Genomic DNA, 72089 nt, shown 5'->3' on the forward strand with positions numbered 1-72089 from the left:
TTCTGAGTCAGATCCAGTTATGAATTTTCATCATTATGATGTGGGGTTAGGAGTGAATGGTAGAGAAAGGATTCTTGAGACATTTTATGGTGTAACTTAGTAAGTTTATTTAAGTAGCATGGAGACAGGGCCTGTGGGTAGAAAGAGCTGCACTTTTGCTATATGAAGCTGATGGTTATATGCTTAGTGTTCAAGGGGGAGGAGACATGCAGAGACTATTAGATTGTAAACATCTTCAAATTTCTGCTTATAAAACTATTTTCTCCAGATTTCTCTGGTGCTTGTAATTCAGACCAATATTAGCTATTGGTGAGATGTACAGGCAATTATGAGACCCTTTAAAAAAGTAGCAGCTAGCACCTATTTGATCCTTAAAAAAGCTTTGCAGACTATAGGTCAGCCTTCTGGACTAAAGGTGCACATTCTTCTGCTTCTATCCCTCGTCAGTTAACTGTGAGGAATTTAGTTAAAATAAGAAAGGTTGTATGGTAATTGTCCTTCCCTTTATAGGGAAACTATGGAATTTAGAGCCAAATTTAACTAGTGAGCAGTTTATGGAATCCTTCTATGAAAGACCATTGTGTGCTCTCCTGAAAAATGTTTTTTCCATGTTTAACATGGAATGTGTTATTTAAACTATTTGAAACTGTTATAATATGCTAAATGTATTTCCAGGAAAGGAAGTCATCTAATTTGGCAGTCGCAGCATTTTTCTCCAAAAGGAGAGAGGGAAGGTGAATGTCCATTCTAGACTCATGAATACTTAGAAAACAAATTTTTAGACTTCCTGGCTGTTCAAGAGGATATTTGTATTTTTGCTTACTGAAAATGAAGTCATCAGGACTTAGTAGGATACAAATGTGCCAACTTGTCAAGCAGCTAAATGAAATAAGTGCTGGCAAATATACTAGAAAAAGTTTTGTGTTTTTATCATGGGAAAATATATTGCTAGCCTACACTATTTAATCTCTAAAAGCTTTAGTGTTTTCATCTTACAGAGTAGTTATGAGATTTTAATGAGACCTAAATATGAAAATGGTTAGTAGTGCCTGGAAAATAGTGGATTTTTATTCTATGAAATAAATTGCAAGTCTCACATTTAATTTATTAAGATGGTAGACTCTATTACAAATAGTTCTCAGGGTTTCCTTGGGTTCATATCTATATTACATCACTATGTCTATAACAGTTTTTTTGCCTGGAAACCATTTGGCCAAGAAGAGCTCCTGCCTTGATAATTTCTAGTTGTTGATGTTCAAAATAAGTTCTGATTGAATTAAAATACGCATCAGTGAGAATTTCTTAATTATCTTAAAAGTTGATTATATCACAAACAAAAGAATAGTCATTATTATTGTATGAATGTAATATGTTGTACATAGTGTACAACGATATGGTTACTATTGTACACAGACAATTCTTCAAAGGCTGTTGACAGTAAACCACAACTTGGAAATCACAACTGTTTTTATCTATTAACTATTACACTGGACTTTGGTGTCTTCATCTTCATAATTAGGATGTTAGATCAGATTATTCCTAAGGATTCTTCCAGATCTAAAGTCAAATCATTCTGTGACAGTCAAGAGCAGACAATAAATTATGTTGTATAAATAGAGTCCACTAATAATACAATTAAAGTATGTTAGCCAGCAATAGCCAATGAACCCCGTGCAAATTTACACTTATGTAATAGATATGTATCTAGAACAATAAACAGGAACATCTTCATTAGGCCACATTAGTTTGAGAAACTTTCAACAATCCAGCTTATAGGCCAGTGATTCTTGAAGTGAATCCCCAGCCCCCGCAACCACCAGCATTTTTATCCTCTAAAGACTTGTTAGAAAAGTTAGTTCTTGGGCTCTATTTCAGATCAAGTAAATCAGATCAAGTAAACCAGAAATGCTGGGAGTGGGACCCAGACCCAGTGTTTTAATGAGCCCTTCAGCTGAGTCTTAGGTTTGCTACAATTTGAGAACCACTGCCATGAGTGGTAAACCTCTGGACTTTCCTCTGATCAGTCACTAGCCATCTTCCTGTCACATACTTTAAACTAGACAATTTAGGGAAGACCCTGAAAGTAATTCAAGTATTTATAAGGCAACTAAGATAAAATAAATTGCACCATGCATACTGTTTATGTTTCTTGTTTGCATTTCTCATTATTGGTGATCTTCTAAAAAAACTCTGCATGCTGATTTTCTAACATCATTCAGGAACATGTTAATGTCTGTATTCCTCTCTACTCTTAGTTGGCAAATTTTGGCCATAGCTTAATTCCAGGCTTCTGGAAGCTATTTTGCCCAGTGGGAGATATCTTCCCTAAAAGTATTGATCCATAAAAATCAAAATCAGAAATAGCTTTCAGTTGCATTCTCTCTCTGTGCCATGGAAGGAAACTTTCCCTGCTTTTGTTATACATTTAGCCGAATTTCCATATATTTGAGCATGCTTTTGCCATCACTGAGGCTTAGACAACTGATTTCTCTTCTTTCCAAAGTGGTTTTATCAATTGCAGACTTTACCTCTGTTTTAAGGGCTTACATGAATCATGGTGTTGCCACTTGTCATAGGATGTGGAGAACTCTGAAGTTACAAAGGGCAATACAATTTGAAAAATTTGTTATAGGTATGTTTATAAGAACTGATGAAATTTTGTGAAATCTGTGATAAAATTAAAATTAGGAAATGAAAACAAAGATATCATTGGGAATTCTAGACCTTTACTGATGAAGAAATATTTTAAATTTGATGTGGTTCATTCATTTTATTATTTCCACTGAACAATCTTAAATAAGTGGAAGTGTCTTTTAGGGCTATGCTCTGTGTTTAAATAAATCTAATAAACAAAGGGTAATATTTGGAGATTTGGTCTCCAGAATCCTAGTGAGAAACAATGAGGACTTTTAATCAGATCACAGGATGATGAGGGAATTTTGACAGGAGACAGGACATGGTGACTAAGTAGATTTGAGAGATGGGTGGTATGAGAATGAAAATGGGAACATTTAGGTTGATTCACAGATAAACAGAGTGAATTCAATAATGTTGTCTTAAATTTGGGATAATAGTGGAACAGCTAAGAAGAAATATTCTAAGAGGATTTGGACACATTGGTTGAGAAACAAGTGCGATGTCAAAAGTAGGACAGTGTGGGGTGCCTGTGTGGCTCAGTTGGTTAAGTGTTTGACTTTTGGTTTTGGCTGGTGTCAGGATCTCACAGTTCATGTGTTCGAGTCCCATGTCAGGCACTGCACTGACAGTGCGGAGCCTGCTTGGAATTTTCTGTCTCCCTCTCTCTGCCCCTCCCCCACTCACTCTCTATCTCTCTCTGTCTCAAAATAAATAAACATTAAAAAAAAGTAGGACAGTGTGATAGAGTGTAAAGAGTATAGAGTGAAAAGTCAGATACCACAGTTTATATTTTGGCTCTACCACTAATTAGTCATGCAACCTTGAGTAGATTAAATAGCCTCTATTTTTATTGTAAAATGTAGGTAGTGCCTATCTTATAGGACTACAGTAAGAATCAAATGAAGTAAACAGGACTGACAGCTAAATGCTTTGGTTACTGCTTATGTTTGGAGACATGATTGCAGAACCAAACGTCTCAAAAATATTTTAAGTTTTAGATAATATTTTTGTTGTTTGATATTTAAACCTAATTTCTTACAGATTTTTTTAAACAAATGATTATTTTTGAGAGAGAGAGGGAGACAGCATGAGCAGGGGAAGAGCAGAAAGAGAGGGAGACAGAGGATCTGAAGCAGGCTCTACACTGTCAGTGCAGAACCCCATGCAGGGCTTGAACCTACATACTGTGAGATCATGACCTGAACCCAATTTGGATGCTTCACTGACTGAACCACCCAGGTACCCCTAAATCTAATTTCTGAAGCAGAAAACAGATTCTAGCCAATCTTTTGAATTAGAGCTGTTTGGTAAAGGTATTCAGTGGGTACTATGCAAATACCATAATGGATAGGGCATAAAATTACGTCTTTTTAACAAGAACAAAGAAGTACCAGTTGGAGAAAAATTTGACTATAGGGAACATATCAGACTGGAAAGGAAACGTGGTGTAAGAGTAGGTCATAATTGGAAAACAGAGAACTTGGGTCGTTGTCTTTGTACTCTGATTATTTGGGCATTCTTGGGCAAATCACTTGGCCAGTCTATACCTCAGTTTCCTAATCTAAAGTAATTAGATAATTTATATTTTAAATAAAATTTTTAACAAATTTTAAACAAACTTATAACACTTTGATAGAATGGGAAAATTATTTCTTTTAGAGAATCCCAACATGGACTTTAATTTTTTTTTCAGATTAAAATGTTATCTGTTAATGTACTCTGTTAAACAGTTGCACATTCTGATTAAGAATAATTTTGCAGCTGAGCTCTATTTCACTGTTTACTGTCCTTGCCAATATTTATAAGGAAACTTCTTTTCTTTAATGCTACTCAGCCATGGCAAAGAAAGCTTTTATGTTTGTTTGTTTTAATGAGAGCCGACTGGGGATTTCCATGCTTTTATATGTGTACCTTAGATGCTCTCCATGGTCCTTATTTTAAAATAGTTCTGAGTTAATCTTCCTGGAGACCTAAATTCAAAAAAAACCCACAGAATCATCCATTCCCCCACTCCCACCGCATACCAACATCAAGCTCTGCACAGCAAGTCCCACCTACCTGCTGGTTGCCCCTCAGTCTGAAAAAACAAACACAGAATCAAAGGATTAAAAGTAATTTTATTAGTAATTTGGAGCAATGACTCTCCTCAGTCTTAAATAACCTCTACTGCTGCCCTGCTAAGGGAGAATCTATCATCTGGAAAGCCTCTAGTTATAGGATATTTACCACTTCCCAAGGTATTTATTCGATCTGGGCAAGTTTAAACATTATGCCGTTATTTTTTAAAAATTAAACTCAGGATATTCAAATTATTGTAGCACTGAGTATATTTTCTCTTTTCTAATGTCAGTGAAAGTAAAGTGGTAAACTTCTAAGTATCTGGAATTAATAAGGAATAATTTTTTCTTTTTAATGAGATACTATAGTTAACTAATTTGCTTTACTAATGTAAAATGTAGAATGTAATTACTCCTCATTGTCTGGTTGATGAAGATATTGTGCTTTATCTTTGAGAACCTTGTAGTGCCTCAGGGTCAGTGTTCTATTAAAGATTGAATCACTGGACTTCTATACTAGTGTTTCAGGAGATCAGGTTATTGTGTTACTAACTCTGACATTTTCATAAAGTGATTTTAACTAGTCAATCCAATTATCAGTATACTGATTTACTAGCTGCCTCTAAAGCAACACAAATAACTACAGAAATGATAGTTTGGCCATTTGATATTTCTTTGTTTAGGAACTTAGTTTTTTTTTTGTTTTGTTTTGTTTTTTTTTTGTTTTTTTTTTTTACATATGTTTGAAAACAGCAAAGTATATTCTTTGATAGATTAGGGAATATTCAGATATCCTGCCCTTAGAACCAAACATTTGAAGTTTATGGTATTTGCCAGCTGGATAGATGAGTTAATAATTTCTAAAGTACAGCAGATCAGCATTCTCACAACAATGGAATGGAACTTGGAGTTAGATGATAAAGCTTCATGTCCTCCTTCATCTTCTCAGTCAGTGGAGTGCCCTCCATGCACTGGTTTACCAACTGAGTAACTATATAAATTTGAGCAAGTTAATTTTTCTGAGCCTCAGTTTCATCACCTGTAAAATTATACTTAATTCACTGGTTGTAAATACTTAATGAGAATATGTATATGAATGTGTCTAATCACAGCCTGCTAAATAAAAAGTTAATGCTGAATCTGAAAATTATTCTTTACTTTATGTATTTGTAAATACTATGGTTAGTGTAAATCACATTTTTAGAAACTAAGCAATATTAAAAGATCTTCCCTGTGATACATCATATTCATTCATTCATTCATTCATTCATTCAAGGAAGTCGCCAGCATCTGTTACACAGCTGGGCACTGTTCTAAACACTGGTGATATAGCCACGGACAAAACAGGTAAACTTCTTGCTCCCAGAAATAAATTTCAAATAGAGGATATGGCAAGATATGAATAAATAAGATAATTTCAGATTGTGATAGTTGCTATGAAGGAAATAAATAGGATTATGTGATAGAGAATGATGGGAGGGAATGTAATTTAATTAAGGAGGTCAGTTGGGGAAGATTTATAAAGTGCTAACATCTGAGCAGAGATCTGAATGATGAGGAGACAGATGTGTAAAGACCCAGGGGAAGAGCGTTTTAGGCAGAGGGAACAACAAATTCAAGGCCTTGAGGAAGAATGAGAATGAGGAAGAATGAGGTCAGTGTGATGGGATGTAAAAAGGGGTAGTGTGGGAAGGGCAGTTAGCGATACTACAGAGATTATTTATGTCAACTTGAAAACAAAATTGTATTTCAGATCATATAATTTTCTAGATGTGTGGCCTGTGCACAACTACTTGGATTTCTGGACTCCATTTAACTCATAGCATTGTACAGTAATAGGAAAAATTAAGCCTTATAAGGAATGTACTTGATGTTCAGCAAAATTTATATAAACTTTTAGGGGAACAGTATTTATTGAATGTTTTCATCATTTTTAGTTTACCACTTGTAATTGTCTAAATTTCAAAGGTTGTTTCAATTTGATGATAATAACAAGGGGAGTGGTTACATGGTTATCAATTATGTTTCAATTCACTTACATAAGCAAAATTGACATGCAAACTATTGTGGGAAAGTAGGTGAACGATGAGCATTTCTGTGGCAAGTTTTGATTCACTCAAGATTCTTATTTAATTTTAAAATTTTAAAATATTTAAATTTTATGTTTTTCTACATACTTAACATACACAGAATACATAGACTCCTGCCTTTCATAAATCATTTTAGGGATCCGGTACTATCCATGATATTTTTTTCATCATGGAAACACTCTAGAAAAGTCAGTCCTTTTCTAGTTGATCCTAATTTCTTATTTGCCTCTGGAGAGTTTGGAAATGAGGGCAGGCATTTTGCCATGATCTGCCCGCAGTCTATTTATTTTACTAAGCTAACAAGCTATGCAGATGTCATTTGTGAGCCTGCTGTCCTGGGTATATGGGGAACAGACAGACGGGATGGAAGTCCATGTGGGTGGATTTCTTCAGTTATTTCCCTTGGAGCTGATATTTCTAATGTGGAGGCAATTCCTTCTGGGTTGCTCCCAAGGCCCTTATAAACTATAAAGACCATGGTGTAGGAGCCCAGAGATGTGCCTGTCTTTTTGCAGGGGAGGAACTACAAGTTGTTTGTAATTAGTTGTACAGAGTCCAACTTCTTCTCCTGGAGAAGGCCTTTCAAATCTGTGTCTCACTCTCAGGTTGGACCCAGGGAAACAGAAACTGACTCAGGAATGAGGTAGGATGAGATGGAAAGCACATTGTACTTTGGATTGGAATAACCTATGTCCTGTATCACATAGGGCAAATTATATAATCTCAGGGAGATTCAGTTTCTTCATCTATAAATCAGGGGTTATATTTCCTTTTTGAAGGGTCTAGTGACCATCAGAGATAATATGTATAAAGTACCTGCCACAGTACTTCTGATAATAGCCAGTTGATAAATATAAATGTTTATATTTGTAAATATATTCTCATATACACATCAATATATTTCTTTCTTAAATATATAAATATATGTTACATATATTTGTTCTTAAATATGTATGTAAATGTATACATATATATGAACAATAGTATATGTGCATATGATACTCAAGTGGACAAAGGATGCATATCATAGGTTTTAAAGCAATCTCTTGTCAAGAAAAAAAATGGCATAACTGAATCTGTGATCATTCTTTCATTCCTGAAATATTTATTTTGTACCTCTTAAGTGCAAGTACCATGCTAGATGCCAGAGATATGCATTATATTTGTCTGCAAGGGGCTTAGATTCAAGGAAAATAAAGCCACTAGGGTTTTACTTTCATACTGTTGGAAACAAACAAAATAAAGTAATGCCTATAAATGGTTAAGGTACAGGCTTAGTGCAAGTAATTTATAAAAGTAATTTTCTGGTATCAAATTTCCAATGGTAGATTTTACTAAGAATCACTATGTTCCTGGATTGGTATCATTAACCTTAAGGAATATCAAGTAAAGCAATTTTCAGGCTGTGGCTTTATATCTTGCCAAACACTTTATGTGAAATCACAGACCCAGTTGAGTTGTATGTCTGTAAAAAAGTGCTTCAAGCTGATGCCTTGTTAATTTTAAAAACAAAAAGAATGTTTCCCTTGAGGCAAAGGAGTGGATTACCTTCTATCATCTTTAAATCTGAGGAAAATCAATGGAGAGCCAGGTATACACAAAGTAGAAAGCTGCATCCACTTCAAAATGTTAGCTATTTTCTTTGATCTAAACATACAAACATTATTCAATTAATCACATGTGGTAAACAAGACGTAATGACTATACAGCATGTATATATTCCATGTATATAACACATTTGTACTCAATATTATATGAATGATGCTTTTTCCGCCCCCCCCTCCCCCCCCCCCCCGCCTGACAGAGATTGCATGTTATTTGTAAAATACCTGCTCTAAAGTGCTTTTATTTAATGGAAACCCATTGGATGTGTTCATATAAGCTGACTGCATAAAGATAAAAGATATTATTGATTCACTTCTTTTTCAAATATAAAGTGTGCATAACATTTTTGTTCCTCACAACTTCTAGCTAACCTCGTGGGTCCTTCTCAACTCAGTTCAAGGTTCCTCTCTGGAAAGCTTTCCCTGGTTACTCCATTCTGGGTTAAATGCATCTGTGTTGTGATTCTCAAACACCCTCAGTGCATGCTGTATTGTCCTAGTTGATACATTTGTAGGCAGGGATTCAGCCAGCTTTTGCTCATCCTTGTGTCCCCACGTAAGTACATTGTCAAGTACATTTGTGGAATGAATGAGATTCTGGAGTAGACAAAGGGAATATAGAGTCAAAACTTCCATTAAGGAGCTCATGGTCTAGTAGGTGATATAAACATTAATCCAAAAATGATATAGTGAGCCCTTAACAAATGTGTTGGATGCATGACTTAGTACGTGTATATGGTAAGCCTGAAGTTATGCTAGATGAGTTGCCTTTATTCTGAAGGTCTTTATAGTTTGCAAAGTTCTTTGACCTGTGATTAGCCAGGTGGGATAAGTCAATCTCCCTTTGCCAGTTTGTCCATATTTTAGCTATCTCTACTCTAGGAAAATGGATACAGTTCCAGAATTACCTTTCTTCCAAGGATACTTTGTAAAATATCTATCTTACTCTGCTACACAATTTACTTCCTCTGTGTTCCTAATTCCTGACTGTCTTTGTTCTGACCATGACTAACAAAGCTTTGGATTTGCAATAAGTTACTAGGTATCTGTCCAGGGAAGTCATTTAAATTTTCAAGGTGGTAAGAATGCCACCAGTGCTTTGTCAACTTCAAAGTGCTGTAGGAACATAAAGCCTAATGAGTTTGAAGATGAATATGACAATCAGTATCAATTGCATATTAGATGCCTTGTTTGTGTTATAGAAACACTGATACCTAGGAATGCTCAAACGCATGATGTTATACATACTAGGAGACAAGTTTAGGAAGTAATGAATTAAATTATTATGATGGTGTAATAAATAAGAAAAAAGGGTAAACAGACAAAGTGATGCTTTTTGAACCTTTTGAACCATATGACAGTCACCTAATTGAATGGACCAGGACCTGGGTTTTACTTGCATTATTTAACTTGAAAATTATCTGAAGATTATTATACCAGTAGGATAACAGTTTTTTTATCTATAAACAATTTTTTGAACCACTTTTTTTCTTTTCTCCCCTGAACACAGATCTGAATTTCTATGAACTTTTTTAATTTTTTTTTAAATCCTTAGAAAAGTGCTGTCATTTTGGTAGAACAATAGCATGTCAGTTTCTGAGATACTCATCTATTTAGCAATCAAGAGGATATCAAGGTTAGAAACTGAATAATTCATGAAAGATGGAAGAGTTTTACATGTTCATCTTTTTCTCAAATTGTTCATTGTAGAAAATATACTTTCTATAAAAAATGAGAGGGGGGTATGTGGTAGGTGGGGAATGGTTCTGCTGATATCTTAAAGAAGTAAGCACAGTGTGCATAGGTTCTTAGATATGTCTTCATGTTGCTCTCAATGATCCAGGTGAGTTTGTGTTTTCTTCTAGTGAAAAGGAGGCATTGATTTTCCATTTTTATTGGTCAGGTAGTGCTTTCCATTCTGTCATTCACGTTCTCTCTTCCTAATTTCTCCACCCCTTCTCTCTGCACCTCCGTTTCTTTCTGTTGCAGTCTGTCTTTGCCTGTGTGTCTAAGAGAATGAAGGAAGAGTCTATTATTATCCAGAGTGATGTTGTCCAGTACCTCAAAGGCAGTCTATGTGGCCGGTTCACTGGAAAATAGGGAGGGATTTGAGGGTAGGGGAAGGTTAATCATTTGGCTGTTAAAATGCTGCAGAAGGGAACACAAAGCTCTGCCCACGTAATAAGCGCCTGTAGGCAGCCAGTGAGGAGGGAAAAGTTTGGGAAAGAACTCATTTTTTTGTCTCTCAGAATGCAGAACTTTTGTAAACATGTTGGAACCTCCTCTCACCCCAATTTTGTAATACACTTATTTCTTTAAATATTTAAGTTGCTTGTGTATTCACGTACATCACTGACCACATAAATAGGTCCAGAAATAAAAGAAGAAATTTGGTGTTTTCTAAGTTACACCACCAAGTCCGCAGTTTTTAATGTTCCTGGCCCACTTTCCCTTTCCCAGCTGTTAGTCATTTGTAAGAAGCTGCCCTTGTAAATTGCAAGTGAGTTGGGATGTGATGTATTCAGCACTGCATGCACCGTAGCTTTTCAGTCATATCTTTCGAGTCATTTAGACTCCCAGGAATCATGTTCATAATAAATAGCTTTTTATTATCCAAAGCCGCTGTTCTGGCAGCCAAACGACAGCCCTTTGATAGATGGGCCGGGTAGTTTTTGTGTTGTGCTTACTCAGAGTTGTTAGTAGGAAAGACGAAGGCAGCAAAGGGGGGACCTTGGCAAAGCAGCTCTTATGGGTATACTGAAGCAGCAGATCAGAATTGAGAAACAAGAACGAGAGCTGAAATGTGATTCTCTGGTGCTTGGTGTTACACTCCTCTCCAGGATAGAACTGTGCGGGGCACTCACAGGAGCCTTGTTCTGATCACCGAATCCACTAAAGGACCATGCAGCCGCGGAGCCCAGCAAGCCACCGGGAAGTTTTGCCGGAGCTGATTTCTAGGGGATTTTCCGGTGCCTAGGAGAATCCTGCTGGCTTTGAGCTGTATGGAGGAGGGCTCCAGTTTCCCATGAGGGCCCCCTTGGAAAAGCCGTCTGTGCAGAATCCAGGCTCTGCTTCTCTCTGTGTGCCATTTATCAAAAGGCTTTTCTCACCTTTGCTGATTTGCTGGTGTGATTTCCATGTACTGAGTCCTGTGTAGGGATCCAGGATGGATTGCCTGTGCATTGTCACCACAAAGGTAGGATAGGAAACAGGGCTGTTGTTGTGTGCAGCATTTTTCTATTATTATTCTGGTCCTGTAATTAATCAGCTCTGGTAGGTGCTGGCAGTTCATGAGATAAAATGATTAGTATAATGTACTTTGCTGGGCATTTTGTTCCCCCATGAGGGTCTGAGGGACTTATCCTTATTTGATTTCAACTTCTTATAGTGATATTGTGTGTTTGTGCAAATGAAAGAATTTGCCTGTGTTTTTATGGAAGGATTTGCTTTTGCCTCTATTTATAGCTCAATATTAAAATATCTATAGTAGTAGTGTAGCTTACACATCATTTTAACATATCAGGGTAGTCTTTCTGAGTGTGATAATTAGCTTTTCATTTAAAAACCATGTCTTCTATGCTTGAAGAAGCCAATCAGCTTTACTGTGGCTTGACATATTGTTTCTGATTGGAGAATTCTGATATTCTGCATTTTAGTGATTTTTTTAAAGGAAAAAAAATCTTTAGGCCCTGGTTTAAAACAAACAAACAAACAAACAAACAAACACAATTTTTAATGTCAAACTGATTCTCTCTATTTTGATTAGAAGCAAATGAAATATTTGCGTTATCAGAAATAGAAATAAAAGTGGGAATGGAATAAAATCAATAGGCATTCCTATTATGGGTTTATAGAAAAGAGCTAAAAATTTCAAATGCATTTTATTTTATTCTGTCATCAGTTCCAAATAAGGTATTTAGATTTCATAAACACTGGTTATTTGAATAGAAATTAATATTATTTTTAGAAAACAACTAATTAAAACACACTTTTTCATTAGCTTTCTTTACATTTTGCATATAAGCATACTATAAGTTAGTTTGAGCTATGTCTTTTAGTAACTGACATTGATTAGACACCCATTAAACATGACAAAGTAAATAGCTTAGTGCCTAAGACTCATTAAGTGTAGACTTCCCGCTGTGATCTCCTTTTACCAGTTAAGAAAAGATTATTTAATTTTGAAGCCACGAGCCAAGTTCTTCTTAGTATGACCTTAAATATTATACTTTTCTTGATTATATTTCAGAAAATCTTAATGGATATCTTCCTTTAGTGCCTAGTATCCCATGGCAGGTTCATTGATGTTAATAGATATGAAGTCTAAAAACTTCTGGTTGGATTAGTTGACCAGGCCTGAAAGTTACCTTAATACCTTCTTTTACTTTTAGAAGTTACCAAGCATCTCATTCAGTTTTTCCAGTTAAGTCAGTAAAAATAAGCTAAGATATATTTTTAATGTATATTTATTTATTTTCAGAGAGAGGGAGAGCACAAGAGCACATGGAGCAGGGGAGAGGCGGAGAGAGAAGGGAAGAGAATCCCTAACAGACTCTACCCTGTCAGCTCAGAGCCCAACATGGGGCTCGAACCCACCAAGTGTGAGATCATGACCTGAGCCAAAATCAAGAGTCAGACACTTAACTGACTGAGACACCCAGATGCCCCTAAACTAAGATAATTTTTTTTAAAAAGCTAGGTGGGAAATTTTATTTCTATATATAACCTAGGAAAGGAAATAGTCTTTTGAACATTTTTCACATTTACTGAGGTGTTACACTCAGTGTTACTTTTCTTGAGTAAATACAATCAGTTCTGACTTATATGTGTTTCTTAATTATTGCCAAATCATAATTGCAGGTAACTGTGAAACATAATTAGGAGTTTAAAAATAAGTTATAAAAAGTTATTAATTACAACCCCAAACTGTAATCTGTTGCATTGAACAATTTATATCAACATTGAAATCTAAGTTTCCTCAATTTGGAAAACATAATCTAGTGAAAAAAACTTGTCATATGCTTTATATTCTCTTAACAAAATATTAATGACCACAGGTAAAAATGAAAAAAAATATTCTTCTTCTTCTTCAAATGCTATATCAGACATAAATGTCATATTCCAATATTTTGATTTATCATACAAATTACACAATTCAACAGGACAAATACCCATGTAAGAATTTATGAATTTTCTGAATTATATTCATGAATGTTTCTAGGGTGGGATATATATCATCTTTATACGACAATCATACTTACAACAAAGTTATATTATGATGATGGTAAATAGTTCATGAATGATTTAAAAGCTCACATGAGTGAGGAGACTTCCTGGCTGGCTTCAGATCCCATATCCTGTCTACCTCACCCACACCACTGGTGCTCTTCTTTTTCCAAGTGGCTGTGCACTTGGGTTGTCCTTGCTCCCTCTTTCCTGGGACTCTGATAGGAAACCTGCCAAGAACTTGGAAATTTTAATTCTATCTTAGTTCAACTCCCATCTCTTTCTTCTCCAGCAATGAGTCTACCTTCTAACTGCTCTGGCCAAGATGCTTTCTTCAAGTCTTGCTTTACAGCAGCTGTGTGTGAGACTGGAAATCCTTGAAGTCCTTTTCCCCCCACCCAAGATTTTATTTAAATTTCATTTATTTAACATATTGTGTACTATTGGCTTCAGGAGTAGGATTTAGTGATTCATCACTTAGGTATAACACCCAGTACTCATCCTTAACTCAACAAGTGCTCTCCTTAATGCCCATCACCCATTTAGCCCATGACCTCCCAGCAAACATCAATTTATTCTTTGTATTTAAGAGTCTCTAATGCTTTGCCTCTGTCTCTGTTTTTATCTTATTTTACTTGTCCTTCCCTTTCCCTGTGTTCATCTGTTTTGTTTCTTAAATTCCACATATAAGTGGAATCATATGGGATTTATCTTTCTCTAATTTATTTCACTTAGCATAATACACTCTAGTTCTATCCACATTGTTCATTCTTTTTGATGGATGAGTAATATTCTATCATATATATATATATATATGTATATATATATATATATATCTGTCAATGGACATTCGGGTTCTTTCTATAACTTGACTATTGTTGATAGTGCTACTGTCAATATTGGGGTGCATATGCCTCTTCGAATCTGTATTTTTGTATCCTTTGGATAAGTATCTAGTAGTGAAATTGCTGAGTCATAGGGGAGTTCTATTTTTAGTTTTTTGAGGTACCTCCACTCTGTTTTCCAGTGGCTGCACCAGTTTGCATTGCCACCATTAGTGCATGAGGGATCCCCTTTCTCCACATCTTCTCCAATATCTACTGTTGCCTTAATTGTTAATTTTAGCCATTCTGAAAGGTGTGAGATGGTATCTCATTATGGTTTTGATTTGTATTTCCCTGATGTTGACTGATATTGAGCATTTTTTCATGTGTCTTTATGCCATTTGTATGTCTTCTTTGGAGAAATATCTGTTCGTGGCTTCTGCCCGTTTCTTCACTGGATTATTTATTTTTTGGGTGTTGCATTTGAAAAGTTTATAGATTTTGGATACTAGCCATTTTTCCAATACATCATGTGCAAGTATCTTCTCTCATTCTGTAGGTTGGCTCTTAGTTTTGTTGATTGTTTCCTTTGCTGTGCAGGAGCTTTATATCTTGATGAGGTCCTAATAGTTCATTTTTGCCTTTGTTTCCTTGCTTCCAGAGACATGTCTAGTAAGAAGTTGCTCCAGCTGAGGTAAAACAGGTTGCTTCTTGTATTCTCCTCTAGGATTTTGATGGTTTCCTGTATCTCATTTAGGTATTTCATTTATTTTGAATTTACTTTTGTGTATGGTATATGAAAGTGATCCAGTTCCATTCTTCTTCATGTTGCTGTCTAGTTTTCCCAGTGCTATTTGTTGCAGAGACTTTTTTTCCATTGGATATTCTCTTCTGCTTTGTCGAAAATGAGTTGACCATACATTTGTGGGTACATTTCTGGGTTCTGGGTTCTGTTCCAGTGATCCATGTGTCTGTTTTTGTGCCAGTATCATACTGTCTTGATGATTACAGCATTGTAATACAGCTTGAAGTCCGGAGTTGTGATGCCTCCCACATTGCTTTTCTTTTTCAACATTACTTTGGCTATTTGAGGTCTTTTTTGGTTCCATAAAAATTTTAGAATTATTTATTCTAGCTCTGTGAAAAATGCTGGTATTATTTTGATGGGGATTGCACTGAATATGTTGATTGCTTTGGGTAGTATAGACATTTTAACAATATTTGTTCTTCAAATGAGACCAGAACTCCTAACTATCTGGATCTGTCCTGGGGTCCATTTCATCTGTGGTGCATCTTAATATCACCCTTGTCAAAGTTTTCACTGGGAAACACAAATATTTCTCCTGGTTCTCTTCATTACTTCCTGTATTGGTGAGAAAGACACTTACTGCCCCCTTGGATCATCCTGTGACCTTTGTGCCTGCTTTATTCCCCCACTTCCTTCTATTACACACATTGTAGAAATAAATTCCTCTTCATGTCTCTGCTCCACATTCCTAAGAATGGATGTTATAAGATTAATGAGAGGAGAGATTATGACAAATCAAGACAAAGCACTGCATAATGGCAATATAAAAGGATCTATTAGACATACCAGAGAAGTGGTTTTATTTTTAGCTTTTCTGCATAGAAAAAAGAAATGATTGTGGCACATTTAATAATAATATAACCCCCTTGATAAAATAATCCTACCCTAGATCTCACCCATAATACTCAGGTTGCTTATGGTCTTAATTGCTTTAGTCTGGTTAGACTGGTTTGCCCTCAGATTTGGGGTAAGTTCTTTTAGGCCAGAGAATAATCAGAGCAACCAAAAACAGAATTTCTGCCACATGGATCCCAAGGTCCTTTCAGATGTTCAGAAAACTCACTTTCAAAGAAGATTGAGTCATCTCTTTTATTTGACTGTTTCTGTCCAGTTTCAGTTTCAACTCTTTTGTCACAGATGCCACTACTGAGACAGAGAAGTAACGTGACTTAGTGTGAAGGGCAGAACTCTAGAGCAAGACTTGGATTTAAATTGTAGTTCTGACAATTACTAGCTTAGGACTTACTTGGGTAAGTTGTTTAACCTGATCTCCCTAGGCCTGGATTTATTCATCTTTGAATAGGGTGTATTATCTATGTGTGAGTGATATTGTGGTAAGTATAGAAAGTACCAGCACAACTCCTGGCACATGGAAAGAATTCAATATAGGACAATTTATTGAGCAGCTCAAAATTTATATCTTTAATCTATCCTTCTGTTTGGGTGTGGTCACTGAGGAAATGAGGTCATCTCAATAATACTAATTAAACACAACTTACTAGTTAATATAACACGTTTTATAGAGTGGACATTTCTTAAATATATTTTTGAATAATTGTAAGATAATATTCCTCCAAATTTTGATAACTAAAATACACGGAAAATAATGTTAGACTATGTTAAGGTGGAAACATGCTGTTAGGTGATTGGCCAATAGGACAACAGTTCTAGATAGGAAGCAGAATATTCTGGGTCAAATTTAATAAAATGCAAGCAGTAAGTAGAAGTTTTCTTTTGTTGTGTAGGGATTTGTAAGTACATATGTAATAGTATATTGGCTGTACAAGAACAGAAGAAAGGTGGAACTATGTAAAATAAAAATAAATCTTCACTTTGTGACTTTGTGTACCAAGAGGCATCTGGGCTTCAGTGTCCTTGCCTGTAAAATGAGTGTATTTTATTGCATCTTTGTGGTTCTTTCTTTTCCATCTCTAACCAATAGTATTCTAAAGTATATAATCTCTGCAAATAAAATTATTTATGTATACAAAATGTCTTAAAAAGTAGTAGTGGGTGAAACCTATATTGATAGCATTTCAGATGTCCTTTAGCCAGACTTACAGATATTAAAGAAAAGTTTTAAAAGATCTACAAAGACAACTATAATATGTTAGGTTGCTGCTGTAATTTGTAATGAAGACATGATGGTACCATTAATTTTTAATGTGTTTAACAGTATTAACAGGTTACTGTGCATAATAAAATTTAAATAGTAGAATGAAAAGTGGACCAGGCAGTTTAAAGTATGTTTTATTGATGTTTTTAATATATATCTCTTCTGTAAATAAGATATCACTCTTTTACTCCATAATCCCACTATCTTTTACACTGAAGTTGCTCAGAATTTCTAAAAGGAAGCAGAAGTTGTTGCTGAGCATTTAAAATATTTTTTAATCAAGGCTAGTATCATATTATTTATTATGACTTGAATAGAAAAAATTGCACACTATATTGTTAGAAATGAAATTATCATAGAAATATTTACAACTATAGTTTGGGGGGGGATACAATAATTTTTATTTTCCACCAGATCTTTATGTAGAGAAAATGAAACAAATCACCAAGGCAACAAATAATTTGCCTGAGAGACCCTGTCTTCATAGACAAAACTGTATCTTCATGCAGGTGTGTAGTTCCATCTGCTCTCATGGTAGAAGCAGCACACCCATACATTCACTTTATTTGTCTAACGAGTATTTATTTATTGAATGCCTAATATGTATCTGACATATTGGAAGGCATAGGCATACGATGCACAATCTGTTGCCATGGAACTTTTAGGCTAATGGCGAAAACAGCTAATTATAGAAATAACAGTAATGTGTGATAAAGGGGTGAATATAGAATGATATGGAAAGGAGCACAGGGAATTCTATAGAACCTGGTGGGCTTAAATGCGTGGTAGGCAAAAGCTTAGTTTCAGGGAAGGGTTTTCTGGGGAAGTGACAATTAAGCTGATATGTACCATGAGGGCACAATGGGGGTGGGAAAGTGTTTTAAGCAAAGTCCTAGATGTGACAGATGATAGATGATAGGTAGGTAGATAGATAGATAGATAGACATAGATAAACAGATAATGAAGAGAAGGGAAGAAAGAGAAGAAAGGGAAGACAGAGAAAAGAGATAATGGTGCATTCAAGAAAAGGAAAGGCAATGTAGTTGGAACATAAGGAGTTCAAAGTGAGTGGCAAGGTACAAAGGGTGCAGAGATAAATAGGGACCCAGTTATGAGTATCAAGAAGTTGAGATGTTGTCTTAAAGGAAATAGGATTTTCCCTTTATCATTAACAATGATCCCAAACCCCAATTTTCTCTGACTTCCCACTCAGTTTGTTTCCCTGACTTGAGCTTTCTCATTCTATTTTCTGCCATATTCCTCTTTGCCCATCCTTCTGCCTATTCATAAAAATAGTGGTTTCACCTTTCACTAGCTGGATGACCTTCCCAGAACTGTATTTTTTCTTTTCCATAAGTTGGTACCTGTCGCACAGTCTTGTTTTTAGGATTTAATTAGGTGATAAATATAAAATGCTTAACATACTACCCTGTAGGGGTAGATGTACTGTTTTCTGTTGTTGTTTTTTTTAACTGGAGTCTACAGTCTCCGTATCTTCCTATAGTTCCTTGGTGCTCTTCTCATATTTATCCTGCCAGTAACACTGGTTTTGATACCTGTCATCCCAACCAAGTGTCTGCATGGTGGCAGGACCACTGTACAGAGACTAGAGAGCCACAGAAGCAGGAGACATAATGGACCAGAGAAATCTACTTGGTGGCAGAGAGAGGCAGAAAAACAGCTTAAAGTAGGGAAAATTAAATAAATGTGGCCTTTTTTGTGTAGAAAAGTAGGAAAAATAGGCAATGTGAAGGGATTCCATAACTCTATTAATAACCTGGGATTAACCATTTTAATAACATAAAACATTTTGGCATATTAATTCCACTAATATAATAACCTAATTTTCCTTTATTAAGTATTTCATACAGCAGCCAGAATTATCAATCTAATACCTAAGTTCAGTGATGTAACTCTGAAGTGGAAGCCCTGCTATAGCACCCTATTGAACTCAAGTTGAGTAGTTGTCCAAATTCTTACTTTAGTACACAATTCTCTTTTGATCTAGCTCCTGAATTCCTTTCCTGTCTTATTTTCCATCACTCTGCCTTGTGTTTTATATTCTAAGAATCTTAAAAATTCATGAACCAGACCATTCTTATGTCTATGCTACATTTTATGGCCTTCTTTAAACTAATTGGCATACTGGCCTTGGTGGCTCCCCTCTATTCTTTGAAGGTATCAATCATGTTCTTGCTTTGGAGACTACCATTTACTACTCCTCTCTCTAGATGGTTCTGTCCACCTATCTAAATCCTACCTGTATTCCAGGTCTGACTGTACATGCCACTCACTTTCCTAAAATCCCCAGTTAGATTATATACTCCTGGTGTTATCTTATATTATCCTATATTTCCGCCTGTCATGGTTCATAATTATGCACTGATTTATATGATTGTTTTCTCAGTGTCTCTCTCTTGACTAGACAGAGCTCCACAAGGAAAGAGACTACGTCTATTTTTCTCATTTTTGTATACATAATGTCTGGGACATTTCCTAGCACATTGAAGGAACTTGATGAATTTAATTAACTCATTCACTTTTCAGATCAACCCCATGAAGTAAAATCCTCCATATCTTAAAGATGAGGCATACTTACACAGCTGAGCAGCTTCATAGTGGGGATTCAAGTCCGGGTATTTTTTGACTTTAATATCTATACTTCTATCCACTATCATTACCCCCTTGTTGAATCATTTCAAGGTTATTACTTAGTCAAAACATACTCTTGATACTATATTTTGGATTTTGTTCATTTTCTACCTAAAACACCTAATTAAATAAAAATAATGCACTCACTTAATGGTTAGTTTAAAATTACTCAGAATTAGATATAGATTTGCTGTGTTTTGGACACATATCCATAGCCTGTGAAAGTACACTTGTAGAATGAGAAAAAAAAACTTTATGAATCATGCCATCCATTTATTAATATGTCTGTAGTAAATGATCTTTTCTGCCAAACTTAATTACCAAGGTATTATTCACAACATTAGTCCTTTTTTTTTTTTAACACTTTGAGGAAAAGCCACATGTGCTGTGAAGAGCTAGGAGTCTGAGAGGATTGTCCTTGCAAGACCTTTAGGTAAGGTCTTTAGACAAATGTGGGTTTGCAAAGCAAACAAGTACAAATCAAATTTTGAAAATCAAATAATATTTAAACACATTCATTGTGCTCAAAACTGAAATAAATCACATAACTCTCTTTATAAATTAGAAAAGAATATATCATAGGGCGACTGCATGGCTCAGCTGGTTAAGCATATGACTTGATTTCAGCTCAGGTTATGATCTTATAGTCCTTGAGATCATGCCCCGTGTTGGGCTCTGTACTGACTGACAGTGCAGAGCCTGCTTGGGATTCTCTCTCTCCCATCCATCTACCCCTCCCCTAGTCTGTCTCTCTTTCAAAATAAATAAATAAACATTAAAAAAATTGAATAAAAAAAAGAATACATCACTTCTCTTTATTATGTACCCATTATTTCATCCGCATATTTGTAGATAAGATTTTTCTTTTTTTTAATGTTTATTTATTTTTGAGAGAGAGAGTGAGAGAGAAGGGGAGAGACTGAGAGAGAGGGAGAGAGAGACAATCCCAAGCAGGCTCAATGCCATCAGCATGGAGCCCGATGTGATGAGAGGCTTGATTTCATGGTTGGTTTGTGAAATCATGACCCCAGCTGAAATCAAGTCAGATGCTTAATCAACTAAGCCAACTAGGCACCCCTGTAGATAAGATTTTCTTAAAGGGAATTACCCATGATTATAATTGCTTGAGAAACCCATCTCACTGCCTGTGTAAGTTTCACCAAGGGCAATATGGAAGTGTGCATTGAATCAAGGTTCAGAAAGTAAAGTTATAGACTTGGGTTTGCATTTATTATATTAGTAATCTTAGTAATTTTAGTCAATTCAGTTTACTTTTCCTGAGGCTTTTTTCTCAAGTTGGAAATGGTGATAATGATACTGGTTTATCAATATTTCTTTCACAGGATTATTGTGCAGATTCAAATGAGTTAATTTATTTGAAAAATATAAAATACTATATACATGGAAAGAGTGGCTATAATTATTGAGAGGAGGAAATCCTGAGTAAGCTGGGATCTTTTATTACCCATAGCATTACTGTAGGGTGGAGAAAATGAGAGTTGTATTCATATATGTATTAGAACTAATTTTATGCTAATTACAGTGACCCAGGCAAATTGGCCAGACATGTCTAAGGTCTCTCAGAGAACTAAGTATTGGGCAGTTCGACAGCAGTTGGCATCCACCGCTGAATCACTCAGAGGGACAGCATAGCATAGTGAAAGCACAGCCTTTGGAGTCAGACAGATTCTTGCTCTATCAGTCAGTCATTCTGTTGTCAGGAATAAATTACTTAATTTACCTAAATCTCAGTTTCTGTATTTATAAAATGAAGTGATAATAAGCACTTCATAGGGTTGTTGTGAGGATTAAATGCAATATTCATTGCCTCCACAAATATTTACTGAGTGCATACCGTGTGTCAGGTAGTATTGTAAGCAGTAGAGATATAATAGTGAATAAATTTAACAAATGTCCCTGCCCTCAAAGAACTTACATTATAGACCTAGGAGATTGGCCATTAATAGGCACACAAATAATAAACATAATTATAGATAGTGATAAATGCTATAATTAAAAAAGCAGAGAAACGGAATATAGAAAATTGGATGAGTGTAAAAAGGGACAAGAACTACTCTAGATAGGGGTGGACAGGCATGTCCTCTCTGAAAAAATTTCTGGGAATTTGAAAGGACTAGCTTTGTGAGGATCCTGGGACAAAAGCATTCTAGGGAGCAACTAGTACAAATATACACATAAGGCTTGGTATAGCGACTGTACATAACATGTAGTCGCTAAATAGCTATAGATGTTTTTATTCCTTCTCATCATCCTCTTCCTTTTCCTCCTTTTTGAGGAATTTGATATTTAAGGATAAAGTTAATAGTAAGATTAGTAATTCAATTACCCAGTTATTATTCCAGTGGTAAATTTCTATCATGCAGTCATGGTGATGGAATTTCTTCTGACTTTAGTGAATATTTCCCAGGTTTATAGGCATGCATTTGTGAGAGAAAGAGACCAAATGTTTTAACCTTTTCTTCCAGCGTGCATTCAAAATTAGTACCACATTTAAAATCCTTTGAAAATAGCCCTCTCTCCAAATTCCTCTATTCTAAACACCTACCCACACATGCCCATTTCTTGGTGTATAAGTGTATAATTCAGTTCTTGAACTAACTTTTCAGGGGATAGCAGGTTTTGTGAAAAATTGGTTTGACAGCAAATGAAAAAAATTCTTTGGAATTTAGAATTGTATTTATGTATTAAGTTAACTTAAGTCAGAAGTTCCAGGAAAAGTTCCATTCTCTGGAGCCCTCTGAACATAAATCACTCTCCTACTCTGTTCTCTGCTCAATGGATAGTATGCCACTGTCTCAATTGTTATCAACAGTGGGATTTGATCTTGACTCTTATTTTTCCCTAAATCCCAATGTGTCCTAATTCCTATTCATTCTCCTTGCCTTGCCCATCCTCCTACCCTTTATACATTTCCACATTGCCGAGACCTTCGTTAGTCCTCGTATGTTTATACATGTGTATGTATATGTTGTGTATATAATTTGTATTTATGTTTCAATTTTTGTTAAAACCCTTTAGGGGTTTCCTGTTCACTACTGTTCCATTATTAAACATGTGACCTGTTGATCAGGGACAATGTCATCCCTTCAGAGCTTGTTAGATATACAGAATTTCAAGCCCCATGTGAGAACTACTGAGTCAGAACCTTCATTTTAGCAAGATCTCTAGCCGATTTTGCACACTAAAGTTTGATGAACACTGACCTGCAGGATAAGTTTGCATAGCCTCTGTGTTATATACATGGCCTCGTGTTTGGGCCCTTGCCTAACTTTCATATCTCAGATTCCATCATCCTTCATGCCTTAATTTGAACTACAGTCACTTACATTTGTTTCCCCAAATAATCTGAGTTCCTTTCTCCCATTTTTACCTGATTTCTTTATGCCTAGAATGCCTCTCAACTTTCTACCCTTACCTAATAAGCTTCTATTTGACCTCTAAGACTCATTTAAATGCAGATTCCTACATAAGCACTACGTAAGTAACTGCCTTACCAGACTTAGCCTGTGACTCTCCATGTATCTGTGTACTAGCCATTATGATGCTGATAGGTATACCATTAAGTGTTGACTTATTCTTTCATCTAACAGATGAAAGATATACATACACACATATATATGCATATATATATACACACACACACATATGTATGTGCACATATGCACAGGTATATGTAATGTGTACTTTGATGGATAGACTATTCAGTTGACAGGCAATTGGTGAACTTAATCTGTGAATGGTTGCTGGCCTGAAATGACACTTTAATTTTTTTTTAACCTTTATTTATTTTTGAGACAGAGAGAGACAGAGCATGAACGGGGGAGGGTCAGAGAGAGAGGGAGACACAGAATCTGAAACAGGCTCCAGGCTCTGAGCCATCAGCACAGAGCCCGACGTGGGGCTTGAACCCACGAACCGCGAGATCATGACCTGAGCCGAAGTCGGACGCTTAACCGACTGAGCCACCCAGGGGCCCCTGAAATGACACTTTAAATATCATTTTAATGTAAGAGAAAAGGACTAAAGGAGATAAAAGTCCTCACACACACGGAGAAAAATGGCAACTGGATCATATCTATGATAAACCAGCTATAAAGATCATCATGTAAACTTCTAAAATTCAAGCATAAAAATACTTATAAGTCAATGGCACTTTTTATTAAATAAGAGCTAAAGCAGTCAGATCAGGTTTTCAGATTGGTAAAATAATGCCAACTCATGTCCATTAATTTCACAGAGATTTTATATAATATGATACTTAATCTTGTTTTGGAGAAAATTAGTTGACTTTACAACATGTATATAATATATTTAACATACATATATTATAAAGGTATAGAATTTTTTTATACAATATATTTTTTACTATAAAAACATTAATAGAAAGCTATACAATAGAAAATTTTAAAAATGACTTCAGTGTCCTAAATTATTAGGTCATGAATGAATTGAAGAATTAAAGAATTGAAAGAGATTTTTAAAATTTTTTTTCCCCAAAGCAGGATGAATTATGTTGCAATCAGCTTTCAAGATACAAACTTGTCTAGGAAAGGAATGTGAATTCATAGCAATTCTATTTGCTTTTGGTTTTGTTTTTTTTTACATTGCTTTACATTTTGAGAACAAAGTATATCAGTACCATTGACTGGTGTTACCCCAAATAACCTCCACAAGGAAAAAAAAAACTGTACTAATGATTATTACATGGAATTTGTCCAACTAACCACAGATAACACGGCATTATGGAAAAGGGGTCCCAAATGGATGTTATGGTATTCTGTAGTTGAGATCTGAGTTAAAAATTTTAAGCCCTTCAAATATTTCCTTAAAATTATTCTGAGACCCTTAGACAGAATGCCTCAAAATAATCAAGTGTATCACTTTTTTTTTTCTTTAAATTTTTTTTTTCTTAAGTTTATTTATTTTTGAGACAGAGAGAGACAGAGCATGAACGGGCGAGGGTCAGAGAGAGAGGGAGACACAGAATCGGAAACAGGCTCCAGGCTCTGAGCTGTCAGCACAGAGCCCGACGCGGGGCTCGAACTCACGGACCGCGAGATCGTGACCTAGCTGAAGTCGGACGCTCAACCGACTGCGCCACCCAGGCGCCCAAGTGTATCACTTTTAAAAGTAACATTATAGTCAGTAATATTCTCCCTGAAGACCACTTACTCACATTTCCAAAAAAAAAAAAAAAAAAAGAAAAAAAGAAAAAAAAAAAGAAAAAGGGATATCCGAAAGTCAAATTTTAAGGTATGAATCATACCATTTATTATCTCCACCAGTAGGAATTTTGGTTGCTGCATAAAACATAGTTCAAAAAATGTTAATTTAAAAAAAAAAGTACTCCTCCTGTATTTTATGTTTTTACAAAGAGGTATATAATTTATCATGTTGTATTTATGATATCACACAATAACATAAATTATTTATTTTCAAATACAGTCCTAATTAGAAAAGTTGAAAAGGGGTTCTAAGTATCTTGCTGAAAATCATTTGCTAACAACACCATAAATAAAACCATGTATTTTTAGCAAAACTAATCCTTCTTCCCAGTCTTTGTTACGAATCTCCTATGATTTCAAACTACAGTTCTTTCTTGCTAGTCCTTTAAAATAAAACTGTCCTGAAGTAATACACATGTAATTTAGTCAGCAATCTGAAGTTCTATTTAAATCGAGGGCAGGTCTAATTGCTAGTTCTTCCTGGCTGACTGCTTGATGTTGGCTATGGCACCTGATCTACAAAAGCCTGCACTTTCTTGATTAACATTTGTCCAAAAACATATATTCATAGGTGTCAGGAAGACAAGGCACATACAAAAATAATATCAACTGATCCTCTTTCCTTTGTATTAAGTTTTGCCAGAATTTTAATTATCTGAGAAACATCTCTATAAGAGAGCACTGTGTTCCTTTAAACTGATGACATTCCATGTGTATTTTTCAGAAAACACTGTCCAATGTATATGCATTTTTTGAAACTCAAGAAGATTATAAGAACAAATTGATATGAATTGCATATTTAATAGGTTGTAATTATGTCTTATCAAAAGCTCAACTTTTTTAATCCTTTATTCTTTGGAAATATGGTAATTGTCCCCTTTCCCATGTAGTTAATTATAAATTTCAGGAAGAATTAAGTAGGCTAAAACCCTTTACTTTTTTTTTCTTTGTCTCTATGGTAGCAGTGAGAATAGAAATGAATTACTTTGATCTTGTTTCTGAATGGCATTTCTTTCCTCAAAGTATGGACCTTATTTTGTGGACCTGAAATTTTAGATATATTTTATTAAGTGTTAATTCAAGGGAGGCATTTTTTACAGATTAACCTAAAAATGTGTCAGAAAGAAAAATGCAGTTTATTTTAGAAATCACAAGCTTTGTTTCCATAGAGTTTGTAGTTTAAAATAGATAAGATCTGTCAATGAAAGATATTCTTTGACTATAGTAGTGCATAACATCCAAAGTTTGTTTCTTGCAAGGAGGAAGATATGATTGTAGCCCTTTCTTCTTGTCTTCTTGTGTCAATAGGATGTAGAGACAACGTGTAAATATTAATGATATTCAAAGTATTTTGCAAGACTATGGTTTTAATCTTATATTTAGAGGCTTAAATTATTCTATCATATCTAACTCTGCACAGCAATAATTCAACTTCCAAAGACTTCTAGAGCTTCAGGGAATATTGGGACATGCTTCCACAAAGTGCTAAAATACGATAATACACTTTTTAGAATTGTTTCTTGAACAATGATTTCAAGTATGTGATCCCAGACTGCAGAGTCAATTTCTGACTCCCAAATTTAGTCATTTAAAATTACACTATTTCAGATATTCAACTTAGATTTAAAATTTACATTTAAAATTCCTGATGTTTGCTAAGTACTTGCTTATATTTTTTCTCATTTAATTTTCATAATGATTGTGTGAGGTAAATATTATTATTTTATACTCAGAGTGAGAAAATAGACTTATAGGAGCTAATTAATCCCTGATTGGTAAGATAAATATATATGTGTGTGTATATATATATATATATATATATATATATATATATATGTAAAGTTTAGTTATTTTGAGAGAGAGAGAGTGAGTGGAAGCATGAGTGGGGGAAGGGCAGAGAGAGAGCCAGAAAGAATCCCCAGCAGGCTTCAGGCTTACTGAAGAGCCCAACAATGGGGCTTGAACTCAAGAACCATGAGATCATGGCCTGAGCTGAAATCAAGAGTTGGACATTTAACTGACAGAGCCACCCAGATGCCCCAATAAGATAAATATTAATATTTACACAATATAAATATATTTATCTTAAAACTGTTAGAATATGTACTAGAACCCTGGCCTAAATCTTATATAATCCTTATAATAATCCTTTAAACTGGGGATTTTTCTCTCCAATTTACAGATGAGGAAACCAAAACTCACAGAGACTAAGAAACAGATCTAAAGTTTCAGATCCAGAAAGTGAAAACTGGCATTCTAACCCAGGTCAAGAGGATTCTTAACATCCTAACAGTATTAAATACCTTTCTCTATAGCCTTTGACGGTTAATGTGATAACAGAATGGACTAACAACACATGTCAAATGCCTGGCATCTAATAAGTGCTCAATAAATATTATTTTATTATACATCTAGAAAATACCTTCTGAATCTAAGTCCTTGGGCCCTAGATTGATACCATGCAATGTCAAGTTACAAAAGTCAGCATGTATAATAAATCTTTAAATGTCACCAGCCTGAGAATTCAGAGCCTATCTCACTCGTCAGAGTTGATTTATCCAGGTAGCCAGCTGGCTAAAATATTATTTTAGCATAGAGGGTTTAATCCTTTTAGCCACAGATTGCACCTTTGTTAACCTGGGCAAATGCCTGACTGGAGTCACAAGGGATTTTGGAAAGCGTGAACGTGACTCAGCACTGCTATCACACACTGAAAAACCATTATGCTCAGCATCCTATAAAGAATGGGTCAGCAGCATTTTCATTTACAGAAGAGGCAAATGCATGACTCCTCAGCATGGCTTCAGTCTTAGTAAGGATTTCCTCGGAAACAAATTAGGCCACCTTATTTTAAATATCTTTGAAACCTGAGAAAATAAAAGAAAGCAAGTAGAAAGACAAGCCCAGAAAGGGATGAAGTCATTGTAATGAAGAATTATCAGGAATTATGTACAAAATGGAACAAAAAGGTTAACAGTAAACTTGAATATGCTTTGTATCTATAAGTGATACATTGAACAAACAGGGTTCATGGGATGTAATGATAGAAGCCACGTAATGGCTCCCCGTTTTTTGCCTAATATTTCTTAGTGTCAGTAATCTCTACCCTGTTGTCTAGATGAAAACTTGGGTAGTCCCATGACTTTTTATGAATTTCCAGTTATTTGCAAGGAACTAAAAGTCATGCAATCACTTAAAATAACAAATACAGTTTCAATTTAGTAATTTAAATTGTCCAGGTCCAAACATTAATTGTAACTGTGAACACTTTTCCAGATGAAAGTTTTCTCTTCCCTACTATATAGTATAGTATAGTGAGAGATATATATATCCTTTCAGATAAGAAAGGATCCTGTAGCCTTTTCTTTTCTTCTTCTCCATTTGCTAGTTGGTAATTCATCCTTCCAGGTTTGGAACATGAGAGAGAAGTAAAAATAAGAAAGCAGAAAGTTCTTATTGGACTGAGATTATTATACGTTTTGCTCTCTGAAACTGACATGTAGTAATAAAGATAATAATAACAAATACAAAGAAAATAGCTGACATTTTCATAGTGCTGGTTACGTATAGAAATAGTTCTAAGTTCTTGTATTAATTCCTTTAATCTTCATAACTGAAGCAAAAGGAGGCTAAGCAATTTGCCCAGTGTCACCTTGCCAGGAAAATGTTGTTCTGGGATTTTAACCCAGGCAGTCTAGCTCTAGATCCTATCTTTCATGAGCACTGTTGTGGGTCGTGGGGATTTTTCCCTTCTGGGTCTCTTTGACTAAATCTTCTGTAATGTGAATGATGTATTTCTTTAGCCTCAGGTTTTTCAGCAGTGCACCCACACAAAGGGTTGTCTTGGCAGGCATCATAATGGCTCCAGGATGGCTTTTTTTTTTTTTTTTTTTTTTTTTGCCTTGACAAACTCTGGAAGTGCAGGCTGGCCCAAATGAAGCCACTTCTCCTGAGGCGATAACCAATTTGCCATGTTCTCTTGCTCATTAAATTTTTCAGATGGGAGTCATATCCAAGTATAACCTCCCAAGTTCCAGGAGGTTGTATTAACTCTAGGTATAGGCCCACTGAAGCCTCATTTACTAATTTAAGTGAAAATGAGATCCCCCTACCCCAGCCCTCCTGCAAATAAATCCCTTTAGAAACCTCTGAACACATACCCTTCCATAACCTCATCATAGATAAGGGTTCAGAGACTTGAAAGTAGTTCTTGGTAATTTCCTTTGAAACTAAAGCACCTCCTTTGGAATCTCAGTTTTATCATATCTTGATGTCTTAGACAAGACTACCAATATAACATTGTGTATCTATACTGTACTTTTCTGCCTAGGAAAATTTGATTTTCTCCTTTTCTTTAACAACTTACTCTAAAATTGCACATCTTTATGGGAAATAAGGAAAAGAATTGGATAAAAACATTTATTTGCTCAAGTAAATTATTTATACATATATGTATATATATATATATATATACACATTATATGTCTATGTATATACATTATATATATAAATCAAATCACACACACACACACACACACACACACACACACACACACACATACTATTTGGAGGCATCCTGGGAGTTTTGTGGGGTGTTTTTTCAACTCTTTTTCAAAATTCCCTTAACTCTTGGTGTACTGGAGCATATATTGAATTACAAGTCAGAAAATGTCTTTTCTATTAATTTTGTAAATAATTTGTTTATAATAATTAATACTTTAAATAGAATTACTCATCACATTTATAAAGTACCTTACAGTTCATTTGCACAAAAATTATTACATGTCATTATAGTTCTGCCATGCAAAAAGCCACTTAGTTTTGCCCTTTGGGCATCATGTTTCCATGTCTGTTTCCTTTTCCATCAAGCACCTGAGAGTTTTAAAAAAGATGAGAGACACCTCAAGTACTTTTCCAAATACTCTACTTGGGAAATCCTCCTGTGTTTTATATAGGATCAGGACTGGATCCATCTAGGTCTGTCCACTCCTTCATGGAACTTATTTGTCCCACACCCTGTTGTCCATGCACTCACTGTTAACTAGAGATAAATGAGGGGAAAGGCAGAAGTCAGCTGTCTGTGTAGCATAGAATAGTTCTTTCTCTTCAATCCTATGTTTCTGAGGCCAAGAGTTAAGGGGCTTCCTGACCAAGTCCTAGAATACCTTGATTCAACACTATCAGATGATATGCGGTGCACTTTATCTCAAAGGCCATCTACTCATTCTTTCCCCCTCCTAAAAGCTTTATTTGAAAACTGAAGTATCTCTTCTATAAAGGTCTTCCTTATTTACCCAGTCAGAGTTCAGTACTCTTCCCTTTATCCTGAATTTCTCTGCAGTTTTTCATAACCCTTTCTCATCCATTATTCCTGCCCCCCAAATCGGTGAGATTGATCTTTTTGATTGGCCCATGTCATGTTTTAGTTGTGTCATATAAATATTTCTTCATAATTGCATGCTTATGAGGTCATTTTTTTCCTTAGACTCAGAACATTTTTTAGACAGAGACTGAGTCTTGGTATATCCTTACTCCTAATACAGTAGCTGACACATAATAATTTCTCATTGAATATTGAGCAACTAAATGAAGGAATGAATGATCCTAATATTTAATCTTGTTTTCTTTTTAAAACATGTTTATATTTAATTTTTTAATTTTTATTTTTTAGAGAGAGAGAGAACATGAGTGAGAGAGAGGGGCATAAAGAGAGAGACAGAGAGAGAGAGAGAGAGAGAGAGAGAGAGAGAGAAAGAAAGAGAGAATGAACGCATCTCAAGCAGGCTGCACTACCCTTAGCAAAGAGCCCAACTTGAGGTTTGATTCCAGGATCCTGGGATCATGACCTGAGCCAAAATCAAGAGTCAGATGCTCAACTGACAGAGCCATCCAGGCACCCGAACCCTGTTTTACATGTAACATGCTGTATTATATCTCCTAAAAGGTTGGGATCTCTTTGGAGAAAGAATATTTAAATTTTGAAATTTCTAAATTTTATGTCTCTCTATATAGCTAGCATGGTGTCTTCCATGCAATAGATATTTGGTAAATGAATGGTTGGATAAATTAATGAATGAATATTGTACAGTAACTTATGAGACACTTCTCAATCCAGAAAAAAAGCCCTATGATTGCAAGAATCATTTCACTGTGACTATAACAATAAAACCTTTCAGCTTGTTCTCTGCTTTCAGAAGAACATGCTGTTTTGAATGAAGCATTTAGGTCAAATTTTTATTTGGATGAATCAGTTCTTGCCCTGCCACACACAAACTTGTTCGGAGGATTAAATGACTAAAATATCTATATAGGTACTTTGTATACGCCAAAGCACTCTAACAGACATATGCAAGCCCCTGATATTCAGAAAAATCCTCACTCTTTCAGAGGATGGGATGCATTGGGTAGAAAATCTTTAGAGTTTTCTTTGTCAAGTGTATATCACTATTCAAATTCTCTGTAGTTATATATTTATATAATCAATCTGAGCAGTAATTGTCCAGTGTACTTGGCTCATTTGTTCCGGATATTCCATATTGAAATATGTCAAGATATTATAGTCTGGAAAAGACAACCAAGGAAGATGAGAGCCTTGAAAACATCAACCTGTCTAAACAGCACAGTGTTTTTAAAAGACCAAAACCCACTGCTAGTTTTGTCTCTTTAGAGAACATGTTTTCCAGGGTTAGCATTGCAGATCCTAGAATCCTGATCAAATCATATATCAGTGATCTGTGGGTAGGTATGAATATCCAGGGTAGATGGATGGAAGAGCAGGAGAAATGAAAGCTCTGTCTTTAAGATAATTTGTCACCAACTTTCTTCTTAAAATCTTGCTTGGAGAGCTGGGCTGGCCCCTTGGGGAATTCTAACATTCCCTCTGGATTTTTGCCTTCTTAAGAATTAACTAAAAGGTTGGGGCACCCTGGTGGCTCAGTTCATTGGATGTCCGACTTTGGCTTAGGTCATGATCTCACAGTTTGTGAGTTTGAGCCCTGCCTCTGGCTCTGAGCCTGGAGCCTGCTTTGGATTCTGTGTCTCCCTCTCTTTCTGCCCCTCTCTGGCTTGCACTCTCTTTCTCTCAAAAATACATAAACATTAAAAAAAAGAATTAACTTAAAGGTAGGTTTGAGGGTGTCCCTTCCCTTAGTATTTGTTATGTTTCTAGATGACCTGTAAGGGGTGGGGATCTGTCAAGTAGGTGGTACCCCCAAGCTCTTCTGACCACTGTGCCCACATTAAATGTTAGCAACAATATTGAAGAAGGAGAATACAAACTTGTAAGGAAAAAAAAAATTCAACCCTTTACTTCAACTACTGTGGAAGTTCCGTTGACCCTTGTTAGGTCTTGTCTTCTTTAAAAGTTGATGGAAGGACTAGAGTGTATTATGCTAAGTGAAATTAGTCAGAGAAAGATAAATATCATATGACTTCACTCATATGAGAACTTTAAGAAACAGAAAAGATGAACACAAGGGAAGGAAGCATAAGTAATATAAAAACAGGGAGGGGGGACAAAACATAGGAGACTCTTAAATATGGAGAACAAACAGAGGGTTACTGGAGTGGTTATGGGAGGGGGGATGGGCTAAATGGGTAAGGGGCATTAAGGAATCTACTCCTGAAATCATTGTTGCATTATATGCTATCTAATTTAGATGTTAAGTTAAAAAAAAAGTAGATGGAAGGAAGGTTTAGGAAAAACCTAAGGTTAGGCCTTTCAATAAACAAACTTGAGTTGAAAGCTCTTGTGAGGCCATCTCTACTGACTGTTCTCAACCTTTGTTATATCTCAAACTCACAGAAGAATAATTATATCTTATGGTAAACGGTAGATCAGAACGATAGGGGTTTTCAACTGGAGGGTGCACCCCTTTGGAATAGGGAACATATTAAAATCTTGGAAAGAATGTGAAGTTTGGAAAAGATCCATGGGTAAATGACACTTCTCTCCACACTGAATTTGATCTAATGAAATCTTCTTATTTTATACATAAGAAAAGTGAGATTTAAAGTTTTAAAGTAACTTTCCCCAGGTTTCACAGATGGATTAATGGGAACCCTATTGAAATCCAAGATTCTGACATATTCTGATTTAATTTTTTTCTGGTCACACACTATGCATAATAATTTATGTCCGTGTGGCCTCTGTCTTCAGTAGGCCTTTTCATGTGTCTGCCCTGTATAATTATACTGTTAATCTGCTCCATTAAAGTACTAATGGTGGGGAGCCTTGGTGGCTCAGTTGGTTAAATTTCCAACTTCAGCTTAGGTCATGATCTCAAGGTTCATGAGTTTGAGCCCCACATCGGGCTCTGTGCTGACAGCTCAGAGCCTGGAGCCTGCTTCAGATTCTGTGTCTTCTTCTCTCTCTGCCCCTTGCCCATTCATGCTCTGTCTCTGTCTCTCTCTCTCTCAAAAATAAATAAACATTAAAAAAATTAAAAAAAAAAAAAACAAAACACTGATGGGAAGGCCTTAGGATCCAAAGCGCATGTAGTAATGGAGTCAGAGAGACACAGATTTCCATCTTTATGCTGTGCATCCATAAAAGCTCAAACCCTCTTTATTTATGCCCACATCACACTTTATGTGTGGTGGATAGAAATTGAAAAATACAAGAGACATCTTCTCATAGAGGGTGGATACATGTGCACAAGAGTCAGTCAGATTCTTGATGTAATCTGAGCTATGCTGCTTTCTGCTAGGGTAGCTTTTAGGCAAGTTGCTTACTGTCTCTGAGCCTCAGTTTACTCCCCTGTAGAATGGGAATACTAACACTTCTATCCATATTTGTTGTGATGACTAGTGATAATACAATGGGTCTAGAACAATCTTTAGCATATTTACTAGCTCAATAAATCAGAGCTATATTTTTTATGATTATTGCTAGCATTATTATTAGTATGTTTATATTATAATGGAGTGTAGAATAAAGTAAATAAAAAGTAAGGGATGTTTTATTTGAATCACCCCCTTCCCTTTTTTAACACTTATGAGTTCTCATTATTATAGGGATGAAGCAGTATTGTTACTTAAAGGGAAGAGCTTCATTCTTTCTACAAAGCCAATTAGAAATGAATTTATAGGAGTTACAACAAAAGAATAGGTCAGCTAGAGATAAATTTCTTATGTAAAAAGAAATGCCTGGCAAATGCCTTACAATGTCAAATCTCTGTGTTCCTTGTTTCATTTCTTTGCATCTCATTTTCTGATGTGACAAGAAAGACCTCTAAGATCTGTTCTATATAGCTCTACATCCTGGGGTTCTATGAAATGCCCCAGGGAGAATCAACACCACTAGCTCACAGTCTGGAAGGGAAGACAAGTAAATGAGTCTATCTGTACCTTAGTGGATGTGATCTTGAATGGGTACAGCAAGTATCATTGTTGTCTGAGAGCCTAGAAGACAGGAGACAAGTTTTACTTCTGAGTTCTCACATGGTTCCCACTGGGGCCTGTAAGGCCAGCTGCTGAAGAAGCCTGGTGCCAAAAACCCAGTCCATAGAGTAATATGAACAACAGCAAAAGATAATTTCTTATGCCTTGATAAGAGGAGAAATTACATACCTAGTTTTCTGCAGCACTGCACCAAAAAATCATCCTCAAAAGCTTCTCCTATACTTGTAAATAAGGTAATAAACACCGTGATGATAAACATGTCAGCTTGTATATATTTCTGCACATAATATATAAAACATAACATCAATTTTACTTATTTCCAGCAAAACCAAGGCAAATGCCCAGCCCAGAACTGTTCAGTGGAAGCCCCTGCTTGGATGCCTGTCCACCACTGTACTGTAAGTTTGATTATTTCAAAATTGGCTAAAGAACTATTTTTATATTTTGGAACAACTTTAGTGGAATGGGCTAGAATCCTTTCTGAAATTCTAGAAAGGAGAATGTACTTTCAGAAAGCTCTGTATTATAATAGATACCTGTGATTAGGGATTTATGCATTTTTTGGAGTCAGGATAATTTGCAAAAGATTTATTTAAATGGGTTATTGATGATTTAGGTTTGGATAGTCATTAAAATGAATATATTTGCACATGTGTTTTTTTTTTCAGTAGCTGCATATTCAGCAATACTTGATTTTAGATGCCTTAGAGAAGGATGCTTTCTCTTCTGTCATTGTTGTGTTGACTGTTTAATAGTGATGAGTACACAGATTTCCAATTTTCAAGTCTTTCTGGTATAATAATAGTCTCTGCATTTGTGTGAAATCTTCCATCAGAGAATTTTCAAGTGCCTTAGAAACAAACAGGTACTATGTCATTATCCCTGTGTTACCCATGGGAGATTTAAACGCAAAGGGAGTAAGAATAGTGCATCAATTCTAAAGCTGTGAATAGTCCCAGACACCCTAACTCTCCTTTCATGAACTCATTCTACTACACTGTGATACAAAGTAAGTGAAGAAAGTGGCTGATCTGGATGATACTCTCCAAATGTGCGTTGCCTGATATATATGATAGTAGTTCCTTTGGGAAATGTGTGTGCTGTAACTGACAGTTTGCCTATCATAAAATAATTTGTGTGTGATGGGGACAAGGAGTTTGAAAATTATTTTTTTGGTCATTCCCCTCATTGGACCTACCTTGCAAGCAATGTAATGTGATATGTGGAACTTCTTAAATGTCCTCATCTATTGTTGAGGTACCAGCTCCTGAAAGGTGCAGCCGGCTATCATAGCATGACTTATGCCTGCCTTCTAAGGCAGTAGGCCTGCAGGAGCCTACTTTTCATTCAGATTTGTAAGAGCATGAAGACTCTTTCCTTGTTTTTGTTTATTTGTGGAAGGAGGAGAAAGTGGGATCACTTTTAATGAAGGAGAGATGATGATGCAAAATTTTGGAGGCATTCCTGCAGTGCGGAGGCAGCCCAGACTTGCTGGAGACTTGGAGAATAAAAATGTCACACTTTTGTGAGCAGATGGTCAGAGGGGAGTGTGTGCTTAGGGACTCTGCTGATGCCAGGAAAAGGATGAGTTTTAATAATTCTCTTTCTTTAGGTGTCACTCCTTTTATTGTATCCCTGATGATATTGTCTCATGATTACTGGTTTATATGTCTATTGCACCAAAGAGACTGTGTGCTACTCAGGGTCCTAGTATACCTACACCTAGGTAAATCCCTGGTATATGGAAAGTGCTCTTTAATAACAGGTTCAAGGCAGGACTATTCAATCTGTTGACTTCCTCTTTAGTAAATGTTATTAAATTATCTACAACTTTTACATTTGTTGGTGAAGAAGGATAATTATAGTATTTTACCTTCTTAGGTGCATGGTTTCCATTTCTTACCTTCAAGGGTCATTTTACAGTTTTCCTTCACAGAGTACCATTCAGTATGTATTTTGAAGAATTTTGTTTCAAACTAGACAAAATTTAGTAGTTTGATTCAGCTGTGTCAGGGACTATGTCAGTTTCTGGAGGTACAAAGATAAATAAGAGACTATGCCCATTTTATCAAAGATAATTCATATGTAACACCAATAAGAAAGCTGATCCTCTACTTCACTGATAATTTCAGCACCAAATAAAATAAATTTGACATTTCACTTATTTGTGCAGTCTTATTGCAAGTAAGTCCATTATTAGAATTCTGTCTTTTGGATTATTAAAAATAATCTATCTTTCACTATTATCTTGGAGTTGGACCCTGTAGGATCTTGGAATGCCAGATGAGGTCTTTCTGTTATAGGACATTTGTGACTAAATAGATGACTCCATTTAAGACCCTTCCTGAAGATCACAAGTCAGAAATGCCAAATAGTCTGATTCTCAATTCTTTGGGGAGAACATCAGAAAGAAGTTTTTCCTTGCTTCTGCTATGGAATTAAGAGCTGCTGGTTTCATAGATTTCCTTTGCTGTTTATTTAAAACTAATTACATCTCCCAGTGGGGCAGATTCTAGAGGAGTGATGACCCATAACGATTCTGTTTGCTCTGTGAGTAACCCCAGTTCACAAAGGTGGGCTTTTAGTGGTCATGTTTGGGCTATGTGAGTCTGTTCCTGGCCATGCCTGACTGATGTAGGGGTAAATAGCACATCTCAGCTGGGCCAGTGGGAGTCTCTCTCCTGGGAATTTGGAATTTGTACTAGAGAGAGATACTAAATTGGTAGTCAGCTGTATTGAATCATATGAATGACAATAGTTTGAAAAATAATCTGTGAACCTCCGTAGCTAAGATCCGTATAGCTGCTCTATATCTGTCCTTCTGGGGTCAAATCTCTCTTTGATTTTGTGAAAAGGTCCCAATCAATAGGTTACATTTCCCCCTAAATTACTCCAGATTTTGTTTTGTCATATTTTGTTTATTTTGGGACTTTAAAGTTTTTTTTTTTTTTTTTACTTGTTCGCAACCAAAGAGGGGGAAAAAACACCTTGACAAATACCCCTATCGGCAACACTTATGAGGCTCCCACTAGAGTTAATATAGTGAGTGGTAGTCTCACACAGAAAGGAGCACTCAGAACACTGAGACTTTGATAATTTCCAATAGTCTATTTAGCAAAAGAAACAGTCTATTTATATTTGTTACAAATATCTGATTATATACTACACTTGGCTACATGAAAAATCAACAAAGGATAATTTGCTAATGACTTAATCCACATATGGAATGAGAAATCTGAACAGTTAACTATATAGCTAGCATAAGCATATTTATATAACAAAAGCCTTCATATATATAAAATTGTTCTGGTATTAATTTCCATTTTCTCCTCTCTCAGGAAATAGAGAAATCTTAGCCTCATGTATTTAAGAGAATGTTTTGTCTGCCTCAAATCCTTCATTGACTGAAACAGGTTATAAATAAATTAACACATACATTCATAATAAATAGATAGTCTGTTATCTTCGTGCATTTTTTAGCTTCGGTTGATTGTTTCTTACATTTTTCTCCCCAGTGCTCTATTCTTGTTCCTTGGTGTTTTGCTCTGTAATGACTGTATCCTTATAATTGAGCTTTATTACTTTTTTCAAAAACGTCTTGGTCTCTGTGTGTGCATTTGCCCCAGGTTCATATTAAGTGCAAAGCTTTTATCATTGGTTTTCCTAAGAATGCTTCTCTCTGCAAATTGCTCTGCAAATGCCTGTCACCAGCTCCATATTGCCTTGAAAATGGCCTCTATTACTATTTGCTCAGGCTCTTCCTAGATGCTCTCTTTTTTGGCACTCCACACCTCTGTAACAATGGAACCAAGAGGTATTTTAAAGACTTTTCCTTTTAGCCAAGACTACACTTGTACAAATTAGGGTTCAAGATGAATAGAAATTTCACCCTCAGTAATTATACAGAAACATGGACATATTTATATTTTTTGAATAACAATGAAATATCTTCCCTAGCAAGAAGTATGACATTTATTTTTTATTTGTCTCTCCTGTATGGATACATTAAGCACTTAAAATGATATCTTTCTTCACCTCTACACTTTACATTTAGTTGGGTTGTATGGGCATGTGAATATGAACACAGTGGTTACCTGATCCCTACCACTTACAAGCAAATGAGAAGAGACCCACAGACTCTGGGACTCTGGTGAAAACAGGCAGATCTCTGAATCTGGAGTGAACTAGGCTAAGAATTAGTTTCTGGCACTTGGAAACAAAGAACCTTAGACTTGACCAGCTGCAGAAGGCTTGAGTGGCAGCTGTGTTTCAGGGCATATGTCCCTGGACTATTCAGTATGGCTATGGTGTATGTATGCATGGATTTGATCACTTTCAGGAATGTCCCAGACACAATCCTTAGTTACTGGGTATTACTTAGAAATGACTGTAGGGGTGCCTGGGTGGCTCAGTCGGTTAAGTGTCCACCTCTTGATTTCAGCTCAGGTCACTATCGCGCGTTGTGAGATTGAGCCTCGTGTTGGGCTGTGTGCTGACAGCATGGAGCCTGCTTGGGATTCTCTCTCTCTACCCCTCCCCCACTCATCCATACACACTCTCTCTTTCTCTGTCTCTCTCAAAAATAAATAAATAAAAACTTTAAAAAAAGGGCTGTAATGTGTAATTTTATTATTTAGAGTATGACATATATATATGCATGATTTGTCCAGAAAAATCACTTTCTCTGCATGTTTGTTGTTGTTGGTTGTTGGAAATTAAAAAATAATGCAATGAGAGGAGTTTCTAAAAGTTAAAAATAAAGCTCCTGCTATTATAGAGATTATCATGGATATTGTTATACATATATATTTATATATATGTATATATATAGTTACACAGTTATATAATATTCACCACCCATAAATAGATATGTGAGGTATTTTCAAAAACCATGTAAACATTTGCAAATTAGAACACTGCATTCTGACAACATCAGTTTTCATGTATTTAAGAATCATTTACTAAGTACATTTTAGAAGTTGTAACTGACCCTTGGATTCTTCAAGATAAAGCAGCAAACAATACATGTAAATAATCATTATGCTGGGTAATACATGCTATAAAATGCTCTATACAAAAAGATATGAATGTTGAGAATGGAGATTTGTGTCAAGATGGGTTTTGGAAGACAGAAGATGGAATATTTGGTAACAGTTAAATATGCAAACTTTAAAACTGACTAAGATTTGCGTTAAAATACAAACTCTGCCACTTAGTAGCCATGTGACATTGGACATTTTACTTAAATTCTCTTGAGTTTATGCATGCAACAGGATATTTTGAGATTTATATGTGATAATGCATAGCAAGTGTTAACATAGCACCTGGCACATAGTAATTGCTTGATAAGTGGTAAGAAAAAAAGAAAGAAAAGAATAGGTCATCCCAGAAGGAAGTGAATGGGGCAGGATGAATTGGTGAGAAACATAAAAAAAGACAGTAAGACAGTATTAATTTAGGGCTATTTATTTAGATATATTTAGGAGGGTTTTTTCTTTAGAAAACGATTTAGTCTGGGACAGAGAAAGATTCCAGGAGGAGTTAATATACAACTTTTTAAGACTCTGAAAGCAAAAATTCTGAAGCTCTTGAAAAAAAAATCATTTTGCTCTCTGACAGGCAGCAGTTGATGATGTAAGAGTATCATATTAACAAGAGATGTTTATATTCTGAGTAACAAAGGCCATTTTCAAGGAGTAGTGTTGGATACTCCTTTTAATTTAAATAATTTTAACATTTCCCTACCATATCTCTCTAGATTATGAAAGTAATTTTTCTCTTTTATGGGAAATCAATAAAAACAGACGTTCTCCCAAAGAAACCAGGGGAGATGTTCTTTTAAAGTGTTAATTGTTTCAGCATGTTCTCCCAGACCGCCTCACATTACCCACAGTCAGGATCATTCAGTCTAATTGAAGCCAGTTAATACAACGTGCATAAGCAATTTTATAGTAATCTAAAGGTTTTTCCTCCTCTTTTTGTAGCTCCTTCTTCGCTTTTATTTTTTTCTCCACAGTTCATTGTGTGACCTCATTTTGTATACAGCCCACATAAATACCCAGACCATGGCACTTAGAAACATCCAATCCAGTCATAAAATAAATAATGTTGTGTCTGCTCTCTGGGTGTTTCCAGAATTCCTATGAACACAGCACCCGCTGGGCTAACTCAGCTGCTGGGAAATCACACCCAGGATGGTTTTGATGAGTATTGTCTTTCCAAAGACTGGATACAATTTTTACTTTTTAGAGCAAGGTTTTCATACCATCAGCAGTCCCCTTATAGAACAAAAAGTCAGGGCATTATCATATGATCACAGTTTTAGGAAAATTATGGAAAATTGCAGAGTATAGGACCTTAAGTTGATCTGCACCAGGATTAAAGTGCATCTGGGCATCTGGGTGGTAGTCATGAGGTTAGAAAAGAATCCAAAGGGGAAATTATCTTAGAAAAATCACAATGCACTTCAAGAAATGGGAACTCTGCAGAATGTCTCTGATTCCAATTTTGCTGTAGTGAAGTGCTTTAAATCAAAGAAAGTATGAGGAAGATTAGATTGACACAATAGATACATCCCTTTTTTCTCTCTCTTCTGGCCCTTATAGTACTTCAGATGTATCCTTGTTTCCTCTCTAGGTTTGAAAGAGTGTACTAGGAACTGCGATACTTACATCAGATAAATTTCTTACAGCAATTCTGAAACATGCCCAGAAAGGAAGCCCACAGTATTTATGGAGGGGGCGGGTGGATATGGGTTCATGGGAGAGATGAAAGGGTATTCCTGGTGAACACACAACAAAAACAAAAAACAAACAACAACAACAACAACAACAAACAAAAAACAAAAAACAAACAACAACAACAAAAACACTATACAGACTATAGAACAGAAGACATGTAAGCGTGTACCCTGCATGCCCTGGGCAAAGAGATGAAGATTGCAAATCCTGATCTGGAAGAATGGTAAGTAACCATCCAGGAGCAAAAGGCAGGCCCATAGTAAAAATGAAGTCAGCAAATTTTATGTGTAGTGTCCCCAGCTTCTTCTTTTTGTATCTTTTAATACTTCCAGAGGATTCACTGGAATCCCACTTGACTGATTTTGTGCCTCAGCATTCACCTACCTCTTCCTACCTTATCTTTTTTGTGATGTTATAAATGGTATTGTTTTCTTTTTTAAAAAAAGTGTTTATTTTTGAGAGAGAGAGTAAATGGTATTGTTTTCTTAATTTCCTTTTGGGGTGGGTTATTGCTAGTGTATGGAAATACAAGCAGTTTTTGTTTATTAGTACTATATCCTGAAACATTGCTGAATCTATTAGTTCTAATAGCTTTTTAGTGACTTACTTAGGATTTTCTATACACAAGATCATGCCATCTGCAAAAGGAGATAGTTTTACTTCTTCCTTTCCAATTTGGATGCCATTCATTTAATTTTCTTGCCCAACTGCCTTGGCTAGAATATTCACCACACTATTTGATAGAATTGGCAAAGACAGACATTCTTGTCTTGTTTTTTATTTTGGGGGAAAGTATTCTTGTTTCATCATTAAATATGTTAGCTGTGTGTGTGTGTTTTTTTTAATAGATGTCTTTTATCAAGTTGAAGAAGGTCCCTTCTCTTTCTAGTTAGCTGAGCATTTTTGCCATGAAAAGGGGATTTTTGTATGTTTTGATATTTGTTTTTAACACCTAAAGTTCTAATCTGTTGAAAGAATGCCTTGCCCTTCTATTGAGAACATTAAGCAGAATTTTTCTAGGATCATGAAAGCATAATCTATGAATTCATAATCCAGACCTGACTTTGCCAGAGGATAGCTCTTTTGTTTGACAGATGAGAACACTGAAGCTTGGAGAAGTGAAATACCTTTTTTTTGCATCTCACAGCCATCACATAGGGGAGCCACATGAGTCTTTTGGGTACCCAGTCTTTTCCTATTTCTGATAAAACTCACTATCCCTCCTGAGCAAACTGATGCTTTTGAGTTTGTTGTGGAAAATAATGAATTTAGAAGAGTCTGGTATTTTATTAGCTGTGCCTTTGTGTCATAGAAAGTGCCATGAGGATTCTATGGATTGTAATGCTGGGAAAATTGCATTATTGGACAACCCATCCTGGCAGCCATAGTAGCATGTTTGAAGGTCTCCCTTCACAATACTGTCAGGATTTCTAATCTTATTTATTTGGAAAATTCCATATGGATAACCACTATGTAAACGGAGTTATAAATACATTTAGAAATTTGGTTATGTCCTTCTGTTCAGAGCTAAAGAAATTTTAATAATGTTAAGGGGATTTTGGGGCTTTATTTTCCTTCTTCTTGGATTCTTCATTTGATGTAGGAATTGAATATGAAATGATCTCTCAGAGATCTTCCATGGTAGAGCTATAAGCTACAACATTATTTTTCAGAGGTTTGTGGTGAGATGCTAATATAGAATAGGGTGATTCAATAACATAAATTATTGAGAATACAAAATGCTGTAATGTGATGGATCTGTGGATTTTCCAATTCAAGGGCTTTGTCTCTGTGGCCAGAAAACCCCATGAAGAATTGAGTATTCTTTCTGATGTCAACTTAAATGAGCTTAAATTTACTGAAACTTTTACTTATTTAGTAACCAGAAAACTCAATTATGTAGTATAAACTGAGAATCATCTACAAGTAAACAAAAATGTGTTGAAGTGTACTAAATCAATATTTTAATGTTCACAACCCATTTACAGACTACTACCTATTCTATGACCTCACTGTGTAGCCTTTTTAAGGTTTCTCAGGGACATGTATTTGAACATGAGAGACCAATAATACCTCTTTCTGAGTCTATTGACATACATTTCTAATAACTATGGTTACTTATTACCTAACCCATTAGGTAAGATCCAGATAATTAGAGCAGGTATATGGAAATTCAGGAGAGGGCATTACTAAAGCCTGGTATTTTAGCAGCCAGGAGAAGTGGCAGCTAACAGTAAGAAAAGAAATCTTAAAAGCAAGCACAAGCCCTTAAACTCAATGAGATGACTCAGTAGTGGGGCATTGGTATATTACAATATAATATTTTAACTGATGTTTATAAATGTTGACCATGAGTCAACACAAAAAAAACCCCTATAACTATGTCCAAATGTTTTTTGGAGAATAATTACCTTTATGACGTGTAACTGTGACTACTAAAAAAAACCTGCCAATTAAAAAAAATGTTCAAAATACAAAAGAACATATGCTACTTCAGGGATAAATTTTAATTCTCTGGTAGATTCATGTTTGTAAACATCTCTTTCTTTGATAGTTTTGATAGATGAGTGGATAGCTGACGTTTCAGCTTGTACAAACTCTCAGGGTGGTACATTCCTCTCTTTTCCAACTTAGGTAACTAAGGTATTGGCTTGAGTTTGTGGTAGAGACAAAGGTGGTATTGAGGACAGAGACTTGCAGCAAAACAGGGAGCCCTGGTGTTACGTGAAAGGAGATTTGTGTTGGGTGTTGTACTGTCACTGATGTGACAGTACAATGTGCGAGGCATTGGCAAGTATTGGCATTACATGGGCTTTTCTGTGTAGGTTAACGTTCCTCCTACTGAACTTTTCATTTCATCAGCTGATGAGTGTTTCATAGCTAGTAGGGTCACGGGTTTGAAATCAAACAGAACTTGTTGAGATCTTCTTTCTCTCATAATCATATGAACTTGAGTAATCATTTCAACATCTCTTTCTCTCAGTTTTCTCATTTGTGAAGTAAAAATAATAAATACCTACCTTCGTGAGATTATTTTAAGAATTAAAGACAATATATGCAATATGCTTAAATCAGTGTGTGGCACATAGTAGGTACTCAATACATGTTAACTTTATTATTATGACATTATTATTATCAGAACTGGAAAACTCTGAACATGGTTGCAGTTTAAGATTTATATTTGCCTCATAAAGGCACTTCTACAATGAACTCTGACAGGGTGGCCTATCTTTAACTTACCTCAGATATTGAATGATATAATTGAAAGATATGTAGTTTGAATGTTCAAATGAGTTAATTTTTTAAAGATAAAGTTTTGACTTTTTTATGACAGTGATTTCTATGACAATTTCTATACCTTTGAAAGTCATTTCTGAACTCAAAGCCATTGCTATACTTGTTTTGGCTAAATGAATTTCTGAAAAGTATTATGGGACAGTGGGTTCCAGCATCGAGTGGTGAAAGAGCCTCTGGGAACACACACGATTGCTTTGGCTATGATGTGCTAAGTCCAGTGCAATTATAATGGACTCTCTCTTATTTTTTATAGAAACAAAATAGATGCATGTCCTACAAACTCTCCTGGGTATTTCCCTCTAGCTATCATATTATTCTCTTTTATTTATATAGATCACTATAGAACAAATGCAGACATCATGAAATGCTCTTGATTTGGGTGTTGGTGGCTGTTCATAAACCAGCTACAAATATAAGTCATGAATGACAGCTCTTCCTAGTGAATAATCCCACCTTGAAAGCCTCATACTATGCATGTCTTCTTAAAGAATTTTTCCTATGACAATATTCAGGGTATGGTTATTTCACACAACTTGAGCCTTTAAACAAAGGCCATACAACATATGAACAGAAGTGTACTTTAAGTAGTAATGATTATAATCCTTTTGAAAATGCTTATTCTTTGTGATTTTTGGGGTACATAAAAAAATTCATTGTATTTATAATAAACATAGAAATCCAAGGAAATAACAACAAAGAAATGTTATTAAATGCCTGAAGTATATAAAAAAAAAAGAAATGGAGGTGTTTTTATCAAAGACTTGTACCTGCTTACTATTCTGACTTTCGGTGCTGCTCTTCTGATTGTGCTCATCCCCTGTTCAGGCTTGCCTTATTTAGATTTAGCCTTAGGTAGTCCAAAGAAGGGAAGCTATTCCACAAGGCCATGTCTGTGGTAACAACCAGCTTCCTATGACCAGTAGAGAGCAGGTGTCAATGACAAACCTCTTGAAGCAGCCTCCAGCTATCCCAGATCTCTCTGGAATTGTACAAAATGTTTGGACAAACTTTGGCCCAGAGAAAAATTTTAACAGTACTTGACACAGAAATGGAACATTAATTGCTGCAGCTCCTCAAGGAGGTCCTGTTGGCAGCAGGTAGCTAGTCTCATGACTGCCTCATAAAAACAATCCCTTCTAGTCTGGATTGATGGATTAGCTTCAGCAACAAAAGGTACAACAAATGCATTTAATCAAAACCCCAACCTGAGCACGATTGGAGTGGGTGGAGATGGAGCAGGTTTTATAACAACCACTCTTCCATTATAGCAATGATGAAAAATGTATGCAAACATTAGAATATTTTATTTACTGACCCATTTATTTTCAACCAACTCAGAACAAACACCTCATTAAAGAAATCAATGCCATTCAAGTCCGGATTGGCTAAATCTTCCAACCTACTGAAAAAAATGCTAATTGATCTTGATGGCTATTTTAAATTACATTTTGGTGAAGTAAAATTTTGTACAATTTAATATCCACAACTTAATTAGACACATCCTATAAATAGCCTGTCTCTGAAGATGCTAATACTCTGTTGAAAGAATCAGTTTGTTTCTGCAATGGATTTGGTCATACACCATTGTTCTTTAGGTTGTGTCAGCATTTTCATTAAAAAGTTGTACTCTATTTATAACTTGGAAGCAAAAATGCATTCTGAGCTAAAATTGAATGTCCAAAGTCTTTGTCCAAAAGTACTTTTCTAAAATGTACACAGAATGGAAGTTTTATGATTCTCTGAAAGCTTGTGGTCTATAAGAAGACCTAAAAGACACCAACAAAAGAATTTCATTTATTTCAGTCCCTTGTGCTTCAGGACAGCCCACAGGATCTGGAAAGAAAACTGGGCTGTGGAAGGGGATACAATCTTCTCTGACACAGTGCTGGAGAATCAGAGTACTTAGGTGTTATTCTTGGTTGCACTACTTGAAATACACTGGAAAGAGCATGGGGTTTGGAGTTAGTTGGAACTGGGTTTACTTAATTTGGGAAATTTCTTCACCTCTTTGAGCCATGTATATTGATCAAACGAGATGATATACATAAAACTGCAGGACAGTGTTCATTTCCTTCTCTTGTGATTTATGGTGTTGCTTGAAGCTACTGACTTGCTTTTCCTCCATTGTTTATTGCACTTTTTTCTGAGAATTGATTTTATGAGTAGCTTTCCTTAAATTTGTGTTTTTCAAACATAATACTAAGTCAAATTAATGGCAAAACTAATTACAAGACCACCCCTAAAGAGGACAAAATACTATACAGAGTGTAAGGACCTCTTGTGCAATAGTAGAGTATGTAGAAAATCACTCCTTTTCTCTTCATCAACCCCTAGTCTGGGGATTTTCTTTGCTTTCTGTACCCTTATACTATACAGACAAAGTAAGCCCAAACTGTCCACCAAGTGAACATGAGAGAGCCCTTGGCAGCAGAAATATGTCCTTCTGTAGATGAAGGGAAATGCTCTCTTTACAGCTTTCTGTTTAAAGAAAAAAATAATAGAAACAAGGGAAAATTTAAATTTCCTGTTGCCCATTGCTAGTTTATTATCTCAACTTATACTATTTAAACAAGACTGAGACTTCTGTAGCACATTACTATTATTCTTTCCGCTCATCCAAATCCATTTATTTATTTGTCTTTCCTCCCTTTCTCCTTCATTAATTCCATAAATCTTTACAGGGTGTTTGTTATGTTCCAGGCACTATACTAGATCCTATAAATTCATAGTATGGTAAAACATACATAGTCCATGCCCTCAAGGAGGAAGTGGCAGTAAAGAATCACACAGGTGAATATAAGGTTGCAATATTGATGAGTTCTGTAAAGGAGATATATATGGTGTTTTGGGATTGCATTTGTGGAGACATTGATATAGGAGGGGGAAGGTCAGACAAGGGAATAGTAAGGGAATACTAATTAAGCTTAAATTTGAAAAGTATAATCAACTTGGGGGAGAAGGAAGAAGAGATTTATTCAGGCAGAGGGAACTGCATATACAAATATCTTATCTCAGCAGCGGAAGTTCCTTTTATGAGGAGCTATACAACCAATATGGCTGCAGTTCAGAGAATACATTAGCTTGGTGGGAGAAGGGTTTACGAGGGGGATGCAAGTTGATGATATTTAGGATTTCACTGAAGTGTTTTAAGTATATTGGAGAGAGAGGAGAAGATCTGGTAGCATGATCATATTTGAATTTTGAAATCTTTACTCTGGTGCTCTGTGGAGAACAGGTAGGAAAATGGAAAAATGGTTGTGGTTAAAAACCAAACCAAACCAAACAAAAAACTAGTTATGAAGCTTTTGTAGAAGTCTAGGCAAAGATAAAGGTAGCATAAATTAGGGTGATGGTATAAAGGAAGAAACATGAACAAGTATGAGATATTTAGGGGTAAGGATGCCAGGACATAGAGATGAATAGTGTATGGGAGTGGTTAAGAGGAAGGGAAATGTCAGAGATGACTCATACTCTGAATGAAATAGTGAGTAAAAGTATCATTTACTGAATTTTGGTGCTCTGGAAAAACTTCATTTTAGGTGTGATAATGGGAGGATCATCAAATCCATCCTGGACAGGTTTAGTTTGAAGAATCTTTATGACATAAATGAAGATGTTTGGTTGGCCTGTGAACATAGGCAAGAAGTTAGTACCTGATAAGAGATGGAAGGTCAAGGAAGGTGTTTTTGCTTTCCTGTGCAAAAAAATAATAATATTTAAATGCTGATGTATCTGAAAAACCAACTGAGTTAGGGACTAAGCAATGTTCACCAGATTATTCAATAAGGAGGTAATTGATAGAGTAGTTTCAATAAAGTGGTAGAGGTTGAAGAGGGATTGAAGAAATAAGATGTTTACAATATATGTTGTAGATGAATAAGATCTTATGCTTCATTGAAAAATGCTGACAGGAGTTGTTGTTAGAGTAAGAGAGAAGTATTTACTAAGTATGTAAGTGAGAAGGCCTAATCAATATGTTTCCTGGAAGAAGGAAATGGGTGAGGCACAGAGACCATGTACCATGGTTGGTCTCTAATCTATAAATACAGACGTGTAAGTATCAGTACATTCATGCATGTTTAGGTGGGAAATTGAGAGAAGTCCACTCTGATGGCTTCTGTTTACTCTGACATAGGAAGTGAGGGAGGCCACCCACTGAGAGTGCAAGGAGAGATGGAGAGAGGGTGCATCAGATGCTGGAATCACCATTATGGAGAATGGGAGGATGAGGTGAACAGAGAAAAGAAGTGAGACTGCCAGGATTCCTTCAGAGTACATGTGAAAGTTCAGTCCTTTAGGGAAAATGCTTTCTAATCTAACCCACTCCCTAGTGTGGTCTCTTTGGTTTGAATGGTCTCAGCTTTTGTATAGAGGCAGCTTCTATCATACCATACATCATACCAGCTAGCTTGTCTCACATTGGCATGATTCTCTGCCTCTTCTACAGATATGTCTAATCTCTCCAACATAAGAGGGTGACTCAAGGACAGGAAACATGACTCCACAATATCTGATATAACACAGTGCTTGTACTGCGGGTTATTAAGAGCTTATGAAACCTGAAGGGGTTTTTAAACATGTGTCAAATATGGGACATTCTGTACTGGGAACTCTGGACAAAAGAGATGACTCTTTGTTTAATATATGCCTTTATGAAATAAAACATAGGGATGACCATTTCCACCTTTTTCAATTAAAGGGTAACTTCTATTATTTATTTATTTTTAATGTTTATTTTGAGAGAGAGAAAGCATGAGTGGGGGAGGGGCAGTGAAAGAGGGAGAGAGAGAATCCCATACATAATTTATCTCTATGTCCTGGCATCCTTACCCCTAAATATCTCATTGTGGTTAAATATCTCTAACCCCAATAGTTTTTTTCATTTCAGGAGACTTTGAGGGCTTCCAGCTTAAATATCTTTGCAATCACTGTTTCATGTGAACTGAACATTCTTCTCCACACACTGAAGAACGGACTCTTTTTTGTCTTTTCATTTGAACTTAAATATTACCTTTTCAGAGGTATTTTCCCTGGCCACAGGTTCCTCCTGGGGAATTTTTGCCCCTCTCTGTCTGCTTCTAATTGCTTATCTTTTTCCTTAATAAACCCTCATCGCAATTTGTAATTGCGTATTATTTGCTTTCTTGTTTATTATGTCATAGATTGTAAGCTCTATAATGGCCAGGAATTTGTCTATTCTTTTTGCTGTAGTGTACTCAGAATCTAGCACAATGTCTGTGATGTAGAGTTAATTAAATATTTATTCAGAAAATGAATGTATGGATGCATTAAGGAATGATTGAAAATGAATGAATGAATGAATGAATGAATGAATGGATGAAGTAACAGGAATGAAACAGCTTGACCTTACAGGGTTATTGAGGGGATAATACATGGAAATGGACACAAAGATGTTTGAAAAGCAGAAGTCTCGTACACTTATTGAGCATTTATGTTAAACTTACTGTATCAAATTATTTGATTGCTTCATATTTTAATTTGCTTTTGTGCTGTAAGTAAAAATTTAGAGCATTTTGCAATTTAGATTTTCTTACCACTCTTGCCAAGCAGCAGCCCATTGATATGCCATAGTTAATTAATTGAAGCAGATTTTTTAATGAAAGAAGAGTCAAGTCTCATAACCTTTGGGTGGTTTGTGTATTGATGTGTGTGTGCACACAGTAATGCATACTAGTGGGATGTATAGAACTTATAGAGAAATGTGATGTGCCTTTTCTTTCTGTTCATGGATTGCTGCTTTAATTTAATTGCATTGGTTACTTTTAGACAGTCTGATTTTGAGAACTACTAGATCTTCATGCTGAGTATTTGGTAGCATTGTTGGTAGCATTATTGTTTCCTCTGACTTCTCTCTCTTCATCTGGTTGTTCATTTTGGGGGGGATCTGGTTTCTTTTACTTTCTTTTTTTTAAGTTTATTTATTTATTCTGAGAGAGACAGAGAGAGAGAGAGGGAGAGAGAGGCAAAGAGAGAGGCAGAGAGAGAATCCCAAGTAGGCTCCATGCTGTCATTCGGGAACCTGACACGGAGCTTGATCCCATGAATGGTGAAATCATGACCTGAGCCAGAATCAAGCATTGGATGCTTAACTGACTGAGTCACCTAGGCACCTGTAGTTTTCTTTTACTTTCCAATTTCGTTTCACAGACCACTCATGTAGTGCCCATATAAAATAACTAAGGGCAGTTCAATTTTCTCACTCTTCTATAACTATTATTTGTCTTCCTGCATTTTGAAATCTTGAGAATAGCTTACTGAACAGCACAATTTTTTTTTGTTAAATGAAAATTATCTCTTTATTTATTTATTTTTTTAATATATGAAATTTATTGTCAAATTGGTTTCCATACAACACCCAGTGCTCATCCCAAAAGGTGCCCTCCTCAATACCCATCACCCACCCTCCCTTCCCTCCCACCCCCCATCAACCCTCAGTTTGTTCTCAGTTTTTAACAGTCTCTTATGTTTTGGCTCTCTCCCACTCTAACCTCTTTTTTTTTTTTTTCCTTCCCTTCCCCCATGGGTTTCTGTTAAGTTTCTTAGGATCCACATAAGAGTGAAACCATGTGGTATCTGTCTTATGTAGGGTGTCAGAAGTAGGGAGGGGGAAACCTAACAAAATTAGGTAAGTAACTTCATTATACTAAAAATAGGCTCAAATTTATTATGATTGATGAATTCCAGACTCCTGGTACTACTGATTTATACTGTAGCCTAAATTAGACCTCATCTGTGGAAAAGAAACGTTAGAATTATGGAAATCCAGACAGTAAGATACAATAGGGCTATGAGTGATTAAAAAATATATAGCTGATTAAGGATATATCTCCTATACCTGTAAGGTCAATTGCATGAGATTAAAAAAATTTTTTTAATGTTAATTCATTTTTTGAGAGACAAAGAGAGACAGAGCATGAGTGGGGAGGGGCAGAAAGAGAGGGAGGGGCAGAGAAAGAGGGAGACACAGAATCTGAAGCAGGCTTTAGGCTCTGAGCTATCAGCACAGAGCCCAATGCAGAGCTTGAACCCATGAACAGCGAGATCATGCCTGAGCCAAAGTCATGATCAGCCAAACCAACTGAGCCACCCATGCACACCTATTGCATGAGATTTTTTTATTGACAAAGGCGTTATGAACTACAAAACAATCATTATTTGTTTTAATTATAGCATTTCTTTCTGTAACCCAATGACACACAGAATTCACAATAATGCCACTAAGACTATTCACTTATCCAACAGACATATATTAATTACCTGTTATATAGAAAGCACTTTTCTAGGAAGATAGTGTAGTGAAGTATTTAAAAACACTGACTTTGGAGTCACAGTTCAAATGCCTCTTAGTTGTGACCTTGGGTAGCAAGTGTCCTAATGTTTATGCAATTTTATTTGCTCGCCTATGTGATAAGTTTTATGAAAAAGTTAAGATGGAAAAAAAAACATTTCTTCATATTGATGTAATTAAATTATGTAAAACTCTTAAAATAGATCCTGGCACAGAATAAGTACCTGATAAATAATCACCTTTTTTAGTCTAATTCCTTTTCTTATTCTTATTTTTAGAATAGATATGATTAAAAAAGGTTACATTTCATAATAGGGTCATAATTATAAAATTTAAGTTACATAATCTTAGATATAAATGAAAAGATGTATTGAGAAGATGCATAAGACACAGTACTTGATAGTGATCATCTCATCCCACTGATTTCACTTAATATTTTGCAAGGTGGCTTTACTATTGGCTCTTATATCAAACCCAAACCAGCCATTCTATAAATCACATCTATGTTATGTTGTCTACACAAACACAGTTTATTTCCAGTCTGTGAAGGACTGCATAGCATGGCCTGGTCGTTGAACTACATATTGTCTACATAGTCAGAGCAAAGGTTGAAAGTTATAAAATTGCCAAGAAAGGACAGGTAGGAGCCAGATTATGGACAGCTTTGTATCATTTAAATATGTTTACTATAAATGACACAAATTAAGTGGAAAATGCATCAAGTGAAATTTGGCCACTTGTGCAATGCTATTGACTGGCCAGTCTTGGAATCACTGTCCAGCTTTAAGCACTATGCCTAAAGTTGGGTGATCTTTGCATCATGGCACTTACAGAATAAATGCAGAGAATTTTGCCATGTCCTCCATCCAAATTTATCCTTTTGCATAAATGTTTGAAAAACACTGTGGTCCTAGGCTACTAAAATTGAACATGTATTTCTGCCTAGAGATATAACATGTAATGTTTTAGAGTACTGTGATAGCATAGTTTTTTTGTTTTTCTCAGAGTAGGGGCAGGGAGGGTGTAGTTCACTCTGTTAACAAATGATAACTTGGCAAGTACATAAGATACTCCCGTGGATGTCCACTGTGTTACAAATAAAATTATGATCTAATTGGGAGGCAAAACACAAACACACAAAAAGTAAAGGATTATTATAAGCAAGGAATATTAAGTTACAAAGGAAAAACACTGACAGTTGTTTCTGCAGATATTCAGAGGAGGAAAGAACAGTTTCTAGCAGCATCAAATGCCCTTGAGATGGTATCTAGGAGTTTCTATATTCCTAAGACTAATTTTAGAAGCCTATAACTAAAAAGACTTGCATGGGATGATGGAATGCTTTCTTGAGTTAGGATGACATTATGGATTGATGGCAGTCCAAATAAGGTGCAAAACAGCATCAAAGTAAGGCTGCAAATGCCATCATATATTTCTCAGTAAGACAGTGGACAATGTTGTCATCTTCTTTTCTTCCTACCTTGGTCACTTAAAAATTATTTATGAGCATAATTGTGAAAAAATAACCAACACGATCAAGAGTCAAAAGTTCCTTGGGAGGCAGATATAAAAGTGAGTAGTAGTAGCCTTCAAACTCCAGACCAAACTAGCAGTTCACATAGAATAGTTATTTAAGCAACTCTAAAGATATTTGAATAGCTCTGAGGGTCTACTTTGGGCATTCAAAATCATATCATTTTCATCAGCTCATGTTCTTTCTCATCAATATATCCTTTTCTCAGTTCAATTCAAGATATTATTGCGTCTAATACCTATGTGGTAAGCACTGTTCACTCACTAGAGGCACCATGGTGAACTAGTTCTACCTTCAAGGAGTTCACATTTTTCCCATTGAGCTGGAATGGTAGATTATGTCCCATCATAACCCACCATATACTCACTCACCAGTAAAGTGCCCTTGCGATAGGTGATAACTTCCTCATCTGTCAAAACCATCATGCTGATTGGTATCACTTTATGTTTATACTGTGTGTATCAAGGGAGCTCTGTGGGCCACCCATAATCCAAGTAAATATTCTTAGGTCATTCACTCTCAACTTTGAGATGACTATTCCAGACCTTCATGTTCTTTAAAACTCCACACTCACTCTCATCTAAAATTCTTGCTTTCTATTTCACTGAGAAAGTAGGAACAACCAGAAAAGAACATTTACAAACTCCTACCTCCACAGTCTCTGACTTGCCTGCATCTGTACCCACATATTTTGACTTCCCTTCTAGTACCCTAGTTGAGGCAACTTTCTACTCCTTTTGTGCTAGACTTCATATCCTCTTTCCGACATAAGGACATTTCTCTGGAAATTCTCTTTTCCTTCTCTCCTTCCTTCCTTCCTTCCTTCCTTCCTTCCTTCCTTCCTTCCTTCCTCCTTTACCCCCTCTTGTGCATCATCAATTTTCTCCCTCATATGGATGTCCTTTAAATACTTGTTATAAATATTTTATTAAAAAATCCCTTTATTCTGCATACTTTTCCAGTTGCTGCCCCATTTCTCTGCTTCTTTATATAGCAAAATCCATAAGAAATATCTATGCTCCAATTCTATATCATTAATTCCTATTTTCCATTCATTTTGAACCTATTTTAATTCAGGATTTTGTTTCTAATTCATTGCCAAATCACTCTTAACAAGGTCACCAATGACTTACATGGTGACATATCTAATGGATGAATTCTCAATTCTCAGCTTAACCTTCTCCTGTTAAATACTGTCTTCTCTTTGAAAACTTTCTTCATTTGGTTTTGAAGCATTTCTTTCCCTTCCCTGGTTCTGCTCTTACCAAAGTGGCTACTGTGGCTCTGTCTCTTCAGTGGTTCTACTTCATCCCATACCTCTATATTTTAGAATACCCCAAGGCTCAGTCTTAAGACCTCTTATTTTCTTTATATATGATCACTCCATAGATGGTTTTCCCCAGTCTCTTGGCTTTATATTCAACCTATATAAACTGATGAGGCCCAAATTTATGTTTCCAATTCAGACTGCTTGCTTGATTACTAGATACACATATTCAATAGCCTACTGGACATCTTCACTTACCTGTCTAGTAGGTATTTTAAACATGTCCAAAACTAAACTCTTGTGTTTTCTACCAAACCTATTTCTCTCACAGTCTTCCAGTCTTAGTAAATGGCAACTTGGTCTTTCTAATTGCCTAGACCAAAAATACTGAAGTTACTCTTGACTTCTCTCTTTCTTTTATTTTGTCAGTAAATCCTGGTGGCTTTACCTTAGAAGTCTATCCAGAATTTGAGCATTTCTTACCACTTCCAATGCTTTCACATTGGTCCCAGCCATCATATTATGTATTACTATAATAGCCTTTTAACTTGTCTCCCTGCTTTGCTCTTGTCCCCAACAACCTATTCTCCTGTAAAAAGGCAAGTCAGATTATGTCATTCCTCTGTAAATCCTCTCCTGGATTCTGATCTCACTGAAAGCAAAAGCTAAAGTATTTATGGTTGTTTATACAGTTCAGTATATATCCCTTCTACATCCCCTACTACTTTTCCTCTTCCTTTACTCCACTCCAACTACACAGTCCTCCTTGAACATTCCTCACATGCTCCCACCTTGAAGCCTTTACATTGCTTTTTTCCTCTGCCTGGAATGTTGTTCTTCCAAATATCCACATGGCTCTTTACCGGGCTGCCTTCTGATCAAAGTACACCTTACTAGTCAGGCCTTCCTTGGTGACCCTATCATGGCATTCCTCCACACGCACAAACATACATCCTCCCAACAGTTCTTGGCTTGCTTTATTTTTCTCCATAGCACTTATCACTAACATTAACTTCTGTATTTTAACTATTCCTCACAGTAGAGTACACTATCTGAGGGCTGGAATTTGATTCATCATTTTGCACAGTTTTAAACCTGGGCAGAGAACAGTACCTGCCTCATACTAGGTGTTCAACAGGTGTTTGTCGAATCAGTGACTATACAAAATGAATACCTGCATCATAGTTGTAAAAAAGGGATAAAACAATACCCTTCATATTATCCCACTGAAAAAAACCTGTAGGACTGTAATGTGTTGGCTTTTATTGCTTCTTAAATTCTGTATGATTGAAAAAATATATTAAATAATTCTTATAGACAGTCCAACCCGGCTTTGTACAAATCAGAGATGGTGTGTCTCAGTCATACAAAATGGAGAATATCCCTCTAAATAGAAATGGAAAATGCAAGCCAAGAACTGGTCTACATATATAAGGCAGGAAAAAAAAAAACTGTTGGATTTTTTTCATTTTTTTTAACATATTCCCCACACAAAGATAAAAATAGTGTCAGCTTTGAACTTGAAGGATGACATTATATGTGCAGTAGCACATTTTTCATTTTTATGTATCTTTTTACAATTAGGATGTTAAATGTATTTTTAACCTATAGATTTGCATTAATATTGAGTGAGGTTTTAACTTTCCATTCAGTGGCATTTAAATTTTGTACTTTTAACTATGCATCTGATTTCCTTTAAGTTCCAAATGAGAAGCTAGAGGGGAAAAAAAAAACAAAAAAATTTAGAACATCGGCAGTTTGAAATTTTATTGCCAAGTGCCTCCAGTAGTAAAGGCTTTTTAAGCAATATTTTGGTCCACATTTGTTGCTAGCACTCCATTAATTCCTACTGAAAGAAATCATGTCCCAGATGAAATATTACTCTCCTATGAGATGTCTTCCTTGTCACTCTGTTCCCAAGATAAGTCCAGGTCTTTTTCTCAAATCCTAACCCTAAACTACAGCACTGTTTTATACTATCATTAGGATAAACATTTTATTGATTATATTTTTGTAAAGGCAAAGTTTCTTATAAGTTCATTTACCCATGCAGTCAACAAATTTTGAGTGGCTAAATCTGTTCCAAACATTGTCCTAGGGCTGTGGGTGCAAAGATGTATGAGGCATGGTTTTGATATATTTCTCTCTTCATTAAACAGTGAGTTTACTCACTGAGGATCGTATCTTTCTATGCCTAGTGATTGGTACAACATTAATAAATATATAAAAAATGAATGGATGAGTCTCTTTGTTAGAGAAGGGAGGACAGGGTCATCTCTGTGTCTATACTGCTTAATGCAATGCCTGGTACATAATTAAAGCCCATCAGATGTTATATAGAAAACAAATAATGAGCATTCAAAGGGTCATCCTCCATCCTGGTGTCTGGGACAGGGCAACATTAGAGTAAGTGCCTGAGTACAGTATTGATGAACCTCCTTGGCTCAAATGAGACCTTTAATTAGAGCTTCTCTGAAGACCCTTTTCTGGACATGAATATGTCTAGTAACTACCAGAGGAATATTCTAGGTTGGTTAGTTGAGTGTGCTAGGATATGATTGTAGTCAAGAGACTGCTGAGCCTCACTGAGGAAGGACTGCATTTGGGAGCTGATGCTTTAAGGAAGTTTTCTGGCAGACCTTGAATACATGTCTATGACACATGAAATTACTCTTGAAATTGGGGATAGGTTTGGTGTGTGGCTTGTCAAAACATTTCAGGGATGTCACCTTCAGGTGGGTAAAGAAAGTTTGGAAAGTTAATTGGCTGTTTCTTGACTGAAGTCTGAAAATTGAACTCATCAGGAAGTGCTTCTCAGCACGTATTTTCAGATATCAGTAATTCTTAATTAAAACTGTTTTGATCTCTTATGGTACATTTAATCAACAGTTTCTTGACTAGACAGCTCAGAAAAACCCATGTTTTCTCTGACCAGAGTTAGGGAAAATGCTGTGATTCCTTTGTATGTTGAATGGAACCCCTAAATCTTTGCAAGACTGCTGAACTCTTTGAGATCCAGGATATACTGTATTTCTCTCTGTATCTCAAGCTATAACATATTTTCTGACACATGGAAAATAGTCATTCCTACTCTGATGATATATTGACCAACAGGCCAAATATATAAATAAATTAATTTATTTACATGAAGACTTGCACTCACCATAGGAAAGGTACGGTAAATAAAATTACTAAGTACAATGGCAAGGGTTGTTGCTGTTCCTGTATCCCCTTGATATAATTTTAATTTCACAACTAACACATGGATACATCTTCTTTATAATACTAGTGAATGACACTTGACTAGGACACCTACTTAGTTTCATTCCCAGAGATTATCACTATTATCAGTTTGGCTTCCAGACCTTGGCATTTGCACATTAGTATATCTATAATTATCAGAAAACATATAGTACAGTTGTGTGTATGTTCGACTTGTTTAAATAATGGCATATTCTATTTTTTTTGACATTTGATTTTGTCATTAAATAATAGGTTTTAAGATCTTCTCATGTGGGCATAGTTGGGTTTGCTACCTTATTTCTGACTACCTATGTGTTATTCCAAGTAACACATCATACCACATTTTACCTGTCTCCTAGTGAAAGATTCAGATTGCTTTTAAGTTTTCAAAGATTTAAGTAAGGAATGATGCAGTGATCATTTTAGACACACATCCTTATGTATGTGGATTAGTCTTTTTATACCTAGTCTTTTATACCTGTTATTCCCCTTATAGTTCTAATTTAAGAAACATTGGAAAGGAGGGCATGGAAACCTTAATTAGGTTGAATTAGGCTTAATCTAATATCAATTAGATCATCCTTTCAGAAAGCATTTATCAGTCAATTTCAAACTGAGCACATACTATGTATCAAGCATATATTGAGTCTGGGGATATAGTAAGGAACAATCATGGTTTCTCTGTTTACAAAAATTATAGTTACAGGAAAACATCTGCCAGTGGCTCATCCCCTGATATTCCCAATAGTATTTCTCATAGTAGCATTACTAACTTTTATAAACCTATTGATTTTTTTTTTACTTTTCTCTAAGAGAAGATTCAATGCCCAATATCCTTTTCCCATTAACAAAATGCCCTTCTTTTGTGGCCCAAGGTTGTTCAGATATATGTACGTAGAGATGAATCCTCTGTTAGAAGTTATGTTACCAGCTATTGTGAATCTACAAAGTAAAAAGAAGGGTAGTTAATTATCTCATGATTCTACCCTATGTCCTTAAGGGAACAATTTCTTCCCTGCTAATCATACATGAACTAGGTCATTACCTCCTGGTTGTAGGTACCTACTGGTACACTGGCGGAGTTTTTGAAATGGGGGCTGCATAAGGCTTAGTAGTGAAAGCATGCTTAAGAATTCTGAGAAAGGGCTCGACCATAACAGGACTCAAAAATCTTCCTAAAATTTCAGAAGGAATATTCTGTGCCAGAAAGACTTAATCTAACATTTAGTCCCACTAATGCTTATTGAGTGCCATCTTGTGTATCAGAATAAGACAAGAAGGTACAACTCAAACCGGAATTATGAGTGGTGTTAATGAGAGGCAGAAAGCAAACAGATCCAAATGGATATGAAGACAAGACCAAAATATCCACTATCACTATTTCTTACCAGGAGCTCTGATAAGAGCTTTATATGCACTTATTTCTATAACCCTTTTGGTAACCTTGTAAGGTGGCTATTGATATTTCAACTTTCAATTGAGAAAAATGACCTTGAGAAAGGTTAAGAACCTGTTAAAGGATATATAGCTACTAAATGGCTAAGATGGGCTTTTAACACAGGTTTGTCTGGTTCCATTGCCTGGTTTCTTCCTCTGGGCCATTGCCAGAGAAACTGAAAATCCAATATTGGTGCCTCTACCAGAAAGAACACTGGGGGCTCCTTCAAGTGACCTGGCAGAGGATTTCTTATTTTCGTAGCAGTGGGTCTAAGTTTCTGACCCCACAAAGAATGTGAAAAAAGGGATTTAGGGGTCTGTCTGTAGTCTTCATGAATATATCATTTTTTAATCTATCCTCTGTTAATATTGCAAAAGAAAAAAATTGCTTTTTGTATTTGGAAACAAATATATTTACTTGATATGTCTATGATAAAATGTGTTCTTTTGCTACCTTCACTCCTCACGCATCAGTCAGAAGAATACAAGTGTTAGTATCTAATATATATTTTTGTTGCCATTCCAAAAAAAAAAATCTCTAATTCTTGACACTAATCTGAAATGAATGTTCTCATTTTGCAGGCACTAGGTTGTTGATTGTCTTGTGCCCTGATGGGACATGAGACCTTTGTGACCCATCATCCAGATTATCTGTAGATGCTGTCAAATGATGAAATGTCATATATATGAATGACTGATCAATTTCTTAAATTTGTGGATAGTACTTACTGGTATGTTGTTAAAGAAAACCACTGGCAGCATTCAGACCTTGATTTTTACAACAGCGTATTTGTTAAAAGCATGGGCTTTGGAATCACACAGATTTAGGGTTCTATTCTATTCTTCCATGCGCTCTATGTCTCAGCATAAATTATATAACCTCTCCAAGTCTTAATTTCCTCATTGCAAAATGTGGAAACAGCCTATTTCATAGACTGTTGTGAGGATTAAATGAGGCAATGCATTTAGAGCCCTGGGCAAGAAGAGTATGCTAAATGCACATTAACCATTATTATCATTACTTAATAAATAAACTAAAGGGTATTGTTTCTCAAAATACAGTTGCTAGAATACCAGCATGAAGATCATCTAGAATATTCTTTTAAAATATTAGGCTCCTAGATGCCTGTCAGATCTCTTGATTCAGAATTTCTTTGGGGAAGATGGTGAGCATAGAATTTGCACAATAGCACTCATTCATGGAACTCACACACACGTGGTTTGAGAACCACAGCCACAGAAAGAGTGGGGAGGTGGTGATGCTTTATGCTCTGGTTTGGCCACATTTATGAGTGACTGTCATATGCCAGGACCTGCCTTAGACACAAGGGAAGTGAATAAGATGGTCCATTTTCTTTAAAAAAATTTTTTTTAATCTTTATTTATTTTTGAGACAGAGAGAGAGAGAGAGAGAGAGAGAGAGAGAGAGAGAGAGAGAGAGAATGAACAGGGGAGGGTCAGAGAAAGAGGGAGACGCATGATCTGAAACCGGCTCCAGGCTCTGAGCTGTCAGCACAGAGCCGACGCGGGGCTCGAACCCACGGACCGCGAGATCATGACCTGAGCCGAAGTCGGACGCTTAACCGGCTGAGCCACCCAGGCGCCCCAAGATGGTCCATTTTCAAAATCAGAATGCATAAGAATAGTAGCTCTTGTTTCCATAACAGCTGCAATTGTCACTTTGAGAACAATGAACTGAAGAGGGAATGCAGGTAATTCATGCTTTATTGGAACTTTTATTGGAAATACACAAATACTCATATATCCCTCTTCAAGTAATATATAGATACTAAGGTTAAATGTCTTCCCGTTCCTCTTTTTGTTCTGGCATGGACTGACCTGTGTGCAGAGGTAATTTTCATCTGCTTGGTGGATTGCATAAAAATGGGGTAGGACGATTTTTGCTTCTTTTTAGAAAGGGATTTTTAGAGAAATATTTTCCATTTCTGTATGAAGGAGAGTAATGTAAGGATAGTTAACGCAACTCTTTGCTTCAAGGCTTAGTCCAGTCTATTCCAATCATAGGAATCTCCAGAATTTAAATTGCTTTTGAAATTGGACTTTAAGGCATGTTTCTTCCCAGAGTGCATGATTTTTTCAAGTTTACAAAGATCAGTTTATGTTTGACTTTTTTTTCCTTTAGTGTAGAGATAGTAAAAAAAAATTAATTGACATATAATGCAGTTTTATAATTTATAACAATCATTTGACATGTCCATGGATGTTATCAATGAGGCATTTGTTCATTTTCAGAGAAGCAAGATTCAGATTCCATAGGAACAAGATGCATCTAATTCCTTATTTTTAAGTTTTTATTTAAATTCCAGTTAGTTAGGGGCACCTGGGTGGCTCAGTGAGTTAAGTGTCTGACTTCAGCTCAGGTCATGGTCTCATGGTTTGTGAGTGGAAGCCCTGCTGTCAGCGCAGAGCCTGCTTGGGATCCTCTGTCCCCCTCTCTTTCTGCCCCTCCCCCACTGTCTGTCTGTCTGTCTCTCTCAAAATAAATAAACATTAAGAATTTTAAAAAATCCAGTTAGTTAATGTACAGTGTAATATTAGTTTCAGATGTACAATATAGTGATTCAACAACTCCATACAACGGACAATGCTTATCACAAGTGCACTCCTTAATCTGCATCACCTGTTTAACCCATTCTCCTTCCCACCTTCCCTCTGGTAAACATCAGTTTTTTTCTCTATCATTAAGAGTCTGTTTCTTGGTTTGCCTCTCTTTCTCTCTCTCTCTCTCTCCCTCTCTCAGTTTTTTCCCTTTGCTCATTTGTTTTGTTTCTTAAACTCTGCATATGAGTGAAATCATATGGTATTTATCCTTCTCTAACTTATTTCACTTAGCATTACACTCTCTATGTATGTATGTATATATACATACACTCTCTAGTATGTATATATACTACCTCTTCTTTATCCATTCATCAGTTGATGGACACTTGGGCTGTTTCCATAATTTTGCTATTGTAGATAATGCTATTATAAACATTGGAATGCATGTATCCCTTTGAATTAGCATTTTTGTATTTGGGGAAATATCCAGTAGTGCAATTTTTGTATTGTAGGATAGTTCTGTTTTTAACTTTTTGAGGAAACTCCATACTATTTTCCAGATTGCCTGCACCAGTTTGCATTCCTACCATTAATGCATGAGGGTTCCCCTTTCTCCACATCCTTGCCAACGCTTGTTGTCTCTTGTGTTGTTGATTTTCACATTCTGAGAGGTGTGAGGTGATATTTCATTGTAGTTTTGATTTGCATTTCCCTCATGATCAGTGATATTGAGTATCTTTTCATAATTCTTTTAGCCATTTGTATGTCTTCTTTAGAAAAACGTCTATTCATGTCTTCTGACCATTTTTTAATAGGATGATTTGTTTTGGGGATGTTGAGTATTAGAAGTTCTTTATATGTTTTGGATACTAACCCTTAATGGATATGTCATTTGCAGATATCTTCTTCCATTCTGTAGATTGCCTTTTAGTTTTATTGATTGTTTCCTTCACTGTGCAGAAGCTTTTTTTTTTTTTTTTTTTTTAATTTTTTTTTCAACGTTTATTTATTTTTGGGACAGAGAGAGACAGAGCATGAACGGGGGAGGGGCAGAGAGAGAGGGAGACACAGAATCGGAAACAGGCTCCAGGCTCTGAGCCATCAGCCCAGAGCCCGACGCGGGGCTCGAACTCACGGACCGCGAGATCGTGACCTGGCTGAAGTCGGACGCTTAACCGACTGCGCCACCCAGGCGCCCCTGTGCAGAAGTTTTTAGTTTTCATTTTATTTATTTTTTTAAAATTTTTTTAATTTTTTTTTTTTTAATTTATTTTTGAGACAGAGAGAGACAGAGCATGAGCAGGGGAGGGGCGGCGAGAGAGAGGGAGACACAGAATCGGAAGCAGTCCCCAGGCTCTGAGCTGTCAGCACAGAGCCTGATGCGGGGCTCAAACTCACAGACTGTGAGATTATGACCTGAGCTGAAGTAGGACACTTAACCGACTGAGCCACCCAGGCACCCCAGAAGCTTTTTATTTTGATGAAGTCCCATAATTTAATTTTGCTTTTGTTTCTCTTGACTCAGGAGATGTATCTAGAGAAAAGTTGTGATGGCCAGTGACAAAGAGGTTACTGCCTATATTCTCTTCTAGGATTTTTATGGCTTCCCATCTCACAATTTTGTCTTTCATCCATTTTGAATTTATTTTTGTGTATGGTGTAAGAAAGTGGCCCAGTTTTGTGCTCCTGGGTGGCTCAGTCAGTTAAGTGTCTGACTTGATTTCAGCTCATGTCACGCTCTCACAGTTCATGAGATCAAGCGCTGTGTTGAGCTCCATGCTGACAGCACAGAACCTGCTTGGGAATCTCTCTCTCCTTCTCTCTCTGCCCCTTCCTTGTGCTCTCTCTCTCTCTCTCTCTCAAAATAAATATGAAAATTAAAAAAAAAAAGTGGTTCAGTTTATTTTTTTTTTCTTGTTGCTTTTCAGTTTTCCGAGCATCAAGTGTTGAAAAGACTATCTTTTTCCATTGGATATTCTTTCCTAATGTTTTGTCGAAGATTAACTGACCATATAATTATAGGTCTATTTCTAGATTTTCTGTTCTGTTATTGATCTATGTGTCTATTTTGGGCCACTACGATATTGTTTTGATCACTACAGCTTTATAATATAACTTGAAGTCTGGAACTGTGATGCCTCCAGCTTTGCTTTGCTTTTGCAAGATTGCTTTGGCTATTTGGGGTCTTTTGTAGTTCCACACAAATTGTAGGATTGCTTGTTCTAGCTCCGTGAAAAATGCTTGTGGCATTTTGTTAGGGTTTGCATTAAATGTGTGGATTGCTTTGAGTAGTATAGACATTTTAATAATATTTGTTCTTTCAATCTATGAGAATGGAATATTTTTCCACTTCTTTGTATCATCTTCAATTTCTTTCATCAGTATTTTATAGTTTTCAGAGTACGTCTTTGGTTAGGTTTGTTCCTAGGTATAATGTTTTTGGTGCACTTGTAAATGGGATTGATTCCTTAGTTCCTTAGCAGCAATTCTGCTGCTTCATTGTTGTATAGAAATGCAACAGATTTTTTACGTTGATTTTGTATCCTGGAGATTCATTTACTGAATTCGTTTATCAGTTTTAGCAGTTTTTTCATGGAGTCTTTTGGGTTTTCTATATAGAGTATCATGTCATCTGAAAATGTGTCATCTGAAAATCTGAAAATAGTGAAAGTTTTACTTCTTCCTTGCAGATTTAGATACTTTATTTTTTTGTTGTTGTTGTCTGATTGTTGCAGCTAGGACTCCTACTACTATGTTAAAAAACAGTGGTGAGAGAGGTCATCCCTGTCTTGTTCCTGACTGTAAAGGAAAAGCTCTCAATTTTTTTCCCAGCTGAGGATGATAATAGGTATGGATTTTTCATATATGGCCATTACAATGTTGAGGTATGTTCCCCCTAAAGCTACTTTGTGGGGGTTTTTATCAAGATTGGCTGTTATAATTTGTCAATTGCTTTTTCTGAAAATGTATCTAATTCTCATGGTGCCTGTCATCTTGTCACTTTCAAATAATAGTTAACATTCATTTACCATGTTACTATCTATAAATTGATTTTCTACACACTACATTTGGTCATCATAATAGTTATTTTAACTGATGCATAGTCAAGTTTGATTTACCTTTGGGACATTTTGCCTGCCTGTCTTGGAGTCAATCTGTGAAACCAGTGTAATTCCTGGTTGCCTGTTGTTCTAATAGGCAGTTCTTCTATTATATACCCACCGTGGGCTGCCATGGACTGACCATTAGAGTTTGGTTTCTAAGTCTGGAAACCTGGTACTGGAAGGATAAAGATTAAGAATAGAGCAGATTCCTGATCTCAATAGCTAAGTCACGAATATGCTAGTGTTCCAAGACCTTGATATAGTTTAAATCATTTATCTTTAAAATAACTCTATTCATTATTATGGCCATTTAACAATGAATAAACAGAGTCAGAGAGTTCAGGCAATTTTCCTAAGATCACACAGAAAAAAAAACAGTACTGCTAGAATTTGATCTCTGTTAGACTGGCTCCAGATTTGCATTCTAAACTGTTGTTTGTAGTCCTCTCCAGCTTGGTTTTGAATAGGAAGACAATGTCACAGGAGCCTCAATTCCAACATGAAAGTAAAAAATGGTAACACTATTAGAAATTTCACAAAGCAAAAGCTATAAGTACCGTGAGAATATAGAAAAGAGAAAATAGCTTGGGCAAGACCAATCATAGTAGGCTTTGTGGAAGAAGTGGGAGAGGATTTGTCCGCTGGAGGGTGAATAATGAGTGACTATATATAGCACAGTAGAATGTAGTGAAGGAGCACAGTCTTTGTAGTAAAACAGACCTGGGTTCAATTTTTAGTCCCTACACATAGCTACACATAGCTATGGAATGTTCAGCAAATTGCCTCTATTTTCTGATCTACAAAATATTAATAATAATACTTATTCCACAGGTTTTATTTTTATATGGAAAGATAGGTGGGATGCTGGAGAATAATAGGCACAAAAATTGGGAAAGTGGAATGCTTATGGAATGATTTGAGAGAAATCTAATCATGTATCTAGTGGAAGAGAGAGGATCTGTTTGGGAGTAATGACAAGTTTAAGAACGTGGTTTGGGGTTGGAGAGTAGTAGTAATCTTTTAATGAATGTACTGTTAAGACTTTAAGGATTGGTGGATATCTTTGCTTGGTCTTCTTACTATCTGGCAAATCTGGGCACATCATGTAACCTTCTGTGCCTCAGTTTTGTCATTTAAAAAACTAGGAGTAAGTAAAATGATATATGCAAAAATTTAAGCCTAGTATGTGATACATACTTAATGATCAATTAATGCTACATATTTATATTATTATCAGCAGTAGTATTCAACAGGCAAAATATTTATTTATTTATTTATTATTTGCTTATTTATTTTTCCACCCATCCAAAGAAGTTCAGTAACAAAATTGTTTTTGAATGAGTCTACAAGAAACCATGGCTAAGGTAGACACTTAAAGACAGATATTAATAGTCATAATTGAAGTTATAATTATGAACGGATTCTTACTAATCAGTCAAAATGTTTACCTAACTTTTTAACGGTCTCAAAAGGAAAATGATAGTTACATTTTTGTTAAGCTCTATGATACAAGTGTGTTGCTATTTAGGTACCATATTTTCAAAGACTGACAAGTGACAACTTGGGGTATATCCTGGAGACTGACAACCAGAAAATGGGAAGTAGGTCCTATGAGGAAAAAGGAGCCACAGAATGAATGTGGGTGTTTATCTTGGAGAAGATGTAAGAGTGAATTTGTGGCTGTCATGTAGAATAGAAAGTAGATTTATTCTGCATACTCTAGAGGACAAAAGGATTGAATAAACTGGTGTGTTTTCAGTATGAATAACAACTTCTTTAATAAATAGTGAGGTCTTCTTCACTGGTCACATTCTAGGAGGGTTGGAATGCCTACCTCTTAAAAGACTGGAGACAGGCATTTCACTTTGTGAGTAGGACTGAGTGATTTTTCAAGATCCCTGTAAACCCTGCAGTATTATGATCAGGATTACTGCATAGAACAAAGTGAGGACAGGGAATTCCTAAAGTAACTAAAGTTTTTGAACAAGGAGAGAAAGTGGGAGAAAGATAGTTTTTCAGTTGAGACACAGTGACTAGAATAGTTTCATTGAACCAGGAGGGGAAAAATGGTGAGGAAATACATAAAGAACCACAGGGTATTCATGAACACTTTAAGAAATTGAGAAAGGAGGTGATTGGGAGGGAAGAAGCATTATTCATAAGCATGACTTGGTGGTGACTTTAGCTCAGGCTGTTGTCCAGTGACAGCATAGGTGGGAGTTAGGATGAGGCTGTTCTGTCATGAAGCTAGTAGAGGAGAAAAAAAATCCAGCTGAATTTCATGACAGGTTACCACTGTTCCTAACTTGGAGACAACCTGTAGTAAAAGTAGCATAACAAGGTCAAGAAGGCCCCTCCATGCCTCCCCGCTTAATTTATTCAATAACTACCAAAATGCCAAACATTCCATTGCTATATTCTGTCTCTCTCTCAATATGGGTATGGATATGAATGGGTAAACGTGTATCTATATATCCATATATTAATTTGTGTCTATAGGTTTGTTTATGTGTACATATGTATGTGTGAGTATATGTATATCAGCTTATTTAATCCTAATATAAATGTTGAGAAGAAAATATTGCCGATATTTTACAGATTAGGAAACTAAAGCTCTCTAACAGTCATTTGCTCAGATTCTCATAAACTAGTAAGAAGATGATGATGGTATCCAGATGTCTACCTAATGCCAAAATAGTGTTTCTTCTTTATTTTTATTTTTTTATTTTTTTATTTTTTTATTATTATTTTTATATATATGAAATTTATTGACAAATTGGTTTCCATACAACACCCAGTGCTCATCCCAAAAGGTGCCCTCCTCAATACCCATCACCCACCCTCCCCTCCCTCCCACCCCCCATCAACCCTCAGTTTGTTCTCAGTTTTTAAGAGTCTCTTATGCTTTGGCTCTCTCCCACTCTAACGTCTTTTTTTTTTTTCCTTCCCCTCCTCCATGGGGTCCTGTTAAGTTTCTCAGGAGACCTATAAGACTGGTGTTTCTTCTTTAAAAAACTCAATATTTAGATTGTGAAATCTAGTTTAAAATCCTGAATTTGCCTCTGCATATTGTACAACTTTGGGCAACTCATTAAACTGACTGGATATCATTATCCTTCTCTGTGAAATGATGAGCAAATATTTATCCTGCCTGTAGGTTTCGAAGTTCCCAAACCTAGAGCAATCAAGGGGTTTTAAACATGGGAAATATATAGTTAAATTTTCACTTTGTACATAGATTTGATAGATACGGTGGAAGATATATTTAAAGGGGACAAATATAGCCCCAACGAGAGCCCTTAAGAAGTGATGTTCTTGTTGGTAAATAGTGTATTATCCTACTGTAGTTCTATAAGGGATATATATTTATATATATGTGTGTGTGTGTGTGTGTGTGTGTGTGTGTGTGTGTGTGTGTGTTTTATACATAAAATATTTTTTCATCTTCTCTATTAGTTGGGGGTGGGGAGATTTATTTTAAGGAATTGGCTCACAAGATTGTGGGGCCTGGCAAGTCTGAAATTTGTAGGGTAGTCTGACAGGATGGAGGCTCAGGCGGAATTTCTATGTTGAAACCTTGAGGCAGATTTCCTCCTTCAACTTCTTCACTCTTACAGACTTCAAATGATTGGATGAAGCCTACACATTATGGAGGGTAATCTGTTTTACTTAAAGCCAACTGATTATAAATGTTAATTTAAAAAATGTCTTTATAGGGGCGCCTGGGTGGCTCAGTCGGTTGAGCGGCCAACTTCGGCTCAGGTCATGATCTCGCGGTCCGTGAGTTCGAGCCCCGCGTGGGGCTCTGTGCTGACAGCTCAGAGCCTGGAGCCTGTTTCAGATTCTGTGTCTCCCTCTCTCTCTCTGACCCTCCCCCGTTCATGCTCTGTCTCTCTCTGTCTCAAAAATAAATAAACGTTAAAAAAAATAAAAAAAAATGTCTTTATAACACATCTATATTAGGGTTTGATCAAACAACTGAGCATCATAGCCTAGCTAAGTTGACGCAAAATTAACCATCATTCTCTTCTCCAAAATAACTAAGTTTCACTCCCCTGGGGGTGATATCACCCTTATTGATATTGTAGCATGATATCTTTATATTAAAGAAAGAGATAAAATAACAGGATGTGTACTGTATGTGAGATCATTTTGTTAGTTGGATACATGAGGCAAGGGACAGAGAGGTGCCGAAGTTGATTTCCAGATTTCTAACTTGAGCAACTGAGCAGATGGTGGTGCCATTCACTGAGACAGGAAAAGCAGAAAAGAAGAGTAGATTTGATGTGGACTATGACTAGATTTATATAAACCATGTGTGAATTTTACAGTAATATTTCAGCATATTCATTCATAAGTCTAACTGCTTATACCTAGAATTGAACAAAATTTATTAGAAAATCTTTTGGAAAGATAAAATACATTTTATTTAAGTTTAGTGATAGCATGATTTCATAACTTTTAGCATTCAGGACTGAAAGATTTTCTGGAAATATTTGGTGTTATTTTCTTAGTTGTACTATATTTCTACTACTTGGGTACATGTAATAAAATATGATATCCTGAGAACAAAGTGTTAATTATGTGACAGATATTTAGTTTCATCTTCATATTTGTCTTGTCAATAAACATACCCATAGAGTTAGTCATGGTCTGACTTCTTTCTGTATTTTTATTTTGCCTTTCTTCCCAACTAAATTGTGGACTCATGAAGGAAAGGATCATGGTAATTGGGTCAACAAATATTTGGGGTCCAAAATCATCTTATTTGGTTAATAAATGTCAAATGTTTGTTGAAGTGAAGGTTGTGATACATTTCAGTATAAGTTTGTCTACTAATACCACAAATCATTGCTTCTTATCAAATCAATTTTCACAGATTTATGAAGCAGTGGGGATTATTTCCATTCTAGATTCAAATATCATATTTCATTCAAGAAAAGAATGGAAGGGGTGCCTGGAGGGCTCATTCATTTAAGCATCTGAGTCTTGATTTCAGCTCAGGTTGTGATCTCATGGTTTGTGAGATCGAGCCCTGCATCAGGCTCTGTGCTGACAGCAAGGAGCGTGCTTGGTATGCTCTCTCTCCCTCTCTCTCTGCTCCTCCCCTGTTACTTCTATTAAGAAAATAAATAAACTTTTTTTTATATATGAAATTTATTGTCAAATTGGTTTCCATATAACACCCAGTGCTCATCCCAAAAGGCGCCCTCCTCAATACCCATCACCCACCTTCTGAAAATAAATAAACTTTAAGAAGAAAAGAATGGGAAAAGCTCATTTAACTGTGTCAAGTTAGAGAGATATCTAACCTGTTGGTACTAAAGTCTGTTCTCTGTAACTTTAAACTATTGTGTTTTGTAGAAAAAGATTTCCTTGGGGCGCCTGGGTGACTTGGTCCGTTAAGCGTCTGACTTCGGCTCAGGTCATGATCTCACGGTCTGTGAGTTCAATCCCCGCGTCGGGTTCTGTGCTGACAGCTCAGAGCCTGGAGCCTGTTTCAGATTCTGTGTCTCCCTCTCTCTCTGCCCCTCCCCTGTTCATGCTCTGTCTCCCTCTGTCTCAAAAATAAATAAACGTTTAAAAAAAAAAAAGAAAAAGATTTCCTATACTGATAATCATATAAGTCATTAAAAATTCTTTTAGTTGCAAAGTCTCTACCATTTTTTCTTGTGATTGCCTCATTATGTATGGAATCCATATTCAATTTTTAGAAGTTACACAAAGTAATGTCAGCTTCATTTAAAAGATTTACTGCTCCATCACTTGATTGTGGGAAAATAGAAAAAAGGTGCATATTTTGTAATGATACTAAGAACCATGAGCAGTAGACTGGAAGAAATTTTGGGATTAATTATTGTCATAAGCCAGGTTCCCCAGAAAACACTCTAAAAACTTCTGAGATTTATATGTAAAAGATTATTAGGGAATATTCTAGGAACTGCTTCTGGGAGGGATGAGAGACCCAAAATTAGTCAAAGGGAGTTGAACCAAGTTCCAGTTATAACAGAGGCCTCAGATGATCCTTTTGGAAGCCCTGGAATTGGAATGGTCTCTCTGAGTTTTTCTCATTTGAAGAAGGTTTGCTGGATCTTTGTACCACCACATTAATGAGTCACTGGATGCAAGTTGCCCAAGGAAGGGGAAATCATTTTGGTCAAGGAAGCTTCCTGGAGAGGGACACAGCTGTGAACCTTATCAGCTAACACTCTTATCAAGTGGGGGAATTTGGGAATGATCCCAAATTGAGGACAGCACACATCAGTGCTTACCAAAAATTCTTAATTTAAGATTTTGTTTAGTTATCATTATTAAATTTTTTTTTAATGTTTGTGCATTTTTTGAGAGACAGAGCATGAGCGGGGAAGGGGACAGAGACAGATTCTGAAGCAGGCTCCAGGCTCTGAACTGTCAGCCCAGAGCCTGACACAGGGCTCGAACTCAGGAACTGTGAGATCATGCCCTGAGCTGAAGTCAAATGCTTAACTGACTGAACCACCCAGGCACCCCGAGTTATCAGTATTTTAGTATCTTAGTACTACATTTAGAATTTTCAATTCTTTAAAGACTAGATGCCTTGACTAAAATACCTACTGAATTAATTTAATTAAGCTAAATATAAGTGCATTTCATGATTTGTTACTCTAATTCCATCCCTGCTCCCACCCCTACTGGCAGAGTCATTTAAAAAATCTTTTTAAACTGTTGTATACTGTTGTAAGTCTATTATTAGTGCTTATTTTTCTGTTATAATGATTATGCAGTTCATGAGCCACAACTTAGTTATGATGACAATACCAAGTCTTTCAAACTTTTGGTTTCACATGTTTCAAAGGCAGATCTATATATGATGCCCTTTTTAATTTACCAGATCTGTGTCTTCAATTAATTTAGTGATGTATAACTTTTAAAGCATTCATTTCTACTACCTTTT

This window comes from Lynx canadensis, chromosome D1 (assembly GCF_007474595.2).
Source record: "Lynx canadensis isolate LIC74 chromosome D1, mLynCan4.pri.v2, whole genome shotgun sequence".
NCBI lineage: Eukaryota > Metazoa > Chordata > Mammalia > Carnivora > Felidae > Lynx > Lynx canadensis.